General features: G+C 35.3%; 1 protein-coding gene across 2 annotated transcripts; it reads right to left on the reverse strand.

The window, feature by feature from the left end:
- Positions 1-33,637: 33,637 nt before the first annotated feature.
- On the reverse strand, positions 33,638-38,578 carry LOC131040474 (APETALA2-like protein 2). Of its 2 annotated transcripts, none has more exons than XM_057973423.1 (11): positions 38,267-38,578; positions 37,219-38,087; positions 36,971-36,996; positions 36,830-36,860; positions 36,306-36,393; positions 36,067-36,212; positions 35,850-35,894; positions 35,602-35,741; positions 35,082-35,239; positions 34,827-34,952; positions 33,638-34,203 (listed from the first exon to the last, which is right to left on the reverse strand). In XM_057973423.1, the coding sequence occupies exons 2-11, from the start codon at positions 37,869-37,871 to the stop codon at positions 33,874-33,876; spliced, it is 1,743 nt and encodes a 580-aa protein (XP_057829406.1). In that variant the 5' UTR covers positions 37,872-38,087; positions 38,267-38,578; the 3' UTR covers positions 33,638-33,873. The 2 variants fall into 2 exon arrangements, with proteins under 2 accessions (XP_057829406.1, XP_057829397.1); XM_057973414.1 differs by having other exon boundaries at positions 35,850-35,900.
- Positions 38,579-72,089: the final 33,511 nt, after the last annotated feature.

Raw genomic sequence — 72,089 nt, forward strand, 5'->3', positions numbered from 1 at the left:
TATGGAAGATGAATTAGAAAAAATTAAAAAAAATAACACATGGACATTGGTTCCCCGACCTAAAAACAAAAATGTAATTGGAACTAAATGGGTATTCAGAAATAAACTTCATGAAGATGGTAAGATAATCAGAAACAAAGCAAGATCAGTGTGTAAGGGATATTCACAGAAAGAAGGAATTGACTACAATGAAACCTTTGCACCGATAGATAGAATTGAGCCAGTCAAATTATTCTTAGCTTTTGCAGCACACAAGAACTATAAAGTATATCAAATGGATGTTAAATGTGCATTTCTAAATGGTGATCTTGAAGAGGAAGTTTACATTGAACAACCTAATGGATTTTTTTTGACAAATGACAAAGATATGGTTTGCAGGTTAAGGAAAGCTTTATATGGATTGAAGCAAGCTCCTAGAGCTTGGTATGCTAGATTGGACAAATATCTTTTGAAGATTGGTTATACTAAAGGTAATGCTGACACCAACTTATATTACAAAGTGACTAATGATGACATCTTGGTTATTGAATTTTTTGTTGATGATATCATTTTTGGAGGAGAAGAAGGATTGTGTAAAGAATTTTCTAATAAGATGCAGGAAGACTTTAAAATGTCTGTGATTGGGGAGATAAAATTCTTTTTAGGATTGCAGATTTCACAAACTGATAAAGGAATATTCATAAATCAATCAAAGTACTTGAAAGAACTACTAAAGAAATTTGGTATGGAAAACTCTAAACCAGTAAGTACTCCTATGACTACAACTGATAAACTATCATTGAAGGATGAATCAACACCTGTTAATCCGACAAGATATAAATCTATTATTGGAGGTTTACTATATTTGACACAAACAAGACTTGATATTATGAATGCCGTATGTATTGTTTCAAGATTTTAGAGTAATCCTAAGGAAAATCATGAATCACCAGTGAAAAGGATTTTTCGGTACCCACAAGGCACAACATATCTTGGTTTATGGTATCCTAAAGATGAAAATTTTGATTTATGTGCATACATAGAAGCAAATTGAGCAGGAAATGTAGATGACAGAAAGAGAACCACCGGCAGAGCATTTTTTCTTAGTAGTAGACTAATTTCATGGTTGAGCAAGAAACAAAGTTGTACATCACTATCAACAGCAAAATCAAAATATGTTGCAGCAGCAACTAATTGTACATAGGTATTATGGATTAAGCAAATGTTGAAGGACATAAAGGTAAAATGCAAAGAACCTATAATCATTTACTGTGATAATATGGCAGCAATTGATATATCAAAGAATTCAGTATTTCACTCTAAAACTAAACATGTTTCTGTCAAATTCAATTTTCTGAAAGAGAATGTTGAAGCAAAAGAAGTACAATTGGTTTATTTGAATACTAAAGAGCAAATTGCAGATATCTTTACTAAGCCTTTGCCTAAGGAAACTTTTGAATATCTCAGAGAGCAGCTTGGAGTTATACCCTCAGTAGTAGAAACTTAGAAAGTTGGAGCATGGCATCAAACTGACAGAATTAACAGAGAAATCTTTTTCCAGCTTTGATGAAGGAAGAGCTACTTCTTAGGGGGAGTAGATAGGATAAATTTGGTTATAACAATTGGTATTTGTAATAAGTTCTATGAACTGATTGTATTTTGTTTTGTATTTTTTTGGAATTTGATGTCAAAGGGGGAGAGATATCTATGGAAAAACACATTATCTTTTGGGGAGAGATTATTCCTAGGGGGAGAAATATTATGTATTTTGATTTCTGGTAATTGATCTCTTTGGGAGATTGTTGGTTTTTGGTTTTTGGCATTTCTGCTTTGGCACTTAGATGGTTTTTCCATCTTGTGTTGCCATCAATGCCAAAGGGGGAGATTGTTGGTATTATGGATGTGTTGCATTGGTTTTGTCATTGATGTCAACACTTGTAGATCTTTGGTTATGTTCACCGGCTTGTTCAGTGACTTATGCACAGTCACCGGTATCTGGTTCACCGGCAGGTTATATTGTTCACTGACACTGAGGATGATCTGTTATCATCTAGAAATTACTTGGTTATGTTGAAGACATTGTTTGGACACTTGGTTTTGGTGATTTGGTTATTAGTCTAATCGAGTTTGCATATTTGTTGTTACCGGCAAATAGGTCTAGGTTATGGACCGGCAAGCGTTATCTATTCCAGATCAGCACGACACATTATGGAAATATTTTATTGATTGGTTATTATTGTAAATGCATTAAGCCGACATGATGCATTGCATATTGATTCATTTGTAATTGATTTAATTGTAATATTCTTAGTGAGCCGACCTACACATTTGGTCTTAGGTTTTGGTATATATGTATGATCTCATTTGTGAGATTATGTAGAAGGTGGGAAAAGGGAATGTAATAAGGTATATGCAAATATAAGTAGAGCTATACATGCAGAAATCATTAGAAGATTCAAGGAAGGTATGAAGAAGACAATCAGAGCTTAACCAGTACTGAATCCAGCATATGAAGATGCTATTTTGAGTAGTACATTATCATTGGATTTAACCATCCAATTGTAGTCAGTGTGACTCCCATTTTGTGATTGAGCAGTGAGCTCTAGGCAGTTGGCCTTTCTACATGTGCATGCCCCATTTGTAGACACATAATATATGCAGTAGTATCATCTGATTGTGGGTAAGGTTTCCCACCGTGGTTTTTCCCCTTACAGGGTTTCCACATACAAATATCTGTGTTATGTGTTGTGGATGTTATTTGTCTTTCTATTTCATGCATTAAACTTTACCGATACTATTATTAACTGTTAAAATGTCTACCAGCATTAAGTTTGGTTTACCGGTATTATGCATTAAGTTTGGTTAAGTTATATTTGGGTTGAAATTAATAGAGAACTGATTCACCCCCCCCTCCCCCACCTCTCTCAGTTGCCTCCGGGTCCTAACAGTTGTTAGCGGTATAAAGAGTGTTGGAGGTAAAATAGAAGATGGTGCAATAGTAAGTAAAATGCTCAGAACTCTTCAACCTCGGTATGCTATAAGAGTATCAGAAATCCAAGAACTTAGATCTATTTCAAAGGATAAGGTAATTGTTGATTCATTGATTGGTAAGCTTACAACTTTTGAGTTAAATAGTTTTGACAATAGTGTGATAAAATCTACTGAATCTACCTTTAAAGCTTTTGTTACTGGTTCATCTACTAGAAAAGACAAAGATATATGTCAAAATCATTAGTGCAGGACAAGTCATGGAAGTAACTGAGGAAATGAAGACAATGAAGATCAAAATGAAACTTGAGGCACTGTTAGCAAAGAGATTTCTAGGAGGAACTGGTAAGTATAAAGGAAAGGTACCTTTGAAGTGTTTCTCTTGTAGTAAATTTGGCCATATTGCTGCTAACTTCCCTAACACCGATAAGAAAGAGAATTTTAAAAGATTCAAAGGAAAGAGCAAGAAACATTGTTATGTTGCAGTAGATGAAGGTGTGACCGATGAGGAGTCTGAAGATGAAGATGACAATGAAAAAATTATGTTTGTAGTCGTGAAGGAGCAATGGTCAGATGATAAGGCACTAGTATCTCATATGGAGAATAGTGATGAATGGGTTATAAATAGTGGCTGCTCACACCAAATGACCGTAGATAAAAGTAAGTTCATAACCCTTAATAAATTTGATGGAGGTGTTGTTAGATTTGGAAATAACTCTCCTTGCATTGTGAAAGGTAAAGGTTCAATATTTCTAAATGGAAAGAGTAATAATGATGATGTGTTTTGGGTTGAGGGTCTTAAGCATAGTCTTTTAAGTGTTGGTCATCTCAATGATAAAGGTTATTTGCTTGAATTTAAAAGTGGAGTTTGCAGAATTCTTGGAGGTAATGGTGAGCTGATTGCTACCAAGAAGCAAACTAGAGGTAACTTATTCCATTTGAATAGTAATATTGATAATTGTTTGGTTGCAATAATGGAAGACAATTGGTTATGGCATAAAAGATGTTGTCGTGTTAATTTTGATAATCTGGTTAAGATAAGCAAGTCAAGTTTTTTAAGAGGATTACCCCAACTTGTCAAACCAGATAGTGTGATATGCAAAGATTGTCAAATCGGTAAGATGACCTCTATTTCTTTCAAGAGAAAGAATTCTATTTCTGAGAATATTTTAGATTTGGTACATACTAATCTTTGTGGTCCTATGAGAATAAAGTGTAATTATGGTGATAGGTATTTCATGATTTTCACCAATGACTATTTTAAAATTATGTGGGTGACATTTCTGAGAGAAAAACCAGAAGCATTTAGTAAATTCAAATAATTTAAAGCTCTTGTTGAGAAGGAAATTGGTAATAACTTGAAGTGTTTAAGATCAGATCGAAGAGGTGAATTCATATCTAATGAATTTGTTAATTATTGTGATGACCATGGTATAAAGAGACAGATGTCTGCTCCAAGGACACCACAACAAAATGGCATAGCAAAAAGGATGAAATGAACAATAGTTGAAGTTGCAAGAACCATGTTATTATAGGGTAATGTATCCAAAATATTTTGGAGAGAAGTGGCAAGTAATTTTGTATACACACTAAACCGAGTATTGGTAAAGAGAGGTAACAATAAGACACCCTATGAGCTATGGTATGGAAAAAATCTTTGTGTAAGTTATTTTAAAATCTTTGGAAGTCAATGTTTTATTAAGAGAGATAACTACACTGAGAAATTTGATGAAGGAAATTTTCTTGGTTACTCTTCTAAGAGTAAGGCATATAAATGTTACAATAAGAGAACTAAGAAAATTGTTGAAAGTGCTAATGTAAAATTTGATAATCTATCTAATAAGTCTGAAGGTACAAGAAGATCAAACCCTGAAAAGGATGATAATAAGGAAAATTTTGTGATCATTGAACCGAAGACAAAGAATAATGAAGAACCGGAAAATGCAGAATTAGATGCTCAACCGGTAAGCCACGATAGTGAGGAAGAAGATGAAGAACCTGATGCAGAAGATGCAAAACCGGCACAGGAAATACCTAGATATGTCAGACTGAACCATTCACAAGAGTGGATAATTGGTGATAAGAATGCAGGTGTGCAAACCAGGAGAAAGATCTGAGAGAACTCATGTTTGATATCTACAATAGAACCCAAGATAGTTAAGGAAGCACTAAAGGATGATGATTGGGTGAATGCAATGAATGAAGAATTAGATCAAATTGAGAAGAATCAGACATGGTCACTTGTTCCTAGACCTGGAGGATAAGAATGTAATTGGAACAAAATGGGTCTTTAGGAAAACATTGGATGAAGAAGGAAATATTGTAAGAAACAAGGCGAGGTTAGTCTGCAAAAGCTATGCTCAAGAAGAAGGTGAGGATTATGGTGAAACATTTGCACCTGTTGCTAGATTAGAAGGTGTAAGGATGTTGCTGGCATTTTTTGCATATAAGGGATTCAAAGTTTACCAAATGGATGTCAAGTCAGCCTTTTTAAATGGGATTCTAGAAGAAGAAGTATACATTGAACAACTAGATGGATTTTCCTTGACTGATGATAAGGACATGTGTGTATATTGCACAAAGAACTATATGATCTAAAGTAGGCACCGAAAGCATGGTATGAGAGATTACATGCACTTTTGATCAAAATTGGATTCCAACATACCAGTGAGGACAACAAAATTTATTTGAAGACTAATGGAGACAAGATGTTGATAGCAAAAGTATTTGTAGATGACATAATTTTTGGTGGAAATGATGATATGTGTATGGATTTTGCTGAGATAATGAAAAAGGGATTTGAAATGTCTCTAATCGGTGAAATAAAGTTCTTTATTGGCTTACAGGTCCAACAACTGGATGGTGGTATTTTTATTTGTTAGACCAAGTATATCAAAGAGGTGTTGAAGACTTTCGACATGGAAGACTGCAAACTAGTAGGAACACCAAGGGTGATAGGCTACAAGTTGTCAAAGGAAGATGATTCCCCTGTTGTTAGTGAAAAAGGGTAGAGATCTATGATTGGCAAGCTACACTATGTTGTCCATATCAGACCGGACATTTCTCATGTTGTTGGATTAGTGGCTAGATTTCAAAAAGAGCCTAAGGAGAGTCACATGGGGGCTGTGAAGAGAATTTTTTATATCTCAAAGGCACAGTAGACTATGGTTTATGGTATCCCTATAAAGGAGATTTTACTTTGGATGTCTTTACTAATATTGATTGGGCAGGTAATGTGGATGATCAGAAAAGCACAACCAGTGGAGCTTTTTTACTTGAAGGAAGATTAGTGGCATGGATGAGTGAGAAACAAACATGTGTCTCTCAATCTACAGCCAAAGCTGAATATGCAGTTGCATCTATGAATTGCACACAGGCAATATGGATGAGACATGTGCTAGAAGGATTCAAGATAGATATGTTTGAACCGGTGGTTATCTATTGTGATAATACAAGTACAATAAATATTTCTAAGAATCTTCTACTTCATTCTAGAACCAAGCACATTGAGGTGAAGTATCACTTCCTAAGGGAAAGAGTTCAAGAAAAAGAGGTGAAGATGGAATATGTGAAGAGTAAAGATCAGTTAGCTGATATATTTACTAAGCCCTTACCGAAGGCTACCTTTGAGTTTCTTAGAGGTAAACTAGGGGTTAGACCCCTACACCAGAAGAACTAGAATGATGGAGATCCATCAATCCTATGGATTTCATGATTATCTTTCACTAAGGATTGATGAAGGTGTGAGCTACTCCTTTGGGGGAGAAAGTCTGATGTAAAGTTCTGATTTAATGCTCTGTTATAATTTTTCTGATTTGTGTAGCAGAGATGATGAAAGAGGCAGCATCAGAATTGAAGACAAGTGATGCATTAATACCTTTTGGCATTATTGTCAAAGGGGGAGAAGAAAATAAATTAGATATGGGAGAAGTTGAAGATCAGATTGAGAGAAGCATTGGTTAAGGGGGAGAAGACAAAGGAGGAGAATCGACATATGTTGTGATACCAACAAGCAAGTGGCAAGCAAGCTACAGATCATGATGTTACTCTGATTGTATATCTGATTGGTGTTAGCCATCAATGCCAAAGGGGGAGATGGTTGGCATTTGGCATAATTGATGAAGATGAGGTGATGCAATTGAAGACTAATGACTGCACTGGTAAAGGATAGGAGTCTATTTGTGATGAAGAGATTGATATTCTATGATTAGATGACATGATCAATTATTTATGTTGTCATTGATAGCAACTGATGTTTCTGATTTTTTTTTGTCATATAAGTGATTTGGTTTACCGAAAGACAGGGTTTACCAGCAGAGAGATAAAGTATGTGAAATAGGACTTTAATCGGTAAAGCAGAGTTGTTTTGATTGAATCAGACAATCGACGATATTTGGTGATTTGTGGTTTAGATGGTGAACTTGTATCATGGAAAAGAGTATCTAACCAGAACCGAAACTTGTGATGATTATCGGAAGGCGTGTTTCAAATTTGATGAAGTTTTATTAAGGTTTCAGTAGTGTTTAATACCGGTGAAGAAATCATTAAACTGCTAATGATTTTTGTTATGACGGTGATCGACGGAAAGTCTACATGAAGTTGGTAACACGACACAAACCGCATGAAAAAAATTGATTGATGTTTTGGCGCAATTCAAGGAATGATTTCTTGGGAATCAGCGAAACACTTAGTAGAGTGTTTTAAGGTTTTTACTTTGGTACAGATCAGATTTTCATGATGGGTTACGATCAACCAACGATTGATATTGCATTGTAATTTGTTGTAATGATCTGTATATCGATCTGTGATGATCTCTTATGATTTGAATTATAAATTCATGATGTAATTAGGGTTTAGTGGATGACCTAGTTGAGATGGCTATTTAGGATGACACAGTTGATGTTTTTGATGTCAGTGGTCTTAGAAAACGTGTTGAGTTGTCCAAGTGGAGTGTGAGATCTATCTAAGAGTTGTACATTGTTGTGCATAATTGGATCTAATCAAGCAAGCATAGAAGTGCAAGTAACGGATCATTTTCTTATTGTTGCTCCCTAACAGTTGCAACAGGTTAAATCCCTTAACCGGGTAGGTCCTAACATGCCTTAAACATTTAAGTCCCTTAATAGGGAAGCTCTCAAAAGAGTGTTAAATCCTCTCACGAGGTTGATCCTAACAGATCATCAAGCTCCTAACCGGGATGCTAGGCAAATCCCTTAATCGGGTGACTCCTAACAGAGTCTACTCCTAACCGGGTGTATTGTAAGCTCCTAACAGGGCATACTTCAAAAGAGTACAACTATTTGTGGGTGCCAACTCCCACCATGGTTTTTCCCTATTTAGGTTTCCACATCAAAAACTCATGGTGTTCATGTGTGAAATTTTTTTCATGTGATGTTCTTGTTTATGTTTCATTTCATGCATTATTGATGAGACACCGGTTATGATGTTTTATCAGAAATTTATTAGAGGTTACTGGTACTTATATGTGTTGGTAGAGAAAGTGTTTTGATCTGATTGATAAGCTTAATGAGTTGGTAAAAGATCAAAGTTATATGACTGTTTTAGTGGTGAAAGAATTGGTAAATGATTTGATTAATGTATTAAGCAAATTTGATTAAAGAAATTGAGATATTCTATTAAATGGTTTTAGATCTGATATCAATTTGATTTTGGGTTTAAAGTTTCAATTGGTCTTAATAATGATTGACCGCCCCCCCTCTCAGTATTAACCGGATCCTCATAGGATTAACATCTTCATTCTACTTGTGTTGCATGTCCGAATTTGGCCATCAATAGGATTTAATATAAATATATTCACTCATCATAATAGATGAAGTAAAAATAGCACATACTACATTCTCTAATCCACTAGTTTTGTTGATGAACACTTTATGAAATGTATTCACTAGTTGTTTAGGATTTTTTCCTTAGCTAAACTTGTCCATTCACTTGCAAAGTCTTGATTGTTTACACGAGAATCATGATGATAATCATCATTATCCTTATTATGGACAACATAATAAAATCCATTCTAATTGATTAGGGTCATGTTAGAGTTTAGACAAGCATTCATTTCCAATGAATTGTTAGTTCCTCAAGTAGCTTGCATGACATAACTAAAATATTAATTTCTAAATCACTATCATTCATTGGACGAAATAGCCAACAAGATCCAACTTCAATCCCAAAGGAGAGTTGACATTAAGGAAAGTGTTTATAATATCACCCTCTTATGCTAAAATGTCTTCAAAGTGTAGCATCCTAAATTGTACTCCCTTATAATTTTGTCCTCATTTGGGACCTCACCTTGGCGTTCATGTTCTGAGGCCTGATTGAAGATTAGATTTTGCTCATACCATGCATATTTTCCATATTTTTGACCTTGCACTTCATTGTTCCCTTAAATTTGGTGCATGATTGGTTAGGACCAGGGCGCTCTCCTTAGGACCAAAGTGCCCAACGCCCTAGTCCTCCCAATTAGGACCCATTTTTGGGCCCATTAACGGTCACAAGATTTAAGCGAGAATCTTGACCCCATGTTGGCTCATGTCAGAAAATTGAGTTTTTTTTGTTGGACAAGTATAAAAGGAGATCTACCCCTCTCATTTTGATACCCCTCTATATTTTTCTAGGAACAGATCTGAATATATTTACATTTCTCAGATCCAAGTTTGTGGCTCATTCTGATGATGGTAACTCACTATTCATGCATTTTTACATCAATTTCAACACATTTACCCTAATTTTAGTACTTTTACAATTCAACTTAAAAGAGGGCAATTCAATCCAAACCCAGTAAATCCAATAGAATTCTCAACCCTGATCCCTATTGGTTTGTGGCTAGATCCATTGGGTTTGCTACCCTCTTTTAATGTAATGGTACCTAAGTCTAAAAACTAGTGGTTTTCATATATCTAATTGTGAGAACCCTAATTTTTCACCATTACAATAAGAAAAGTCAATTTTGGAAGAGGGACAATTTTGATTCATTAATGATTCATCTCTAGAGGGGAGAGCATTGAGAAAGTTGTTAGCAATATCATCCTCTTGCTCCAAAATGTCCTTATGGATAGGAGGAGCACTAGGAGGGGGATATAATTGTTATGTAAACAATAACACATGCCATATTAATCAATGAGATAGCAATCATATAAGAAAGACCGATATGTTGTGATTAATGCAAGTACACAAACAATAACTTGCAACAAATAATCTGAATGAAAAAATTTACTAATTGAAAACATAATGACATATTCAATCAAATAAAATCGCTATATAAAAAAACAACACATACCATATTAATCAATGAGATAACAATGATATAAGAAAAACTAATATGATGTAATTAATGCAAGTACATAAACAATATTATATGAAATTCTCCACTTGCTTTTGTTCCCTTGATTAAACAAAAAAACCAAAACAAAACAAAAAAACAATATCTGGTGCCTTGATTAGAATGCAGAGCATAAGATCCTGTCCACTACCTACAATATACATGGCGATCAAGAAAAAGCAAGAAAATTCCAAAGAAAGCAATGGGCTTTATGAACTCCACTAAGTAGTTAGAATAGAATATTGGAACCCTGACGTATGCACTTACGTATGCTAAATCATTGAAAAGCAAATATTTGGTTGGAAAGACCCATTCTCCAAAATTATTTATCAAAAGATGCCCCTCCTAACATTATAATATTAATTATTATAATTCCTCCTTCATCATTATCATGCCATGCCAACCATACTAATTTAAATTAAAAAATTAGACACTAATATTTATTTACAGCATCAAATTCTCCACACATTTTTATGCACGTGACACGCACAACAACAATAATAATAATAATAATAATAAGATTAATCATCATCATCATTATCACACCGTTGCCTTATATACGTCGCATTACGGACTCGGATAATTTTTACGACCTTTCTGGAATATTAAGGATACTAATAATTATTAATTATTATTTTTATTTTTTTCTTTACTCTCCAAGTGGAATTGTGAATCACCTTTTTATTAACCCCTTTTTCCCTAAAGTTAATTTGACAATAGCTTTTAAATTGTAAAGCACTTGTACTTCCATACAAGCTATACGAGTGGGGAAAAATTCGATTTGATTTATGATGATGATGATGATATTGATGGAAAATGTCAAATGTTAATTGGTAACGATAAATATTTCTACTTTATCTAAGCATTTAAAATACAAAAATAAATAATAATCTCCATTTACTTGGAATGCACGGCAACAATTAATTAAATAGTATTTGAATCAAATGACTTGCTTTCACAATGATTTTGTTAGTTTTAATAATAATAATTACTATTATTATTATTATAGTTGGGGCAATGCACATTTTCTACCTTCATATCACCATTTTATTTGAGATGGGCGACGGCATATATTATTAGATAATACATTAAATTGACAAAGTTCAAATCATTACATCATTAAAAAAAAGGAAACAACGTGGATTAGGACTTAATAACGTTGGTTAGGACGGACTTAATCTTATTGTCTTTAGCTTCCACGTGTAAAGCATAAACATAGATTTCATCGACGAAACAAACAAGATAAACAAATAGATATATCAATTTAATTTAAAAATAAATAAATAATTGTTTTAAATGCATAAAAGTCAATCAAATAGGGCTTTCCAAAGGCCACCATTTTGTGTTCTAGAATATTAGGTTTACATTGATGCATACATAAGTAATAAATTTTCACCAGGTTTACATCATAAATTTGTTCTTTATAAAATATTATTCATGTAATGGCTCAAATTTATATTTCGTTTATAAACTTAGTAAATGATTTGATGGATATAGCTTAAAAAAGTTTATAAGTGACTAAGAGATATTTGAAAAAATAGTGTTTACTGTAATTGAAAAAAAATTGAGATTAGTGGAGGGAGGAATCTTTAGAGATGACAAGAGACAATCTATCATAATATTTTCAATTAATCTGATAAAATAGAAAGGATAAGGAAGAAATAATGTTTCTTTTGCAACTAACTTTATGTTGAAAATGACTTGATGTCTTATTCAATCATTTTGGAAAAAAGGTAATGTGATAAACATAATAATATAATGGAAGAAGGCCAATTCAAGATGGAATAGTTAGGTAACAAGATTTAAAGCCATCATTTTCCATACATAGTATTAAAAGTTAATATCATTTTGTAAATCTTAGGATCAAATAGAGAAAGACTTGTGCGTATGAAAATGAGTCTTTGATATATGCATATTTCGTATTCTATTTTTGTGTTTCTAAAAATAAGGAAGAATCAAATAATTGAAAGAAAAATATATTGGTATAAATTTTTTTTTTTTTTGTTTAGTGTACTATGTACATACTATAACTTGCTTAGACTAGACAAAACTTGAGTCATAATGTGAGAGACATCACATTATTTTGTTGGAGTTACTATTTCCTCTTTTAGAGATTTGATAGATACACTTCCTATTAAATGGTGTGTTCACCCCCTCTCCACTTATATTTATCATAAATGCATTCAACCTCTTTGAATTTTACAACTTGATTGAAGAATATCATTATTATCTATTTGATTTTATATTCCTTGGGATAACAATTGAGTTGTGGCTACTTTATAGCCATAAGCTCTTGATTTTATTTTCTTATTACAAAATCTAAAATCATATCAAAGTGATGGTGACCTAGTTTAGTCCATATTGTATTTTGAGAGCATTATTAGCATTAGAAGTAATTTTGAGTAGAGATGATTTTTCGTGAATAGTAGAATTTTTTTTTATCTCACTATTGTGTCTAGAATCTTGGAAATTGTTGAGATAGATTTTCGTTTCATTTGAATTTAACACCAAAAACATAACTAGGTTATAACTTTTTATGCGTTGTGGTCTTTTCTATTAGGTAGCACACTTTTTGGTATAGATTAGTGCAATTATGTGCCCATCATTGCATCTAAAAGAGCTAAAAACTCTAGGAATGCTTATCATTTTAACTAAATCCTAACACTTTTCCCCAAACCATTGTCAGTTTTTTATACTGTCACAAGATTCAAATTGCATTATATAATCACACATCTTGCACATGCTAAGTATGTTAACAGTGTTATGTGAGGTTATTTTTATGAGTCCTATGTTTACTAATTTTTTAACAATACAGGGTTCCCTAATAATCTAATAATCAATTCATTAATATTTGATGTCCCTCACATACTTGGTCTATGTAACTCTATTTATGATAGCAAAGACAACTGCATATCCCTTTATAATTGCTTATTTACCCTCCCTAGCTAGCATACCCAGCTATAAATTCACTCATGGTACTAAATCTTCCCCATAGTCATCAATGATTCCTAATTGTTGAAAACCTTTTTTAGCCCATGATTCACTCTCACCTACCAATCAAACTACCATTACCAAGTGTATTCATTTAAGCACTACCCAGGTCAATACACACCCCCATTAGTGGATAAATGTTATATCACCCTTGATTCCTATATAAAGCATTCAATACCTTAGTTAATTACCACTTGGGACTATCACCTACCATTAACATGTCATAGTAAAACCACTACTTGTACCTAACATTTATTGTGCCCCCACCTATCTTAATTATTAATTGGTTAAAACTTTTTCACCTCAAACTATCATGTGTCATCTTCTAAGTCAAAGAAATGCAATGACAAAGTCCTTGTTACAATTTTGGCTCCATCCTCTAGGACTATGTTGGTGAAAATGGAATCAGGTAGGCAAAGACCTAACTCCACTCTCATCCACACATTGGAATACGAAAGATCTTAAGGAGATGATTCACTTTGACCACGTCTTGCAAGAGAGAGTCAAGGAATATCTTTACGGCTTCTAGGAATAGGAGATGTGCAAAATACAAGGCACTGATCAACTATGCTAGGAGATAAACAAAGATACAAATGTAAACTGAAAACACTGAAACTTGGAGATCTGAAACTAAGACATTGAATATAGAGCAATGAGGGGAATTCAAATGTGCACCTACCATTGAAATTTGGGCTTGATTGAGCAGGACCAGGATGTCATGCCTTGGTCCCTGATATTGTATAGAGATGGGTTTCTAGAATTTGTTGTATGAGACTCAGCATTGTCAAAATACCAAAAGAAGCAGAAAACCTAGGAGGAACGGGGTGTCATTCCTTAGTCTTGGACCAAGGAACCATGCCCTGGTCTCGGAAAACTAAGATCTGATTCTGTCCTTGAGTCTGCACCTGTGTGTTCAGTCGGTTCTGAAGTTCGTGTGTCTGTTGGATTTTTGTACCTGGGCCTACAACTTAAAAAATGGTGTCCAAGTGGCTATATGGGGTTTTACCTTAGTCAAACCCCTTGTTTTAGTGATTTCAACCTCCACAAATAGCTAATGTAAAGTTGAAATCTATGTGCTAGAACCTTGTGTGTATGCAAGATCCTAAATGTAAATCTAGAGATCTACCCTACGCTTGGAGATTACAACCCTAAATGAATGTAAATGTAAATGCTTCAAATCACAAATGCAATAATGGATCTAAATCATGAATGTAAATCTGAAAACAAATATTGTGAAACTCACATAGAGACATGAAAATAACATGAAACCATAGCAAACCCCAAGGGAGAGGTACAAACCAATCAACAATCGATGATCTCCTATTATTCTTCAATATCTCCAAAGCTTCAATTGATAACGAAAATGGTTGATGTAGACTTGATCTAGATGCTTGATTTGTTGATTGAAGACTTCACATAACTTTGCACTTTCACTTCATAAGAGGCTCCTTCAATGAGGAAAGGAAAGGCTAAATGTATGAAACCCTATAATTTGTTTATGATCATAGGCTTACCTAGAAATGATATTTTTTTGAACCAAGTCAGTTTTAAACATTACAATACCACCAAAACATGATCCCAAAATTTGGGGAGAAAAAGTAGGGGTCGATGTGATTTGCATTGGTCCGGCCAACTTTTTCCCAAATTTTTAAGGATGCGAGATATTGTGATTATAAGATGGTTCCTAGGAGGATGCGACGATTTGAGATGTTTTGATATGCAAAATCAGGCCTTGAAGATCAAAATAGGACATAATTAGGGCTTTTGATGAATTAATTAATTGAAAGAATAAAATAAAAAGGGGCACACTTAGGATTAAGGGCCCAATTTTATGATGTGTAAAGGGATAAAAGAAGACTTTAGATTTAATTAAATTAATTAACTAAATGAATAAAGTGAATTTGAAATGCAACATGAAAACACACTAAGCGTGGAATTGTACCACCCAATTAAGGGTATAAAATTTACGACTCTACAAGGACATAAATACTTAACTCTAGTGATTTGCACCACATGGATTCATTATGGGGTGAACTCTCATCTTTGGAGCCTTGTTCAATACCTCAAATGTTGATGTGTGGTACCTCTTTAGTCTATGCATGTTATATTTATGCCCTCTTTATCATCTAATATACTATTTATGATTAGATCACTCACATTAGTATAGCTAATTGTTTGGCTGAGTTCTCTTCAAATTCAGTGGTGATATAGGAATTGGAGAGTGATACCATAGTAGTTGTTAGAATGATAGACCATTAGTACAATTAAATTTATGCTTTCTCACACTTTGTATGTGACACCCCATCAAAAGTACTTCTTACTTGGATAGGTAATGTGAACCAATTATGACACAAATAGTTTGGTCACTTGAACTACTACTACCTACAATAGATGAGCTAGTAAGACATCAATATAAGATTACCTAAAGTTCAATTTTTTGATAGAGTTTCCATATATGTACCTTGTGAAAATATTGAATAGAAGTTCAATAAAGGAAAATCATGCTAGGCCACAAGATTATAGAGTTATTTGATAATGATTTATTAGGCCCTTTTTATATGCCTTTTCTAGTAAGGCCCAATACATCATGACCTTCATTGATGTCTTTTATTGGAAAACTTGATTCTACTCTTTTTATCAAAAGGGAAAAGTGTTTCAACACTTATATAATACTTCAAATCACTTTGGTAAGAAATAATTGAGAAACATCATCGATTTTTTTTGCATATATAACAATGTTGAGTATGTGAACCATAGATTTGAGCAGTGTTGTTCTATAGAGGTTATTGATTTGTAGCGTATACTTTCTTATAGCCCTTGGTAAAACAATTTTGTAGAGTGAAATAATATATCGCTAAAAGAGATGTCTAGTCATGTGATCCACTCTAGATCCCTAGAACAATATAATTGAGAAAAATCTATAAGCTATCTTAACATCAAAAGTCATGGATTGATTGGCTTTAGGTAGGAGACAAGAATACTACATTTTTTCATAACTCTGTTAAAGATAGAAGAAAAGGGAATCTAATTATTTCTCTTATGTCCTCAGAGGGAGTTCAACTTTCCTCTCTGGGAGAGATTTCTTGGGAGGCCTCTCATTTTTTCTTTTCATTGTTTACTGAGGACTCTCCTCTTGCTAGTGATGATGAAAATTCTATTATTGACTCTTTATTTTAGAACGAGATGAATGTAGCTCTCATCCAACCTATCTCACTACAAGAATTAAAGGTTGTTGTGTTTTAGATGAAAAAGGTAAAGCCCTAGGACCAGATGGCTTCCCTATTGAATTCTTTCAATAGTTTTGGGAAAATAACAAGCTGGATCTTTTAGAAGTGGTCCAGGAGATGCAAATAAATAACCAAATGTCAAAAGCCATGAATCCTACTTTTTGGCTCTTATTCCTAAAAGGGAAGGGGCTAATTGTTTGGACCATTGATCTTTACAATGTGGTATATAAAATCATGAACTAAATTGATTACTAGAAGACTCAATCCTTGGATAAACTTTGTGATATCTAAAGAGAAGGGTTGTCTCGTGTTTAACATGGTTTGATTCAGGGATGGAGCTAGTGGAATAGCTTTAGTCCTCATTCTCACCTTTAGTTTGTAGATGGCAATGCCTCAATGGGCATGGTGTACTTGTTAGGATTAGGAGTGGGATATAATTATTACCCATAAGTATCTTTTAGGGATGACCAATTTGGAAGTGCTTCGATGTAGTCTCATGGGAAAGGGATATAAGATATGGAATACTCTCAAACAAGGGGCAAAGCTCATCAAAGGTGGTCTTTTTTAGAAATGTAAGAATGGTTTGAATGCTCTATTTTGGCATGATTCTTGGGATGGATATCCCCTTATCGTTTCAATGTTTTCTCATTTGTAGTTCCTTTGTAGTATTTTTCTTCAAGTGAGTTGGAGTAAGGTGGAGGATTTTAAATTTGTTCAAGTTATGAGATGGGTAAAGGTGATCCACTAGAAGGAACCTCAAGAGTAGCCTCTAGGAGGATCAGAGGATGATTGAAAAGAGCTAGCTAGAATTTTAGTTGGTAGAATGTGCAACTCCCTTAAAGGAAGGTATATTTTGGCTTGGGGTCCTAATATGAAGGGCAATTTTTTAGTGGCCTCAAGATACCTAGAGCTTGATAGAAAGTTGTTCAGTAAGGTTCATTTTCCTTAGTGGAAACAGGTGCGAAATAGATTTTCTTGGCCCAACTACTATTTTTCCTTATGGTTGGTGGTCTAAAATAGATGCCTCACTTGGGAGAACTAGCAAAAGAGAGGTTTTTAGGGTCCTTTTATTTGTTTTCTTTGTAATAACAGTGAGGAATGTACTTTGCATCTCTTTCTTCAATTCCCTTACTCTAGGGAGATTTGGCACCTTTGGCGGAGGCCTAAAATTATACTTGTATTCATGCCACTTTGTTGGTTGAGTTTTGGGAAATTTCGAGCAGACCTTCAACTAAAACCTATTTTCTTTAGGTTGCTTGGGTCATTGGTCCTTTCATTATATGTTTGTTGCAAGGTGTGCGCCCTTGGTCTCCTTGTGTTGTGCAGTGTAGCGCTCGGGTTTGTGACATGGCTTAATCGCCTCCTATGGATTCTACAAGTCTAGTGGTTGTATGGAGCATTAAAAGGTTGATCTTTTGGTGCAATGACAACCACACTTGTAACAATGACATCTTTGGTTGGAAAAGAACCAAAGGTTATTTTAGGATTTGAAAATGGTGGGAACTCTCTTGTGGCAAATGGTCATCAACAGAATCTAGGAAAACATCTCAACAAAATGTTATCGTTTAGTTACTTCCTAGTGATTTGACTATTATAAGGAATTTAAATCTCATTGATAGTGGTTTTGACTCTTTTGTTGAGTAAAGGGCCTAAAAAAACCAAAAATAAGATTCCTTGAGAGGGTTTGTGGCTTCCTCCTCCTAAAATAATTTTGAAGATAAATATTGATTGTTCATTTAGGAGGAACCCTGGACATGTGGGGATTGGTGATATTGGTAGGGATAGTGATGGATGTGTTGTCTTTTACTTTTCTATCTATACAAGTTAGAATAATGTTAGCCTTATGAAGGCCCTAGCTATTCTTTTTGTAGTAGAAAGAGGTTGTTACCTTGGATGGAAAAGATTATTTATGAATCTAATTCACAGATTGTTATGGATATGTTAATGAGAAAAGGTTAGATGGAGTTAGTTGGCAATTGACTTTAGTGGTTAAGAATATTCTGAGTTTGAGCTACTCTAGAATATATTTCCTTTTGTCATATTCTTAGAGTGGAATAGAGCATGACAAATTATTTAGCTAAATGGGCTTCTAAGATGCCAAACAAGTGGGATGTTGGTGACTGGGGACTCCTATCTGGGCATATTATTCTGAAACTTTGGAGAAGGTAATTAGGGAGGACAATAATATGTAGTTGTTTCTTTTGTGGGGTTCCTTTTTGAGCTTCTTGTTTGTTGTTTGGTTGTCCTTTAGTGGCCCTAAGACATGTTGCTTTTTATTATTTTATTATAGAGTAATTTTTTACCCCCTTTTCAATAAAATAAATGTTAGTGGTAACATATGGAGTCTTACCACAACTTTGAAAAAAATATTCATTAGTATTTTAGTAGAGTACAAAGTGTGTCATCTTTGAAAATTATTTTATCATTCTGAATGTTATTTTAATCTTCTAAATGTTCTTCTTATCCCATGAACATGTCCATAATCAAGTGCTTTTATGGTCTCTTGGTAACTAGTAATGGTTGATACAATCCTATATTTTTTATTATTTCCTTCACTAACTAACAAACATTACATTAATTATGTATAAAAAATTTAACTTCTACCATCATGTGTAGCCAAAAGTATCCTTCACTTAGCTACACGATTATATTTTCAAAGGTAAAATGGCTAGCCAAATACCACTATGTTTTCCCTTATGAGGTTATCACACATTTATGCTTTTAGTATCCAAATTTGTGTGCCCTTAAATAATAATCCATCATACATAATATAATTTCAATCCACTTGACCTAATTCACCGACTCAGGCTCCATGCATGTCTTTCATGCCTATTGTAAATCTCCATGCCACATATATTATCCCTTTAGTGAGAAAAGATTATGGCCCTCGCATGTATTTCTCTTGTCAAGGAATGCTTCTAACTTCACATATCTACTACCTTGTTCAACTTACTACTCTTGTTCTTGAGTCTACCTATGTCATTTTACAAGTACTCAAACCACTTCATGTGCCTTGGGTTTGGCTTACCTTGGTTTTTGATAAATTATAACATTACATGGTCTATGTACTATATGAACTCCTTGAGTAGTAGATAATACCTTGATTTCTTAGTGCTTGTATTATTACATAAATATCTAAGCTAGAAGATAAAAAATAATCTCAATCATTGATTTTTAATTGATATACACAATTGAAGTTCCTTCTTTACTAAATATTGTACCAACTTTTACACCATTAGTGTCACAATATACTTATAATACCTTGTTAATTGGGAGAACCATTGATAGTTTCTTTGATTCCTTTTTCTTCAAGATTTGAAACACACTCAATGATTTATTATGCACTCCTTAGCTTCCCTCATGGTTTTTATGATTTGCACACATATCCCATTATAATTTATAATGAACTTATAGAAAACATTTGTCAACCCATGGAAATTCCATGCTTCAAACATTTTCTTTAGTGTTGATCACTTTGTTGTTTGCTTCACATTTTCAAGTTCCATCTTCATGCCTTCTTGGGATACTATGAATCCAAAACATACTAGTGTTTTTTTTTTTAATTCCTAGTAAACTTTTTAACGTGACCAGTGACACTGGATGATGTGCCCTCTAGCTCCATGTGAAACGCTTTTGGCCTAAAGCTATGAATCGGGGAGGCCAAAAATGGGGGACCTCATCCCCACACTTCACTTGTTCAAACCTACAAGCGCAACAACCCAGCGAAGACACAAGGTTTGCGAGCACAGTGGCCCATCAAGTATTTGAACCTTGGTGGCCACTTTACCAATGAAATGTTTTAACCATGCAAAACCACATGTCCGAAGACAAAACATACTATTTTTATCATCACTAAACTATACTTTGTTTTGGTTTAATAGTAGAACTTGTCATCATATAATCTTTGTGACAATTGTCTTATGTTGGTCATTTGTTCTTCTTGATCTTAAAACACGTAAATTCATAATTAAAAACCTTCCAAGGAATGATTTTACCATATTCATTATCTTCACAAAAGTTCTTAACATGTTTTTGAATCCAAATGACATCACTAATCACTCATATAGCTCATCCTTGGTTTTGGAGGTCATTTTCCATTCATTCTAGCTTCACTAATTCTAATATGGTTATGGTCACTCTTTAATTCAATCTTTCTGAATTATTTCATCCCTAAGATTTCATTATTTCATTGATGTGTGATAGTGAAAACCAATACTTCATGGTTATCTTGTTGATCACCTTAAAGTAGGTGTACATCCTTTATTTACCATCCTTATTTAGCACCAACACAACTTGGTTCTCCTTGACTGGCTCTTTTTGAAGAAACTCATTTAATTTATTCTCATCTCCTTGCTATCTTACAACACCATCCTATATGCTACCTTATTTATGGGATGTAGTCCAAGTATTCTAGGTCGACATGGAATGACTAACGCTGCACACATGTGATACACTATTTGGAATATCTTCAACATAATATCTTGACTCTTCTAGTACCTCTTATACCCCCTTTATTTTATCATTATATGTGGTCTTAATGGTCCCGATACACATCAAAACAACTAGTGTTGACATCAATGAAAAACATCAATGCAACACATAATCAATTCCTCCAAATTGCCAACACAACCTAAATTATTAATTTTGCAATATCCATTGTCCCTTCAATAACCACACTACCTGATAAGGGTTAGCATGTGCCTCCCTTTTTAACCCCAAATTTTCCACCATTTCAACTTAGACAATATTGTCTATGCTACCACAATATATTGTCATCTTTTATAAGTAATTTGTTATTGCATAAATAAAAATAAGAATTACATACTTATTTAAAAACTTAACTATAGGATTTATACATTGATTTAACAACACTATGAATATAGTATACATAATACCTACTAGCATTTTAAATGTTTTATATGTAACTCCTACGAGTATCATGTATCTCTTCCTCTATATTCCTTCTTCCATTTGTAAAAACATTCTATATAAGAACTACAAGAATTATTGTAAAGCCTTTTGATGATACTTGAGCTCCAACAACAAACTATATAAAACCTTTTACATCATTATGAGGAAATTGGGATCTAAATTATGATATGAGTTTTCTTTAGTCTATAATACATGATCTTCATCTTGACGTATATTTTATCCTTGTGGCATTATGATGAAAGAGGTCCCATGTTATTGAGAAGATTGATATTTTATTTCTAAAAGTAATTGACAACATGAGCCTACTCATAACATATTAAGGGGGAGTGTAGAGCATAATTTTTAGTAGGTAATTGCATAAATAATGTAAGTGCTCTTAAAAATATTTATAAAAATCTACCACATAAGGGTTAGCCTTATAAAATATTAATAGAGTTTATTTTATTTTTATTGGTAATCGTTTGTGATTGGATCTATGAACCAGTGGGACCACAGAGGGGGACCCCATCCCCAAGAACATTTCTTGAATGATGAGGTATTAATACCTCCAATTTTCTATCTAGAATCAACTCCTTATCACTCTGAACATCCTTAACTCTCCATACATACCTTATTACTCCACTTCTACTCTCCACGACCTCCTTATCTCTTCATTGTACTACCTTATCACTCCACCACCCATGTTGAGTCCCTCCACTGTCAACAGTCCGCTATCACCGCTAGGGTCGAGGCCTTAGCACCTCGTAGCATTATTGGTCCATGTCAGCGCTGGGGGGAACTCGCCAAGCCAACACCATAATTTAATGGGCATTAACACCCTCCTTTGACTGCATCGATTAAACTGTTGACTGAGCATCGCTGATGGCACACCTCCATCCGGAACATGGGGGATCACGAAACACCAAACCTGCATCCACCGAAATCAATCGAGGATGAGACTTGAACATGGGACTACCCTATCAACAAGGCCAATATTAATAGATATTAGTAATATTAAGTTAGGGGTAAATTTTTTAACTAATTTAGTAAGGAAAAGGTTATAAGGTGTCAAAATGTTGTAATGTATGCTCAAACCTCTTAGGTTACCTTATATATATGAAATCATATTTAAAACATATCACATTGCAAATATATAAAGTGTATATTAGTATGTATCAAAGATAAGATATCATAAGAATTATATTATGAATGCATTGCATGTGCATATGAGACCATTATGAAAATGAGCCCGGAAGAAGTTATTATGAAAGCTAGGTCCTTCATACGTTCGTTTTATACAAATATTATTGCAATTTTTTTCAATAATGAATGATATAATTTTTTGTGGGGTTTTTTATCCAATGGGGTTTTTTCTCATGTATAGGTTGTGTAATGCGTTATTTTTACATTTTCTCTAGTTCTTATTTTATTTTCTATCTCGTATGTACTGGTTAGTTGCCTAAGATTCTAGTTTTAACAAATATCAAAGCTAGTAGTCTATGCTAATCATTTTTACATTATTATGAGAGAGAATTTATGGAAAATTGCATCTGCATAATTTTTAATGAACCAACATTTTTGGTAGTAATTAATTGGTAGGAACAAAAATGGCTATCAATATTCTCAAATTGTAATATAGTTTCTTAAAATGCTAAAAAAAAATTAGTGATTAGTTAGATATTCACCTATAAAATTTGAGAGAGAATCTGAGGTAGCATTTGTAATATAGTAGGTGGTGTACATGGTATAAGTAGACCTTTGGTCTTCTATGTAAGAAAGAATCTTTATGATTTATGTTGTGCAAACATGATAGAATTGATTTGTTGGGCATGAGATTGTGATTGCAATATAGTTTGTGGTCTTCTTGGGATATACACAAGGGGTTGTGCTAGGACACATGTCTTTTCTCTTGCTGGATATATTGTAGTAGTTCTAGGGGTCATAAGAATTCTACAGTAGACTAGATAGAGTTGTTAGGTGATAATAAATGATTAGTGGACGAGAATCCACCTATATAAACTTGGCTAACTATATGTTCAAGTCCTAGAATGAAATCTAAGGCCTTGAATTCATTTGTGTCCCACTAGGTATACAAAAAAATGTTGATCAATATAAATTTATTGTTCAAGACAAATATGTCATATAGGACCAACAACAAAAAATCCTTTTAGACATGTGATGATCTTGTAATTTTATCCCCAAGATTGAGAGAATGTATCCTTATTTAGCCTTAATGATATAGCTAAAGTTGTGTAGGGTTGAAAAGGGAAAGAGATTGCAAAAAGAAAGTAAAAAGGGAATGCTTTATTGATTTATAGGAAGTAGAATATACCAGTTAGTTGGCCCCCCTCTTATTATCTCGAAAGTTGGGAAGGGATTATTGTGATTGATGTGATTTAACAATACAAAGGAAAAATGACTTAACCCAATAGGTATAATTTTATTATTGCCAAAAAATATACTTTCTCATAGTTATTGCAATTCATGATGAAATAATTGACAAAATGAGAACTCATAATGCACATAATAGTTCACTCACAATAGTTGACAAGAATCAAAATTTAAAAGATGATAATTTACTTATATTAATACTTGACTTAAATTAACCTTTACATATCATGCATATAGTCGATTCTAGAAGCATGCATAGAGGTTCCCTTATATAATTATGAGAAGAGTTTGATTCAATACATGAGGTTGAAAACCTTAATTGTATCAAAATTAATATCTCATTTTACGAAACACACAAACCAATAATAGTAAAACGAAGAACAACTTTATGAATTAAATGCCTTGAAGTTCCTTGCTAGCAATTGAAATTAACTATAATATCAAGGGAACTAAAATAAATGAACTAAAACCAATGCAAGTATATAATTTGTCTCTACTTTTATTTATATTTATATATACTTATACTTCTTACCATGCTAAACTTGAGAAATCCTTGTAAGATATTGGGAGATAAAATTCAATGGTATTTTATTATTATTATCGTATACAGGGAATGACCAGTTTCATGTGTAACCTATATTTGGAAACATTGCATATAAATCCGAAATGAAAGACCAATTTTACGGAGTATTGAAAGAGGATTTTCGTTATTATCTAAAACTAAAGAAACGAATATTCCTAAATCATTATTGCTTTTTAAGATATCAAACGGACAAGAAGAGTAAAACGAAAGGTGTAGTACAAATTGTGAATCGTTCATATCAAATTCAGTTTTTTTATAGAAAAAGAATGTATGTATGTATAGTTTTGAGTGAATAAACCGGGTCAAATAAATATAAATTTTAAGAGATTACCTAATCATAAATAATATATTTTAATTAATATAAAAATTAAATAAATTAAATAAGAGTATTAATTTTTATATTTGATATAAATTTTAATTATGTTAGATAATAAATTAATTTGTTAATAAATATAAAATTAAAATTTGTTGAATGATTATCATATAATGGTTAGAATGGCAAGGAAACAAGGATGCAAATTAAGAAATTGAAATTTAAGTTTTAGGTTCATATATGAACATACAAAGGTAAGTTCTAGGTTAATTTTATATTCACAAATTTAAATTAAGATGATGAACAATGCATTCAATAGATAAGTCCAAATTCTTCTAATCATTAAATTAAATTAAATTAATTTTTGTTTGATAGTCCATGATATTAGGCAATTTGTTTTTGGGTCTACAAATGACTTAGAATATGTGAGACTCCAGATACTCTCAATATGTAGAATGCACCTAATTACGAGATGTATATATTAAAAAAATAAGACTAAGATAAAATCACTTTATCAACTTTCATATAAGAATACATCAACTTATGTATGAATAATACTTTAAGACAATTTGATTATCATAAATCTAAAATATTAAAAAAAGTAAATGGATTCTTTATGTTAGTAATCTTAATAATAAAGGTGAGTTGAATGCCTTTGCAATATCCATTAACTATATAGATTCTTTATGTTATTAAGTGTGAAGCATTATATGCCATTAGAGATTTGATTTTTTCTTAAAAGATTACAATGGTGTCTTTATTCAATGGTTAATTTACTCCATTTGTGAAACTCTTAGGTAATAAAGTATTATGTAATAATAATTACTTCTTGGTGGAGGTGGAATTATACTATTTAATCATAATTATATTAAGATATAAAATATTATTTTTAAAGAATATCTATCTTTATAATTTTAAAAAAGTGGGTTAGTTTATTTAAAGTCATTAGTGACTTTTTAGTTATGTATAATATTATTTATTTTAGTTTTAAAGAATATCTATCTTTAAAATTTTAAAAAAAGTATGTTAGTTTATTTAAAATTTATTAGTGATTTTTTAGTTATATATTATATTTTTTATTTTAGTTTTATGTTTTTGCATTATATGAATATTAATTGTATTTTAAAAATAAGTATTTCAGAAAAAAAAAAAAAAAATGATTAATATTTTTTTTTTAATGAGAAATGAGATATTTAGGTTTTTCTTCCTTTCAATATTATTATAATATTAAATAATATTTTGTTAATTTATTATTTTAAATAAAGATTTATTTTAGATGATTTAATTTAAAAAAATGAAAAATTAATAAATATAAATTATTAGTAATAAACATGTGTGATTTAATAAAAGGAAATATAAAAAGTTTTAAATTTTAGCATACGTATAGAGCTCTTGAGAATCATTGGTGACTTTGTTTGCTTCTCACAAATCTATTATAACTCTTTTGACCCTTTTGGCTCTAGCCTTATTCAAGTGCGAGGAGATGAGCCAAATCTATATGAACATGAGCTTTGTCTCCCTAAGAAAAAAAAAGAAAGTAAATTTCTAATTCTTTGGAAATCTTACCTCTAGCAAAGACCTAGCTATAAGAGCCTTAGAAACTTCCAAGGACTTTTCAAGGTTGCCTCCAACTCTTCCTCGCATAAAAGTAGGCCAAGGCTTTCACCATGGTTTTGGAATTAATAAAATCCAGATTTAAAACAAACATGTAGTAAATGCCAAAACTTATCCTACTTTGATTTTTCATTTCTAAGTAAATTAACTCCATTATCTCCTTAATGGCATTATCTATGCCAAGATCACAAGACAAAGGTTCACTCCAACCTTCAATAAAAAATCACTCTTAGAAGACATAGATTATATTTTTTTTAGCAAAGAGATAGAATTTTGGCTCTATGATTACATCTCAATATATGAAAATGAGAAAATCTTTGGCATACAACTCCCTAAGAAAGAAACTCCAACTTAACAACCTCCACCAAGAATTTACACATGTGAGGACATCTCAATATATATATAAAATTTTGGCTCTATAATTACATCTCAATGTATGGAAATGAGAAAATCTTTGGCATACAACTCCCTAAGAAAGAAACTCCAACTTAACAACCTCCACCAAGACTTTACACATGTGAGGACATTATATTTTTTTTAGCAAAGAGATAGAATTTTGGCTCTATGACTACATCTCAATATATGGAAATGAGAAAATCTTTGGCATACAACTCCCTAAGAAAGAAACTCCAACTTAACAACCTCCACCAAGACTTTACACATGTGAGGACACATAATAAAGAATGAAACACATTCCACAATTATTTCATGATAAGAAAAATGATTAGATGATAATAGCACTCAACTTTTAACAAGAAAGGATATACCATCTCATTTTACTATCAAGTATTTCTATCTATTTGTCATACATTTGTTAAGTATCAAATCATCCTCAAAATCGATACCTCAATTGGCTAGGAAATCTCTAAGCAACCTATTAGCCTCTCAAAAATAATGGCCAAAAGCGAATGTTTTTAAAGTATAGAAAAAGCCAATATTCAACAATTTTTTTTCTTAATTTCCAATTCAAGGAGTCATATTTACAAATAGAATTGAAGATTATTAAAGAATCATCTTCAATATGCAGAAAGAATTCCACTATGATATCTAATATACAGATCCAAGACTATTTAGCATGTACCTTAACATCATTATTGTTCAATACTGTAATTTTTAGAATTGTCTAAAAGAAAGAACCCAAGGGGTCTCTAATTATTCAACCAACCTTGATGCCTTAAGACTACCTCCCAAGGTACCATTAAATTTTAAATTGAAAAAAATCAATAAGAGGAGGCATTTATCTAACATCATTCTTATGAGAAATATTTACTTTGTTTCTAACAATTTTTTGCTATTATATTCTATAAGATCTCTTTAAGCTATAAAAAGTAAAGACTTACAACTATAACTTAAAATGTGAGATTAGGTCGATGTGCTAGCCAGAGCATTTAACCTTATTTCATTTTTTCATATAATTTTGATGTAGGAGCATCCCCGGTCGATGAGAAATCTTGCATCATCCAAAAATATTTCCTCTCAGTTTTGTTCTTTGTGCAGTTGTTTGTGTTCTTACCGGTTGGTACCAGTAGTTGCTTGTTCTTCATGGAAAATCTTATTTTTCGGTTTCCAGGCTAGTTCGTGTGCTTAATCCCAGATTTTCAGTTCATTTGGGTTCTTTTCCAGTCAGTTATCGCTTCCGGTTGACTGTTTTTGGGTTCCCAGACAGTTCTTGTGCTTACCAATTGGTTTTCCTTCATTACCAACACAATTCTTGGCACGTGGATCTCTCTTGGGTCTTGTTCGATGTTCTTTGGCGTGTGGCCGACCTTCATGTTGAACCGCATTGCTTGGTTGTTATTTTTTGGAAAGATTTATTTAATTCTTAGGGTCGACCTAATTACACGTTTCATTTCGTACATTGGTAAATGTAATCTTCTGAGGCCAACCCAGATATGTTCTGGGGGGTATAAATATGTTATTATGTAATCATTTGTAGTGGCAGAGGAAGTAGAATTGAGAATAAGGATTGAGATTTGCATTTTGTGATCTGGTTGATTCTTAGAGTCTCGGATTGGATTGTATCTGGCTAACAGCTTGGATGTAACCGATTAATTGTCTGATGTTCTTTGATGATTATATGATGATTGTTAGATGATTGTCGGAAGTTCTAAGGCATTAATATGATCTGTTTATGCAATATTGTTATGTTTTCTTGCTACTTTCATGGTGTTTCTCTTGCTGCATAAGCCGGTTGATTCTCTTTGAGATTTTTACCGGTTATGGCTACATCAAGTAGTATTAGAGCTGGTTATGGACTGGCTAGTGGAAGAATTGTTTACGAACATTGAGGCATTCTTTTGGGTGGACAGATCGTTGATTAGAGGAAGGTTGCACATGTGTTCAATAGATCGCTGAGGGGAGGCAATTGAAGCCAAGAGTCAGATCGCCAAGTTGAGGTAGTTCACTAGAGTGGAAGAGGAGATGTCGTCGAGAAGGACAAACCCCCGAAGGGTAGAGCAGATGATGGAAGACTTCAATAATGAAGTGAGGAATGAAATTCGAAACGCTTTGGCTAGTTTGCGAAAAAACCCTGATTCTGAGGATGAATATGAGGAAGTCGGTGAAGAGCTTGAGGAAGCTGAAGGACCAGAAGATGAAAGAGAGGAAAGATTCCTGAGAGAAGTGGTGCAAGCGAGTAAAGTTCATAAAGTTGAGGTTTCCAAATTTTCTGGAATGCTGAACCCGGAGGATCTGATTGATTGGATCAAAGAGTTGGAGGATTACTTCGAGTTTGAGGATGTCAAAGACCCACAGATAGTTCGGTTGGCATAGACTAAGTTGAAAGGGCATGCTGCCTTGTGGTGGAAAGAATTGTAGAAAGACAAAGTGGAGAATGGTGAATTGAAGATCACCCGATGGAGACATATGCTTGCAAGATTGAAGGCCAAGTTCATACCGGGAGACTATGAATTGGAGTTGTTCAAAAAGTTACAGAACCTGAAACAGAGAAACATGATTGTGAAGGAATATACTAAGGAATTCTACAAGGTGGCGATTAGATTTGGACATTGAGAGATGAACAAAGAAAAGGTGGCGAGGTACATCAATGGGCTTTCTTTTGTCATTCAAGATGAGATGAGTATATTGACGGTTTCCACAGTTGAAGAAGCTTGTACCAGTATTCTTTGAAGGCTGAGGAGAAGATGAGAAGAAGATAACCGAATAGGAGAAAGGAGAAATTCAAGATAAGTGACAGTATGAAGAAACCGGTTGAAGAAGATGAGTCAAAACCTAAGTGGAGTAAAGAACCAGAACATAAGACATCGAGGAAAGGTAACAACAGTACCATTAGAGAATTTCCTAGCAAACATTTTAAGTGTGGAGAAACCGAACATAGATTCTATGAATGTAAGCAGGGAATGACAAGAAGTTGTATGACAAATGAGGAACCAGAAGGTGATGGTACCAGACCTGACTGTGCACCAGAGCAAGGAGAATCCCTTATGTTCAGAAGAAAGGATACCAGATCTACTCAGAGGAAGAGTCTTTTCTGGACTGTGTGTAAATCAGGTGGTAAGTGTTGCAAGGTTATTGTAGATAGTGGAAGTATAGACAATTTGGTATTTGAAGAGACAGATGTGAAGCTTGGATTGAAGAGGATTAAGCATCCTTTTCCTTATGAGGTGAGTTGGTTACAAGATGATCAAAAGATAGAGATAAAGGAGCAGTGTTTGGTGAATTTCAATATTTGGCCTTTCAAAGATGAGGTTTTGTGTGATGTTGTATCTATGAGTTCTTGTCATGTCTTGTTGGGAAAACCTTGGCAGTATGATAGAGGAGCTATTTATGACTTTAGAAGAAACCTAGACACTATTGAGAAGGATGGGAAGAAGTTCACATTCATTTATTTGAAGGAGAAAGAGAAGGAGGTGAAGAATTTGAGTCCTGAGAAAATTTGCAGTACTGAGAAACTAGTGGCAGAGGTTATATCAGAAGGTTTGATAGGACCGGTTGCAGAGGTTATACCAGAGGGTTTGAAGAAAGATCTGATAGAACCAGTTGCAGAGGTTATACCGAAAGGTGACATGAGTTTGCAGAAGGATCTAATAGTTGAGCCTGATGGATAGGTGGAACCGAATGACATAGAGCTTATGGTGACAAACTGGATGAAGTCTTGTGGCAAAACCAAGTCAGAATTGCAGAAGAAAGAGAACAGTAAATAGAGACAATGTATAGATCTGAAGCAAAGGAAGAGAAACAAAGAGGGTCGGAGGCTGGAGAAGCCAGTTGAGGCACCGAAAGAGTTAAAGCAGAGGTTGGCAGATAAAGAAGATGTTTGGATCAGAAATGAGCATGGGGTCTTTATTCCGAATCCTTTTAGATGTTCATGAATTGCCTCTCATGGAACATCTTTTTCTACCTGGGTTGTCTCATGCAGGAGCATCCCCGATCGATGAGAAATCTTGCATCATCCAAAAATATATCCTCTCAGTTTTGATCTTTGTGCAGTTTTCTGTGTTCTTACCGGTTGGTATTTGTAGTTGCTTGGTCTTCGTGGCAAATATTATTTTTCGGTTTCCAGGCTGGTTTGTGTGATTAATCCCAAATTTTTCAGTTCATTTGGGTTCTTTTCCAGTTAGTTATCGCTTTTGGTTGACTGTTTCTGAGTTCTTGGACAGTTCTTGAGCTTACCAGTTGGTTTTCCTTCATTACCAGTGCGATTCTTGGCATGTGGATCTCTCTTGGGTCTTGTCTGATGTTCTTTGACGTGTGACCGACCTTCCTACTAAACCACATTGCTTGGTTGTTACTTTTTTGAAAAGATTTATTTAATTCTTAAGGCCGACCTAATTACATGTTTCATTTCCTACATTGGTAAATGTAATCTTATGATGTCACCCTGGATATGTTCTGGTGGGTATAAATATGTTATTATGTAATGATTTGTAGGGGCAGAGGAAGTAGAATTGAGAATAAGGATTGAGATTCGCATTTTGTGATCTAGTTGATTCTTAGAGTCCCAGATTGGATTGTATCTGGTTGATAGCCTGCATGTAAATGATTAATTGCCAGATGTTCTTTGATGATTATATGATGATTGTCGAAAGTTTTAAAGCATTAATATGATATGTTTATGCAAACTTGTTATGTTTTCTTGTTGCTTTCGTGGTGTTGCTCTTGCTGCATAAGCTGATTGATTCTCTTTGAGGGTTTTATCGGTTATGGCTTCATCAAATTTTTTGTGTTAATTATAATTATATTTTAAAAAATATTAGACCTTATTTTCAACAACATTAATTTCTATTAAAATAAATCAAAGGGTGTGTTGCATTTATATGGTATTTATTAGTAGCAAATTGTTTTCAAATTTGCTTACTTGTTTTCAAGTTGTTCAAAATATACTTCCACCCTAAGCTTCATAAATTACATAAAAAATCATTGATGTATCAATGTTAGGAGTATATTGCTTTGTTTAAGTTTAACGTCGAAGTTCATTTTCTAACATGGTTTTTAATACCATAATAGACCACCTATGAAAATTATTTATTCAATACTAAGGGTCTAATTTAGTCTATATGATTAAGGTTGATACCTTTAAGTTCTTATAAGATTGAACCATACAAAAGAATGATATTTAGAGGAAATTATATATAAGGTTGACTTCTTGAATTTATTAATATCATAATTCTAATTTTTTAATCATGTTTAATCTTATATAGTGTCTTCTGTGATTTTATTGTGTAGTTTTCAATCAATCTTTATCAACTCATATTTGAAGAGTATTAGAAATTCACAAGAACCCATCTCTATTGAGCATAAATGATCCAACTAGCAGTGATTGCATCTAAGTGATGTTCATGAGGATGAAACATTGAGACAACATTGAGACTTCTCATCCATTCCCACGCTACAAGTCGAACATACTTAATCATAGAGTTTTTCTCCAAGTACAAGTCCACGCTACTCTATTTGCAAAGCCTTCAACAAGTATTTTTCCTTATTACACATTCATTAGAGAGTTCCCTAATTCATTCTACATTTAAGTGTTGTTTTCCCAACTTATCAAATTATATGATTTAACTAGATAGTAATATGCATTTTCCGCCTAAGATTAAGCTCACTTAGGTTACTATCCCATTTGTTAAACCTTTTGCAAATATCCTAGCTTATGAACCATTCATCATAGAAGTCACTAGCTTATTCACTTACATTTAGGTGGTGCTTTTTAATTATATTATATTTTATTAGCATTCAACTACATTATTTTGAGTCAATCTTTATTATAATAAGAATAATAATGTAGTGATTCTCACAAACCCATCTCTTATAAATACGAATGATCCAATTGACACTCATTATGTCTTGATATTAACACTGAAAAAAAATTAAAAAAATCATTAACATTTTAAAAAAAAAATGATATATATAAATTATAAGAATCGATCGATTTATTCCCAGTTAATCTGTCAAAACTTTCAGTTTCAAAGGAATTCCAAGCATGATCCTACAGAATAAGAAAACAAAATAAATATATCTTCTCTGTTATACTAATCTGTAACAAAAACGATGAGAGAATATTACTTTTAAATCTAGCATGAATTTTAACTCTATTTTTGTTGACATCTAAACGATGAACCATCAACATTATTGCTTAAAAGAATTCCTATATTAATATAATCTAAAAAATGCATTTCGATGAGAGAATTTCTGTTTTGATGTTTTTCAACGTAATAGTTGTGTAATCCCTAGCCTTCAGTTATGAAGCTTGATTATTCATGGTTCATATAAAGACTCAAATTAATATACATGTTATGTAGAAGACACCTCTTAAAATACCGCTTGAACATTAGAGTGAATATTGGAAGATTGTTGTCAGTCATTGTAATATCGATTATATATGGTCTGCTACTTCCGGCAGTTTCTGTCCCCATCTCCATGCATATTACATATAAATCGAAATGTTGTTTTTAATATTACAGTAAAAAGGTTCTCATATTATTGATAGCTTTATTCAAATTATATTTCACCTCTGACTAGTAACTTTTGGTTTCAAACAGAATGAATATTTTACTTCATACACCTCCAAATCCTTCAATTCACTGTGAGTTCATGTTATTGATAGCTTTATTCAGATTTTCTTTCACCTCTGACTAGTACCTTTTAGTTTCAAACGAAATAAATATTTCAATTCATACACCTCCAAATATTTTATAAGCGTTAAAAATGACTCCATGCCATTTACATAATATTCATACCAACTGTGAATTCTTAAATGATAAGTAAAAGATCTAACTAGATCCTCCCATTAGCAAATATTAACGTTATTCTGAGAGGCTGAAATATGCATGAGGGAAGACACGGGCAATCAGAACAAATAAACTTGGTATTTCTGCCGAAGTAAAATACATTAGCTTAGATATGGTCCAATTGTCATCTTGTTAGCTTACAAGACCATGGGAAAACAAGTGAAAAATATGTATACTGTGGTAATAATACAATCAAAACAAGCCAAGCTGGGAAACGTAAGTCTATTTGTTCCTCTTGAACTTTACACCAATTTGATAATAAGTTCAATACCTTTCTAGGGCCAGTAAAATGATCAGACTGTATTATTGGATGAGTCCAGACCTTTAAATTTCTTGGCTTGGGGGTTGAGACTGGAATTCTGAGATGAGGGATTATCTGTATTGTCTACATGATAACGGAATCGCCAAGGTGGAAGAACAGCAGCTGAATTAACTGAAACTATTTGGGGTGAGAATCCTGATGATGCTGCGCTACTAAAAACTGGGGCAGTAGCAGCAGCTGGCATGACATTGCTACTTTGGAATTGCCAGATCCAACCTGGTTGCTGTTGTTGTTCTGCAGGCAAAGCGGATACAACAAATCTACCTACTCCATTCTTTGCTTCATCACCATTGTTTGGTTCCTTTAAAAAAAAAAAAAAATTTACAGCACATGATTAAAAGATATAAAAGAGTTATAAATATTATCACTATCTGTCATTATTGCTAATCTATTCATTCAAAGATCTTTGTAAATAAAATCTTTCAACCAGCTACCAAATATAATGTCAGAGTTGTGCATTTTGTTTTAAACCAGTTCATATTCAGATACAATTATTTAGGCCTAATCACTGACTCCCACTAATTGCTAAAGCTTAGCCACAAACTACCCACTAACTGTTTTTACCTAACCATAGGCTAGTAGACTACACACAAGGTGCTACGCTTGTAAATATTTTTACTGAGAATTGTCTTTGTACCTCTCCATCAGAACTACTACTTAATTTAGTCAAGATCTTTGAGAATTCACCCTTCCAATATAATTTTATATTTGTACTCTTTTTTTTTAAGTTGAAATTCAGATAGAATAATTGAAGCATCATCACAAACCACACATTTAACTGTTTAGGCCTAACAATACATTACCCACTACATGCGAGGCTTGTGAATGTATGAATATATCAATTTAAGTTATATTTCAATGCAAGAAATTGGGTCATTTTTGTTAGATAGTTAGAGTAGAGAGATCGTAGACGAGGGTAAGTACCTTGAGGGATCCAGAATGGAATCCATTCCAAAGAGATCCTTGCTGTGGGTAGAGGCTCGTGTTTGATGAAGCAGTCGTATTGAAGAATGGAGTCAATTGAAACTGCTGCTGACTGTAATCTTCTCTCTGATAAAATTAAATTACAGGCTAAGAATAAGAAATCGAACTTTTACACACACTCAAATTGCATTATGGAGAAGAGATTTCTGATTTCACTAGAACTCGTGTGCTAAATCGCAAGAGTGAAAGACTTACCATAGCATTTGGAACCCCAGATTTCTTCCAATCCACAACTGCTCGTATATCTGGCGAGGTGGATTTGGATTTGAATTCTGTTCTTCTGTTCTCAAGAGGCGTCGAAGAGCCGTATGGAGCAAAAACGCCAAGGCAAAGGTTCAGATCGGGACCTTTACCTGAACATTTACACACATTGTGGAGAAAATAAGCACCAATTCTGTCACATTAAAGCCATTACTGCTAAGAATGAATATGTGAACACAATCACCAATGAGAACACTACAATAGCACATGCCTTCAAATGGTGCGTCTCACAGGGACACTTCATAGCTATTCCTTTTTTAATCCTACTCATTGCAATTTAGTCTCTCAGACTCCAAGATAATCTTTGAAAACACGAAGACAATTAAGAAAAAGTTGAGCAAGTCTAACAAAACTGGGTTCCATCCAATCGCTTAAGCGGATAGCAAGACTTTTAAAAGCGAATCCCCAAAACATAAAACAAACAATCATATCCTAGTTAGAAAATGTGGCATACCTGCAGCCTGACCTCCTGCCATCTGATCTTGTGCGAGTGGTTCACTTTCTTCCCTTGATGATTCGTTTTGGTAGGAAGAGGGATCGAAGTTAGTAACTGCCTCCCTCCCATTACAGTTGATTGCAGCCCTGTCATAGGCCCTGAAAACCCCTCATTTAAGTTACATTTACTTTCATTTCTTTAACCAATTACTTCTATGCAGTGCCTAAAGTCAAATTACTTAACGAGAAAATTCAAGTTTGATTCACCTTGCAGCTTCCACTTCGCTATCGAATAAACCCAAGTAGATATACCTGCATCTTACGGAATATTAAGCCGTTCGTTTTAATCAGGTGACCATAAACACCAACATAAAATGAAAGCAAAAGACTCATTTCTATTGAAGATTTCATATCTAATCTATAGAACAATGTTGGAAAATAATAGCATAGAACAGCTTGCATACAAAACTGAAAGATCCCTTACTTTTTGCCCATGAATTGTCCCATCCTGGCTTCCCATTTGCCACATTTGTGCAGGGTAACACCTCTGAACTTGGAACTTCCTCTAGAGAAACCAGTGCTTTGGCGCCGCAGAATATGCACAAATTCTTCTTTTGAAAGATGGCCCATCTGGATAATCATAGAAAACTAATCAGATGAACTTTCTGATTCAACCCACACAAAAACATATCTCAAATACATGAAATGAATAATAAATTTAACCTGCTTCATATCGTCTTCATAATCACTGAGGTTAAAATTAATGTCAGCATCAGCCCCTCGGAACTTAATAGCAGCCTTGTCATATGCCCTGAATGTTCCACAACCACGATTCCCAATAATTTTCATGATATCCAACTTTCAGAGCGCATTAAAACCATAAAACTCCGGAAATGAAATGGAGGGTCTAAAGGTCTTAAAACCATTTTTCCTATTTTGTTAAAGTTCCGAACATAATCAAGGCAAAGGGCCTAAAAGCATGTCCTACGCCAAACACCTTAAAAATAAATAAGCACAGGATTTTTGAAAAATAGCAGGTTTTCAACAATTGAATAAAGCTATTAGGTTGTAACAGTAAGTCGTTTCTAGCTAAAGTGCTCTAGAGATCTACCCGTATAAAAACTGCGCACAGGTATTTCTGTTTCAGAAATGTTCATACCAAGAAGCAAAAAACCCTAAATAGTAAGTCTAGATAATCAAAATTCACAGGAAACAAAGCACCAGTAAGAAAAGAGTTATATAATTACCTGGCCGCTGCATGAGCAGTGTCGAATCCACCTGCACATAAATCCGCCACCGTTACTATCGTCTAAACCACTCTATTAATGGAAATTTCAATCGATAGCAACATGGAAAAAATAGAATGCAAAAGCTCCAAGAAAACTTACCAAGATAAACTTGTTTGCCACACTCCCTGTAGAAACATTAAAATTGAAGTTAAAGCTTTAATCAAACCTCAACAAAAAGATTTGGCTTTTAATCAAACCAAAAAAATCGAAAGCAGCCAGTTTCTGCAAAGATTTCAATTAAGCTAAGCATCTACATGATCATTTTTTCAGCAGAAAAGCATTAGCCTAAGTACATTTAATATTTGCTATAAAGAAAGGCAATAATTAAAGCCTGGAACTGTACTGACCATATATGAGACTCCCAGCGGCCAGTTCGTCTGTAGAATGTGACACCGCGATACTGAGAACTCTTGGAGCGCGGGCCTCGCCTGCTCTTCTTCGGACGTTGTAGAACTGCTGTGCTTGTTGCTCCTCCAGATATTACAGGTGCAGGTGCAGGTGCCGTTGCCGTTACCGCCATTGGCCCTTGCTTTTCATGCCCACCTGCCGTTAAATCTAACCAACGATTGGCTGGCATCATCTCTCCAGCAGCGGGGAAAAACTGTTTTGTAACAAGACGCTCGCTTGTACCACACTCTGCCTGCTGGACGTTAAATAAATCGAAGCTCAAACCCTTGGTAGAGGAAAACGCAGTAGCGGCCTTTGCATTCTGCGAATCTTCATCATTCGAGCATGTTTCTCCCTCGTCGATTCCCTGACTGCTGCAGGCTTCGACTTCCACGGAATTAACGACGGATGAAGAATTAGACGTGCCGGAGTCATCCTGAAGCTGCTGCTGCTGCACCCGCCATTGCGGTCTTGTGCTCTCGCTACAAATCTCAGAATTAAACGACTCCATATCCTTTGTATTGTCATCGCTGCAGGTTTTCTCCAGGCCTTTCTCCAGGCCGCCGTTCGTTGCGAAATTAGGTCTTCCAGGCAAAGCGTTCAGATCTAACATACTTGTAAGCTTTGAAACTCAAACCTTTAAAGAATAAATACCGAATTCTCTTCGCCGTTTGAGACCTTTTCTGCGTTTAAGCCGTAGTTCGCCGTAGTTCTTACGGCCTTACGGTGATTTATTCCACAATCCGCATTTATGCCGCAGCGTTTACAAGGACAATCTACACAGTTCGCATCCCTTTCCAATCCGACCGACGGACGTCGTATTCCACGGCTACAATTCGCAAGAAATCAAAACAAAATCAAACAAATCAGCTCACGCAACGAGGCCCTCCTCCACCCTTCCTCAGATCTCAATTCATACACCAGATCCTAAATTAAGTAGACAAACAAGCAAAAACCGACCTTGAAAACAGCTTGCACATTAGAGAACAGAAAACCTGCAAAACTTACAGTTCCGGAGAAAAGAGATCCCGCAGACGCAGACGCAGACACAGAAACACAAACTCACTCAATTAATATCTCTCCTCCGCATCGCCCTGAAAAACTGAAAGCAATGCCGTTGGGTTTCGAACCTGGAACCTATATTGTGTTTTTCCCAATCTCCAGTTGTTACTCAAAGCACAATCACGTGAATAATGCGTTGGAGACCAAGACGAGAAGACGAAGATAAAGTGGAGCACAGTTTAGAGTTAGAGGCGCTCAAGCAGATATTATTTCGCCAAGCACAATCTCAGCCGTGGAATGCCGATGGGACATGCGAGGTATTTAATTCCCTCCCCCATCTTTTCCCATTTTACCTCTACGCTATCCAACAACAAAACGCCGTCCAATCCAAAACCTTGACGCCGTAAAAACAACACCACCAATAATTATCAAAATATCCCAAAAAAGGTCATCTGAAATTTTTTTTTTCCCGTTTCTGTTTCCTGCAGTTGGGCGAAGAGACAGTTGTCGGCACTTCTTCAAATGACGGACTTATTAACGGCGCTGACTGACCGACCATAAAATATAACCAAAAAAAGGCCCAGTACAACGTTATTCTTCAACTCCATTCTATTTTTGATTATGTGGACTCGATTCCACTCCCTTCCTTCCCTCCCTTCATCATATCATATCGCCCCCCAAAGATTCTCCCCTTGTTTTCTTCTCGATTTGGAAAATATTTTAATCAAACCTTCTAGAAAACATATACATATTTTAAGTTTAGCCCTAAACCTAAAGCCATGCCTTTAAACTTACTACTCTCTATATTTGTCCACATACACATTAGATACGTGTTTCCTTATTTGGTCTCAACTCATGACACTTTTATCCCTACCATTCTTAGCCATCCCCAACATTAACGCATTTCCAGCAATGCAAAAAAACATTAACTTTATCTTTTCCTATTTTTATATTCCTCACATTGTTTCTTTAGGACCCCCATTTCTGTGATATTATTTGCGGCTACGTGGACATATCCCCAACCACACTATCATTATTATTAACTCTTCGACAATACAATGTTGTTGTATCGCTTCAAACGCCACCCAGCTTTCATGTGGGCCCCGCACAATGAGACAAGCAAGGATTCACAACATTAAACATTTTCATTTTAATTAATTTTACAAATGATGATTTATTTACCGTCCTAACCTCAGTTTTACTCAACAAAGGTTTTCACGGCAAGCAAACAAATACAAATGTTTATGTTTGCGCTGTACCAACATCATGAACAAGGCGTGCATTATTATTATTATTATTATTGACTATAATTGCATTTACTGTTTGGTTAGGTGTGCTGTACACTTCAAAATTATAAGTGCATTTACTTATTTGGGCAAAAAGAAATGAAACCAAACCATCTTTAACTTTAGGAATTTTCTTTAAAACCCCATTTATTTAAACTTTGGGGATTACCCTAAATAATAGGGTTTACTCAAGAAGTGAAATTTTTAAAATTTGATTGTTAGGTAAGTAATGGAAATATAATTGTAATTATAAAGATGGAAAACTTTCATTTCATATTTATTTTTATAATTAAGAAATTTCAAATATTTCGATTTAAAAAAAGAAAATGTAAAAAGATTTTTTAATGAAAATAAAATTGAATGATAGAATAAGAAGTTATTTAGATATACGAGAGAGGGTCTTATAGTGGAGCATTCTAATTTTCCCAAAAATCTTATATGAATATTACAAATCACTCTCATTTTTGTATAGTTGCTTACTTGTCAAGTCTGCTATTTTAAAAATTCGGTTTGGAGTCCACATGCTCAAATATGATTTGTCAAGTCTCCTATTTAAAAAATTTGGTTTGGAGTTCACATGCTCAAATATGATCTGTCAAGTCCCTTAGTTAAAATATTTGGTTTGGAGTCCACATGCTCAAATATGTTGCCACATCAACATGCCTTTTTGTCCAGGTGTCCAAAACGGTCTTAAAAAATGTAAGAGTCATAGTTGTGCACTGAGTCATGTTTATTGGCGTGTTGATGTGGACTCACATAATTGGTTGTTTTTTAGATGTACTAAAATTATTTTGGGAATAAGTATTTACATGACCCCTTTAATGCTCCACTAAAGGACTCATTTTGCCCAACTACCATCCCCACTATTGGACCCCACTCCACTATGGGGCCCTCTCCCCTAGTTATACTGTTAAAAAAATATAATTGACAAAAAGTAACAACTAACATTCTAAATCTTTGATCATAACCTATTCAAAATAAACTATCTAGATAATAGAATAGCTAGGACAAAATTAAGGTCACAGCTAAAGAATTACCAACTACAATGAAGAGAGGAATCATATAAAATATTTCCATGTTTAGTTTCATCCTTTGACGAAAGGTATAATGGAGCTAGCTAAGAATCAATTTATGAATTTTGTATGAGTTTTCTAACCTTTTCTATCACACCCTCCTAAATTAGTATAGTATCACCTAACATTCTTCCAACAAGTTATCTCATTGATGATTCATTATTAAAGAGTATAATATATTTCTTTACTGTCATTTTTAACTAGAGACTCTGACTATGTGTAAACTATCTTTCTCATGTGCACTTCCAACAAGAATTCTCATGGAAAACAACAACTCCTATGAACAATAAGCAAGATAAACAACCTCCAAAGCAATCTTCAACACTTCATGCACCCCGTTGTCTTTATTTTCTTTGTTGGAAATGACAAGTCTAATGTAAATCTACTTTAAGATTTTCATTTATAATAATGTTAAAAGTCTTTACATATTTGTAAACAATGCATGAGTTACAATCATGATTAAGATATGTTAATCCTTCTACAACACCATGGGTCATATTTAGATGACTATCCCAATCATGACATCTTTTAGACTTCCATTTACCATGTATTCATAAAATAGTAGATTGTCATCTAGAGAAAGTGAAAAACCATACAAAATCACAAGATCATGATGCATGATGCTCCCCATTATGTCTAGGTTTGTTTTAAATTCACAAAAGCTATGTGGGTAGTGATCATATAATCTCTCTATAAATTGGCTTATGATTCTTTTAAACAAATTTATAAGGAGTTGATTGATTTCTATCTATTAGATGGGAACCTTGCAAGTGACAACAATGTTATAAAGTAGCACATATAGAGATATATTTATGCCCACTTAGTTATGGTTGATGAAGGAGCTATATAGAAGAAAAATGCCATGAAAATAATAAGGCATGTACAAAATAGTGTGAGGAATATGTTATACTTCATTGATATTATGTGAAGGCATAATGTGTTATAGGAGTGGTGCTTGAGAATGCATGTTCCCATGATCAAATAGGAAGAAAAACTTAATTTTTTAAAACACCTTGGACTATAACCAAAATAGGGTGAATTATGTCTATTAGTTATTCTTTCCATAATATGTTGACAATTAAGTCATGCACATATGGTGTACTTTTCATGTGGTCAAGGTTATGTCGAATGTCATATGTATATGGTATCAATTATTTAGTACAAACATGTAGAGAAAGTAATAACAAATGAGAAATGTGTGTGGCATCTAACTAAACATATTGGTATAGGTGCATGTGTTGTCTATGTTGAACACAAGGCAGGACTGAGAGGTGGGAGGGTGGGAATCAATCCAAAATATAAATTAAATGCAACACATAAATAATTAAGCTTCAACACACATCCAACACATGAGCACCAATATTTATACATGGAAAAACCACGGTGATAACCTACCCACAAAATATATCCATTGTGTATATCAGATTAAAAAGAAAAGAGATAACTGCTCTGGACTTGCACACCAAGGCTAATTGCTCATTGGGTAAGACACAAAAGAGGACTTGCAAAACTTGAAGCTAACTGCACTCAGGGCGAGATACAAAAATTATATGAAAAGAAGGATCTCCTAACCATGAAACTATCCTTGAACTCTACATCAAGTGACCAAAATCAACACACGCGACTCTGATCTCAACTGCCAACACTTTGTCTCAAATCTCTATCACATTCTTAGCATTACCTGTATATCTTTTGAACACAACTCTTCTTCTGCTCTTTACCAAACCTCACTAACTATCATTGCATGTATATTCATCACACATTTCTTCCCTTGCATCTCTCATTTGCTTCCTCACTCTTCTACCTCTTCTTAAGAAATTTCAAATATTTCGATTTAAAAAAGAAATGTAAAAAAGGTTTTTTCATGAAAATAAAATTGAATGATAGAATAAGAAGTTATTTAGAAATATGGGAGAGGGTCTTATAGTGGAACATTCTAATTTTCCCAAAAATCTTAGATGAATATTTCAAATCACTCATTTTTGTACAGTTGCTTACTTGTCAAGTCCCCTATTTAAAAAAATTGGTTTGGAGTTCACATGCTCAAATATGATCTGTCTAGTCCCTTATTTAAAATATTTGGTTTGGAGTCCACATGCTCAAATATGTTGCCACATCAACATGCCTTTTTGTCCAGGTGTCCAAAACGGTCTTAAAAAATGTAAGAGTCATAGTTGTGCACTGAGTCATGTTTATTGGCGTGCTGATGTGGACTCACATAATTGGTTGTTTTTTAGATGTACTGAAATTATTTTGGGAATAAGTATTTACATGACACCTTTAATGCTCCACTAAAGGACTCATTTTGCCCAACTACCATCCCCACTATTGGACCCCACTCCACTATCGGCCCCTCTCCTCTAGTTATATTGTTAAAAAAATATAATTGACAAAAAGTAACAACTAACATTCTAAATCTTTGATCATAACCTATTCAAAATAAACTATCTAGATAATAGAATAGCTAGGACAAAATTAAGGTCATGGCTATAGAATTACCAACTACAATGAAGAGAGGAATCATATAAAATATTTCCATGTTTAGTTTCATCCTTTGACAAAAGGTATAATGGAGCTAGCTAAGAATCAATTTATGAATTTTGTATGAGTTTTCTAACCTTTTCTATCACACCCTCCTAAATTAGTATAGTATCACCTAACATTCTTCCAACAAGTTATCTCATTGATGATTCATTATTAAAGAATATAATATATTTCCTTACTCTCATTTTTAACTAGAGACTCTAACTATGTGTAAACTATCTTTCTCGTGTGCACTTCCAACAAGAATTCTCATGGAAAACAACAACTCCTATGAACAATAAGCAAGATAAACAACCTCCAAAGCAATCTTCAACACTTCATCCACCCCGTTGTCTTTATTTTCTTTGTTGGAAATGACAAGTCTAATGTAAATCTAATTTAAAATTTTCATTTATAATAATGTTAAAAGTCTTTACATATTTGTAAATAATGCATGAGTTACAATCATGATTAAGATATGTTAATCCTTCTACAACACCATGGGTCATATTTAGATGACTATCCCAATCATGACATCTTTTAGACTTCCATTTACCATGTATTCATAAAATAGTAGATTGTCATCTAGAGAAAGTGAAAAACCATACAAAATCACAAGATCATGATGCATGATGCTCCCCATTATGTTTAGGTTTGTTTCAAATTCACAACAGCTATGTGGGTGGTGATCATATAATCTCTCTATAAATTGGCTTATGATCCTTTTAAACAAATTTATAAGGAGTTGATTGATTTCTATCTATTAGATGGGAACCTTGCAAGTGACAACAATGTTATAAGGTAGCACATTTAGAGATATATTTATGCCCACTTAGTTATGGTTGATGAAGGAGCTATATAGGAGAAAAATGCCATGAAAATAATAAGGCATGTGCAAAATAGTGTGAGGAATATGTTATACTTCATTGATATTATGTGAAGGTATAATGTGTTATAGGAGTGGTGCTTGAGAATGCATGTTCCCATGATCAAATAGGAAGAAAAACCTAATTTTTTAAAACACCTTGGACTATAACCAAAATAGGGTGAATTATGTCTATTAGTTATTCTTTCCATAATATGTTGACAATTAAATCATGCTCATATGGTGTACTTTTCATGTGGCCAAGGTTATGTCGAATGTCATATGTATATGGTATCAATTATTTAGTACAAACATGTGTTGGCATTATAACAGACAAGGAGAGATTGTTGGCATTTCAATAAGGATATTGAGAAGGTTGTTGATGATTATGGATATAACTGATCAAGGATGTTTTACTGTCTTAATATTATTATTTTGTCATTGATGTCAAGGAATTGATTTTCTAATTCAGTATGATGTTGCCATATCTTAAGAAGTATGATTTGATGAGTATAAAGATGTCGGTAAAAGACACAGAAAGAATATGATGAATAAGGGGAGATATAAGTTATTCAATGGGAAACTATTACCGAGTTAGACAATGATGAGATCATGATGTTTAGATTGTTTTGATATCATACATATGTTATTAATTGTAAGGTTAATACTATACTATGTTACTGAGCAAAGAACCTAGTCGGTAAACCCTAAGGAACCTAGTTGGTAAACCCTAAGGTTATCGCTATCGGTTAATGAAGGCGGTATGTCTACCGAGTGAAGTTTAGTATTTACTGAGTTGCAACCGAGTAATAACAGAATGCATTGAATGAATAAAAGCATTATTTAATAAAGGAAGCTGATGAGCTGGCTATGATTAAATGATTGGTATGCCGTGAATGAAGTTTGTTAAAAAATCTATGGAAAAGGAAAATTGACAGGAAGATCTACAACTTAGATTGAACCGCAATACCCTAGCACAAGTTGCAAGAAATTTATGCAAGTTCCAAGGCGGGGTAAAATGTTTTCAAATCGAAGGATACATTGAACCTGGTCAAAGTTTGAAAATCTGATGGCTATGATTGATTATGGGAAATGTGATCAAGGAGATTAAATGGTTAGCTATTGTTTATAAATAAGGAACTGTTGATAAACAATGTATGCGGGCAAGTGTATGCACAGGGGATGCTACATAGTGATTACCAAGCACTGAAGCTTGAAGACCTATTTTGAATAACAGAGTATAGAGTCTAGCAGATGGACAAGATTAGTTCTATGTCTATATTGTATTAAGCAAATAAGAATCTGCTTTAGCATTCCAAATGTGAAGTTGCAGATAGATTTTTATTACTGTTAGTTTGTAAAGTGACAGAAAATCTCTTAACCGAGTCGACTTAACAGTCTTATTTGTAAAACCCTCTAGCAAGGTGACATTCTGATTTAGTGTTTGAAATCCTTTAACAAGGTCACTTCTAACAAGGTGAAGATCCTAACAGATCTGAGGGAAATCCCTTAATTGGGTCACATCTAGCAATGTGTTTGTAATCTTTAACAGGATTTGCTTTTAACCGAGCATACTCTAGAAGAGTATATTTCTTAGTGGGTCCAAAATCCCACAGTGGCTTTTCCCTATTTGGGTTTCCACGTTAAATTTGGTGTTATGAGGATTATGATGTTTATATGCTTTTGAGTTTGCATGTTTAGCAATTTTGGTTTTATTACTGAAGTATATGTTATCGAGGTTAAATCTGATGTTTTTATGGAACATTAAGTTTGTATGATTCACCCCCCCTCTCATCTTATTAGCTTGGCATCTGTACTTAACATTAAGTATCAAAACTATCAACATGTAGAGAAAGTACAAACACATGAGAAATGTGTGTAGCATCTAACTAAACATATTGGTATAGGTGCATGTGTTGTCTATGTTGAACCCAAGGCAGGACTAAGAGGTGGGAGGGTGGGAATCAATCCAAAATATAAATTAAATGCAACACATAAATAATTAAGCTTGAACACACATCCAACACATGAACGCCAAGATTTATATGTGGAAAACCCAAATAGGGAAAAACCACGGTGAGCACCTACCCACAAAATATATCCATTATGTATATCAGATTACAAAGAAAAGAGCTAACTGCTCTGTACTTGCACACCAAGGCTAACTGCTCATGGGGCAAGATACAAAAGAGGGGGCTTGCAAAACTTGAAGCTAACTGCACTTAGGGAAAGATACAAAAATGATATGAAAAGACGGATCTCCTGACCATGAAGCTATCCTTGAACTCTACATCAAGTAACCAAAATCAACATAGACAACTCTGATCTCAACTGCCAACACTTTGTCTCAAATCTCTATCATATTCTTAGCATGACTTGCATATCTTTTGAACACAACTCTTCTTCTTCTCTTTACCAAACCTCACTAACTATCCTTGCATCTATATTCATCACACATTTCTTTCCTTGCATCTCTCTTTCTCTTCCTCACTCTTCTACCTCTGTACAACTCAATTATACACATCCTTATATACAAGATAGACCATCAAAGCTTAAATCGGGTCAACTTGAATAAAGATACACTTTTTGAACAAAAAAGACACACATTGATCCACTTAAGGAGAAAGAGGGGACCAAAACATGTCTTCCAAAGATTAATTCACCGATCCACAATCATTGGGACATAACCAAAAATATATTCACACACTTGTTTTTTATTAAGGAAAAAACAGTTTTAAGGGACCCAAAACCCACTTACATATCATAAAGAAAAGAATTAGAGAAGCAAGAAAGGACCGAACGAAGAAAGAAAGGTAGCAAAAGATCAGCACAAAAGACAACAACCAAAGAAAAGTACAACAAAAGACCAGCGAGAAACTGGCACACCTAAAACAAAACTAGAACATCTAGGTGAAAATATTTATGTTCTCCTTAGCATCCTTGACAAGCATCATCATTGCATTTGCTGCCTCTTTAAGGTCTTTTCTTTCCTACACCTGTTGATTACCTTTAGTCTTCAACTCCAACTCTTTAGCATTTTGCCTAGTTCTGCATCTGGAAGAATGCTAGATAGAGATAGAACCCGGCTCATCATCAATAATCACAGTATCTTTGTTCTGCTTATCCTTTTCCAGGAAGACAACCAATGCATTCATATTTTGGGAAGTCGCCTTCATCACAACCAAGCTATGCTCCCTGATTTTCCTCAGAGCACTCTCAATTTTTTGAACCCTGTTGTTTATCAGTTCATAATTGGACTCACCCTTTTCTTTGAGAGTCCTCACCACATCCTCTAGGTGCTTCACATCTCCCTTTATGATCTCACCCTCCGACCAGTCAGGAATTTCTTTTTCATCCTCTGCTTTACTATTATCCTCAGAATTTTCCTCTTTTCCTTTATCATTAATATCCTTAACCACATTATCAATTTTGAGCTCCAACATTAATATGTACCATTGATCCTATCATAAAATAATTGCTCTCCAACTTTGTTCTTACATGATGACTCTCTGATATAATTAGCATCTTTTGCTAAAATGACCCCCTCATTAGCTAACAAATCGACTACCCTATTACCTTCCCTAAAGGTATGGGTAATAACCACACTATCACAAGAATCTAATTTTTTTTTTGTCTTATCAATGATATTTTGGATATTCCAAGAAGGGGAACTAATACCTTTAATAATCTGAATTACATTAAGGGAATCCCCCTCCAACCATTTTTTAAAAAATTGAAACCCTGAGCAAGTTGAAGACATTTTAACATTGCCAGAGCTTCAACAACATGGTTGTTTTAAATTCCAAAGGGAGAAGCAATCACAGCAACACAAAAGCCATGAGAATTTCTGATAACACCCCCCGGCCCACCAGCATTAGCCGGATTTCCTTTAGCTACACCATCAAAGTTCACCTTCACTGAATCATGAGGAGGGAACCTCCAAACCACATTATCTCTTCTACTCTTTAGATTAGACTTCCAAACCTTATTCAATAATTTCCATTCTGTAAGAATCCTTTTATCATTATCATTCATATCAATATAACTACACTGCTTGTTGCTTTTGTGAATGGTGTTGATATTTTCTTTAATAGCCCTATAAATATTTTCAAAGACCACCTGAGAAGAACACTTAGTCTCCCTAAAAATTCTATTGTTTCTCTCCTTCCAAATATGCCAACAGGTCATAGGAAGAAGAAAGGACCAAAGGGTCTTGATGATGGGAAGCTTGGTAGGGAAAATCCAATGCCAAAGGACTTCCTTAAAAGTATTCTGCATAACCCAATCAACTTGCCATTGCATCCACACTTTACCCCAGATTTCCCAGGTAAAAGAACAGTGAATGAACAAATGATCCACAGACTCAGCCTCTTTCTGACATAACTCACACCTATTAGGGATCAGATTAACTTTAGGAATGAGGAATCTATTCCAAACTTTAGTCCATATAAGGTTACAAGCCCGAGTTGATATCTTTTTGTAAGCATAAGCAATAGTAAAAGTACCCCTAGGATTACTCTTCCATAAGAAGACATCATCTAAGTCTTTGCTGATAGAAAAGGACAACAAATCATGCTGGAGCGAAGAGAATCCAACATAAACAACATCAAGTCTAACCCATCTATTCTCCTCCCAATAATTACAAACCAAGAACCAAACCTCCTTTTACAATCTTTAATGATATGGATGCAATCCTGGTTAAAAAGAGGCTCATTTTTTATCTAGACATCCTCCCAAAATCTGATTTTGTTACCTTTGCCAAGGACCCAACCAACTCTAGCTTTAACAACTTTAATAGATTTTATCATACTATTCCAAATAAAAGATCCAACAAGGATATCTTCAGAATAAAGAAGGGAATGAATGGGCTGATTATGGATGCATTTGTCAAACCACACCCTACTCCAATCTCTCTTAATACAATAGGCCCTCCAAACTTGTTTGGCTAACAAAGCTTTATTGAAAGGTTTAAGGGATTTGATACCTAACCCCCCACTACTTTTAGGACCACAGACTTTATCCCAAGCAACCAAAGCAATCCTTTTCTTATCTTCCACACCAGACCAAATAAATCTTTTCTAAATTCTTTCTAAAGCTTCTGCAAATTTGACCGGTATACTAAACAAACTAAGAGCATAAACAAGTAGATTTTGAAGGGTAGCTTGAAGAAACTAGAGCTTACTAGCCTGCAACAACATAGAGCCTTTCCATCCAACTAGTTTTTTATTGAACTTATCAATCAAATAATTTCAGAAAGAGTTTGGAGGAGCCAAACCAAGAGGGAGGCCCAAATAAGTAGAGGGGAGCAACTCAACCTTACAGCCAATTATGTTAGTAATCCTCTGATGCCTCAACAAGGGAGTGTTGATGAAGTAAATAGAAGATTTCTCCCAGTTAACCTATTGGCTAGTAGCAAGGGAATAAGAGCTGAGAGCATTTTTTAAGGCAGAAGCTTCACTCACAGAAGAGTATCCCAATAATATAGTATCGTCAACAAATTATTGATGAGTGCAGAAGAAATTAGCTAAAGAGGGTTGCAATCCTTTGATGATCCTTTTCTCCTTCAAATTTTGAATAATCTACTCAAACATTCTGCCAAAATAGTGAAAAGAATGGGCGAGATAGGATTTCCTTGCCAAAGACCCCTTGAAGACTTTAAAAATCTGGAAGGAGATCCATTAAAAAGAATAGAAAAATTTGGCGTAGATATCAGCTCTCTTGTGATTTTGATAACCTTCTCATCAAATCCAAAGGCTTCCATGATCCTAAAAAGAACCTGCCATTCAACCCTGTCACAGGCTTTTGCCAAATCTAGCTTTATGAGGAATCCCTCTTTGTTTGTAGCATTAAGAGAATGGATATTCTCATGCACAAGAATTATAGAGTCCAAAATATGCCTACCCAGGACAAATCCATTTTACTCCTTAGAGATAACAAGAGGAAGAACAACCAACAATCTAGAAGTCAGGACTTTTGAGATTATCTTGTAAAAAGAATTGTAGAGACTTATTGGCCTAAAATTACCCATAGAATCAGCTCCAGCCACCTTAGGAATTAGAGCAATGAAGGTAGAGTTGATTTCCTTAAGAATTTTTCTAGAACCAAAGAATTCTTTGACAATATTGACCACATCAGCCCTAACAATGTGCCAATATTCCTGAAAGAAAAACATGGGGAAGCCATCCGGGCCCGATACCTTATCCCCTTGGAAGGAGAAAATAGCTCTTTTAATTTCATCAACTGAGGGGATGGCAGATAAAATCCTATTCTGATTAGGTCCAATAATCTTAGGAATATTTTCAACCAGATCTTGCTGCTTAACAAGTGTTGGCATTCTACACTCTTATGAGAATAGTTGGTGTTGTCATTGATGGCAACCTTCTTGCAACCTTCTAGCATTCATTTGGTAAAGCCACCGACATACATTTCACTGACAGTGACAACAATGCATACCGACACCCCAGCCGACAGAGAATAAACTTTTGTTTATTGTATTTAATTGCAATTATCTTTTGTAAAGCTGACAAGGCATATTGTACAAGAATCATATATATGTATGAAATCTTATAGGTCATTTTGTGAAAGAAGAGAGTTGCGAATTATGTATAAGGTGATATAAGTGGCAGCGAAGGTTTTGGTTATAGAATGAGCTTAAACTGGCACTGTACCTAACATAGTTGATGCTAATTTGAAGCAGTACATTGTATTGGATTTCATAATCCACTTTTGTAGTCAGTGTGACTCTTATTGAGCAGTGAGCTCTAGGCAGTTGGCCTTCCTGTATGTGCAGGCCCCTCATTGTAAATAATATTTATTCATTGGCTAGTGAGTGAATATTGTGGGTCACAAATCCCACCGAGGTTCTTACCACACCGGGTTTCCTCATTAAACATCTTGTGTTATGGTGTGTTTTCTATGTTGTCTTTATTGTTCCTGTTTACTACATCAATTCTTATTTACTGATACATTATTTTGGAATGCAAAGTTCTTAATAAGGTTAAATATTATGTTAACTGGTTAGATATTGATTCATTCCCCCCTCTTAGTATCTTTGGGACTATCATTAATCCTAACAATTGGTATCAGAGCCTGGTCCTCTATTTTCAAAAGCCTAACAACTTGAGGAAGATTCTGACACCGGTACAGATGGAGAACTTAAGAAAACAATTGGAAGGAGCTCTTGTAGACTATGATGCAAAAAAGTTGAAGAATATCAAACTTGAAGATGATCTAAGGACTGCATAGGAATTCATTCAAGGACTTCAGGAGAATCTTACTATAGCTAGAAATAAAAGAAAAGAACTTCATGAGAAGATGCAGGATGACAATGATGAAAAGGAAACTCGTAATGAACTTGTGAACAAGTTGAGACAAGAAAATAGTACTATGAGGAATGAAATGCAAGATATGACTATGAGATTTTGTAAAGACATTGAAGATAGAAAGAAGAATGAAGATGACTTGACTAGGAGACTCAATGATGCTAGAAATGAAAATCTAAGATTCAGTAATGAAAATGATATGTTGAAGACGGATCTGATTCACATGCAACATGATAAAACTGAACTTATGAGACAAAAGGGAATTCTGGAAAATGAGTTGGCTACTGCAAATCAACACAAAGAGAAATTCAAGAAAAGATTAGAAGAATTTGATAACATGCTAAAAAGTCAGAAACCTAATGGAGATACAAATGGACTTGGATTTGAAGTTGGAGAAAGTTTTGGTACTGCAAACAATCATGATCACAGTAAACCGGTAAGACAACCTAATGCTTATAAATTTAATGGGAAATGATTTAACCATAACAAGTATGGTCATAGAGCAAATCAATGTAGATTTAGAAACAATTAGAACATCAATGCATCCGTCGGTCAATGTTCCAAATGCAACAAAATTGGTCATAATTCAGAAAATTACAGAATGAATGTGAAATGTTATGTTTGTGGAAGATTTGGGCACTTATCTAATCAATGCAGAAGACAAACCGGCATAGGATATGGAAAGACTATTCAGAAGAATAATGTGACTTGTTATGCTTGTAACAAAATTGGACATATTTCAAAATTTTGTAGAAGCAAGACTTCATCGACAAATAATAAAGGACCCAGTTTGAAAGGCAAAGAAAAGGTAAATGAGGTAAAGCAAGAATTTTCAAAACAATGGATTAGGAAGATAGATTAGAATGTTAATGAGACTATTTCTTCACTGGTAGAACAAAGTATTACTCCACTGGTAGGAGATTCTTCATCCAATTGAGAAGTAACCCTTTGAGGGTATTGCAACAAATTGAATATCATGGAGATTACCCTTGGTTGATAGTGAGAAGATAGATTTCTTCTCTACCGGTAGGTGTGTTAAGTTTTCACTTAACCGATGAGCATTTAATGCGGTTGTTAAAGGAAAAGTCATTATAAATCATCAATATTCCCTCATTTTTGATTCACTAAGCATTCAAATTAGCAGTGAGCATGAAATTTGAGCAAAGGCATTCAAGGCAAAGGTGTGAAGCGATTTCTTTCAAGCTTTCAGACATTATCAGGTAGCTAAAGGTATTTTTCAAATGGCTTCTTCTTCTACTCCCAAATTTATTGCAAACCCTACTATCATGGAAAATGTAAAATGCCCTAGGCCCGTATTCAAAATTATTCCTGAAGTAGCTAAGCAAGATGATTCCATAGGCTCATTTTCAAAGATTCCTAAAGGTATAACTTATGTTGAAGACCCTAGGATATATATTCATTGCAACATTGAGGAATTAGGTTATGAGGAGTGTAGACACTTAAAAATGGTCAACGCTTGCGGAATCATACTTTAACATTTGCACATTGCCTTATTTTAGGGTTTTTGTGTCACATTAACATTTCTCCTATGATTCGCACTTAGTCTTTATCATTTGCGAGCATCGAGTCTTTCTTCTGCATTTCTTCATTTATCTCACTTTCAAATTTGGTCTTGTCGACAATAATCTTCAGTCATGATTTTGGTCAATCTTATCCTGTCGCATTAATGTGCATGCTAATTTGTCATCATTTTGGACATCGTCAATCCTAATTAGGGTTTTGTCCTCTTGTCAATCTTGTTGTTTTGCGATCGATTTGTCATCGATCATTGTCCTCTTATCAATCTTTCTTGTCATTTTGCGATCGATTTGTCATTTTGCGTTATCATTTTCAATGTTGTCATTTTGCATTATCATTTTCAATCTTGTCATTTTGCGATCAATTTGTCATCGATCGTTGTCTTTCTCAATTGTGTTAATTTGGATCAATTTGTCATTATTCCTCGTAAATTGGTGCATTTATCAATCAAATCATTTATCACATTGATCATTTATCAATTCAAAATCATGATCGAATCAACATCAAATCAATTTTATATCAAGACCTAATTGTCGTCCTTGCATTTCTAATTTATCTTCTAGGGTTTTATGTTTTATTCTTTAACCTTGTTTGTCATTTTCTCTCCATTTTCTTCCTCTAGGTTAAATAATTTATTTATTTATCCTAGGTCTTCGTGTCACAATTAAATGTTTAATTTAATTGGCTAACTAATTATTCCTCTTTTTGTGAATTAATTAATAAATGACAAATTATTAATTGATTTACCTAATTTCCTAATTTTTCATCAATTGCTAAATTTCCTCTTTGTGAATTAATTAATAAATGAGAAATTATTAATTAATTCACTAAATTCCTAATTTCTTCATTTCTAATTTTCTAATTGTCTAAATTTCCTAATTCCTAATTTCCACCTATTTTCTAATTTGTCAAATTCAATTTCCACCTAATTAATTTCTCTCTAGTTCTCCCTATTTTTGTGCTTCGGTGGAAGCATGAATTTCTCATGCGTCATACTTTTGGCATAGCAAGATGTCATAAGCCTCTAGTCTTCTAACCTTTGCATTGGCAATATGTCATAATTCATGACATAGAAGGTGTCATAACCTTCTTCTTTCCACTCAATTGTGCCATTTTTGAAATCAATTGCCTCTAATATCAATTTCATGCTAATCTTGTCTTTTCTCCAATTTATCTATAAATTGGATCTTTTTCTTCAATCAAGACTAATCACTTTGTCGAATCAATCACGCTTCGAGTATTCTTGCGCTACAATCTTGTCTACTTGATTTCATCTCATGTGTATGCACTTGTAGGTGAGATCCACAACAAAGCTATTTGAAGGAGAAAGAAGGACAATGGAGCCACATGAAGGAGATATTCAAGTCTGCATTTGGTTTGCTAGTTTCCAATCTTGAATTGATGTCTTGTTTTCATGTCTCTATTGGATGTAATTACGATTGATCATTGCATTTGAACTTTTGTGATTGAGCTAATGACTAATATTGATATTTGCTTTGATGATTTCTGATTTCCTAGCTACATTAATTGGTGAACCCGACATGAACTGACCACTTAACCATGCTTTTGAGTGCTTTTGAGTTGATTTGCAAGTTAAAAACTCAAGAAACAGGGTAATGCAGGGCTTTTTGGGAACTTCTACGCCTGTGTTAAGCATTCTGTGCCTATGTCAAGGACATTCTGCACCTGTGTCAAGCATTTTGTGCCTGTGTCAGACATTCTGCACCTGTGTAGGGCCAGAAACAGAGGTAAAAGATAGTGTTTTTCACTTGCAAATTATTTTCTTTTGCATTCTGTTTCTACTTTTTTTAGTTTTTTGGAACTGATTCTCTGTGCAGAATCTTGGCATACGCATGGCAAAGACAACAAATGAAACTACTAACATGTTTTTGTTTAGGTTCGATAGTCAAAGACTAAACATATCAAACTTTTGACTTGGGTTTTTGCAGGTTGCCTTGGACTACAACTAAACTTTGTGTTTGCAATTAATATTTAGGCACCTAGTGATTTCTAAATAGGATGGAATGAATGTTTGTTTGCCTTGATTGTTGAGTTTGATATTGGAGCAGGAGAGTATGCTCTCATCCTTCTTAGGGTGATCAGAAATCCAGATCTTCGATACCATGCTCATGTTTTTGATTGTGTGTCACCTTTAGAGGGCCTGCCTTCCTGACCATTTGCTTTTGCAAGCAAGTAATAATCATGAGAAGGGAATGACCCAAAGTGAGTACGGCTAGAATACCTTGGCATTCTAACTCACTATAAACAAATACCTGATGGGTGAAAGCTTTGAAGGAAGGGTTACGTGGGAATTGTATTTACTTGGGAAGTGATGACCCTTGGACTCTTTCTCATATCAACATCTAAGTAGGGCCTGATGGTCTAAATCGTGCTTGCGCGACTACATTTGTTTGGTATCTTGGTGGACTTATGTCTCAATCACGCTTGCGTGACATCAAGGAGTAACGCTTAACAGAAATCCTTACTAAACACCTTGTATTTAGAGGCCAAAAATCCTTCTAGTTGCTTGAGAAGGACAAGTTCGGATACTTGGAAGAGATACTAAGTTCGCCATGGGGGGATTTCCATGGGGACTGATGCTTGGTTGCCCTAAGAAGTGAGTGTCATGGAGGGGAGCCCGTGGGGTCAAGCATCTATGTATTCTCCTTGAATCTCATAACAAGTCTACCTCTCAAGTACCTACTATCCTTGCCTACCATAAGAAATGTGTGAATGAGCATGATTGTCTTGAGTCTAAGTTGAAATATCTTGTCTTCTTTGTTTGTCAAAAGTTGAATTGCATCTCATTTCAAAAACAAGACAAATTGATTCAAAACAAGATTAAACACAAGAACATTTCATTCAACAAAGTTCAAAACACCTTCAAGCATGGTTGTCAAACATTTTTCAAAGTCTTGTCTCAACATTCATGTCACTTAGATCTAGGTTCATCCTAGTTGTCCATTTTGCAAAGTCATTGTCAACTACCAAGGTTAGGTTTCACCTAGGTCATACTCCTTTGCATTTCAATAAGGGTCATCAATTTTGCATGTGTCCTCTTGCATTAGAGTAATACCATTGTCATACATTTGCATTTGCATACCATAGGTCTCTTTATCAAGCTTAGGTCATTATCATATCATATTAGGATCATTGGCATAGTAATTGTTCCTTTGCATATAGTGTCAAAACTAGGTTTTGTCATACTTGAGTAATCCAAATCTTTGATAAACCCCAAGTCATTGTTAGGAGGTCTAGATCTTATCAAACCTTTTCTCTTTTTGTCATTATTGTCATTTGGTCAAACCTAGCTTAGTATCCAAGCATATAGGGGAGACATTGTCATTTTGTCCTTTTGTCACTTGGTCCTTTTGTCCTTTGAGGTCTAGACATCATTTCAATTTCCTAAGGGTCTCTTTTAGATTTGCATTCCAAAAAGTTTGTCAAAATCTTGAAAAACAACAAAAACAATAGGTTGCATTCTTGCCATAGATTGCATTCTCATTTATTTAGTTTGCATTTAGTTGCTTATCATACATTATCTTTGAAAAATTCCAAAAAAAACATTGCAGTTGCATAAGTGACATACCTATTGAAACAAGATCAAAATCTAAAAAGATGGGTGAACCAACGTATCAACCCATTGACAACATATCAAATTCACAGTTTCAAACTAGTCAAACAGTACAAATTGAAGGTTCATCAAACACATCATTACCACCATATGGAATGGTTCAACTTGGACCACCTCCATTATATGAACCAGTATTTGTACCCATGAAACCAGGACATGGGAGTGTTCCACCAACACCAAGAGGAAGTACACCTTTCGATTGGAATCAACCACACCTGCAACATGACATTCAAACTCAAACATTATATGAGGAACAAACTCTTTCGCAAGGATTCGGTTCCGATCAAGGCATTCAACAGGAGACAAATCCAAATGTTTTACTAGATTCTTCATCAGATTCCAATGCTTCTGATGACATTGATATGTTCCTTCAAGATCCAAAGTTGACAAAAAAGATGGATAAATTCTTAAACAAGGTCTTTAAGATGTTCCCACAAAAATATCTTAACATGATGAGTAATGTGACCTCCCCAAGTGAGAAAGTCAATGTGCAAAAACAACAAGGCTGTGAGTTGTTAAGTTTCTCTCCGCATCCAAATGAAGAAAATGTGCAACAAGAAACTCAACCTACCTTGATGAGTAAACGTGCTTCAAAGGCATTGATAGTGACTATTCCTCAAAAGTCACCATTTGAGACAATAAATAATCCATTATTCAACACAACACCTATAACACAAGATCAAATGAAGACCACACAAATATTGACAGTTGTCCCTCAACAAGAAGTGGTTCCTTACATGCATAAAATTGGATCAAAATCTAAGATGCAAGAAAGCTTCACGACTGGAATGCCTGATATCACCGATGTCCAAAACAATTCCATGATGCAACAAAGTTCTTATGTCTCGTTAAGTTCAATATATTTGCCAAACACTATTGCGACAGATCCTTCGATAATGGGGACACAAAGAGCTACGGATAGTGTTTTGCACCAACAACAATTATTGCAACAATTGAGTAATACACAAAAGGTACAATCAAATGTGCAAACAAGCAATGTACAACAACAACAATATCGCATTCGACAACAAATTGCAGCGCCTTCTGCCCCATTACAAGTTAATGCAAACTTGCAAATATCACAGTGGATTGGACAAACAACACAACAAGTTAATGCAAGTGCTATACCCCATCTTAAGGAGAAGCAACGAAAACCACCCAAACAAAGTTTTTTGCAAATGATGGGATTTACACCGCGACAACAATTGGCACAAAGTCAGCAAATTCCAATTCATTAGCATCAACAACAACATGTGCCTCAATATGTGCCAAGACAAACAAGCTATCATACTTCACAACCGCAATTGGCGCCTGTGCAATATCAACAACACCCTCAATTGCAATATCAACCTAGGCTACAAGAAGCACAGCAACAAGATCAATATCAAGGCATGGCACAACCACAACAAGGGATGTACCAAGAACATTATATGCCGGAGACACCAAAAATGGCCATTTCAGAGCATCAACAACCAATCGGAAACATGATGTATTGGCAAAGAGTACCCACAACGATTAATGATGGACCTCCAAAATCTGATACAATTGCGCAACAGCTTGAGAAGTTGCAATGACAAGTTCATGCATTAGAAACTAAAGGAAGAAAGAAGTTCTATACAGATTAGGATTTATGTCCTAATCCATTTGATAAGAGCTTATACATGCCTCCATTCCCTAAACATTTCGAGGCACCTAATTTTGAGAAATATAAAGGGAACGACAATCTAGAAGATCACATTCGAGCATTTTTCATGGTATGTACTGAAGTGAGTTATGAGGAAACATATTTAATGCATTTATTTGCACGAAGTCTCACGGGACAAGCCATGGATTGGTATTCGCATCTGCCAGAAAACATAAAAACTTGGTCGGAACTGGCTCAAAAGTTTATATCTCACTTCGCATTCAACATCGACAGTGATGTGACTATGTCAGATTTATGCAACACCAAGCAAAAGCAAGGTGAACCATTAGTGACTTTCTTGCAACGATGGTGAAGCTTGTATGGTCGTTCTTCCCTAGATATACCTGAAGAACAACAAGTGAACTTGTTTATCCAGAATTTAGTCCCAGAAATGATGTATGAACTCAAATTGAAAAGTCCCAGTACTATAGAGAAACTCATTAAGAAAGGGATGAACATTGAAACTGCTCTTGTAGCTAAAGGAATCATTAAACTTAACAAAGATAGTGACAACACGACCAATTTAGGGGACAGAAATAGATTTTGGTATAAGAACAAGAATGTCACTAATGATGGAGTTGTTGATGCAAGAGCGGTGAATGCAAATCAACCCTCATTCACAATCAAGAAATTGAGTATTCCTAATATGTCAACTATGGAACAAAATCAAACACCAGTGAGCAATGTTACTCAACAACCGCAATACCAACAGCATGCTCAACAATACACTCAACAATATAATCAACAACAAGGCCAACAACAAAACCAACAATGCAAACCTTTCTGATCGAGGGATGGGCCTCCTCAACAATTTACGCCATTGGGAGAGCCTATTGAATCAGTAATGAAACAATTAATACAAGCAAAATTTATCAAGCTACCAGATATCAAGGCAGAACCTGTGGTAAAGCCGCATTGGTGGAATGATAATGCCTATTGTGAATACCATCGGTCAAAAGGACATAAAACTGCATCATGTTTTCAATTGAAACATCTGATTCAAGACTTGTTGGAGCAAGGAGTAATTGAGGTAGATCCACCCCATGCGACCTCTAACATTGATCATACTATTTTCAAAACTCCTTTGCTTGATCATGACAAGGGTAAAGCATCTTCTTCAAACACTACCCAAACAACGAATTATGCAAGTCCTGGTTATAGTAATGTCATCAATTGTTTTCATGCGTCAAATGAGTATGTTTCTACCCTAAGAATAAAGGGACAAGATCCTTCTTGCGCAGTCACCACTCATCGATCCAAAATAGTCCTGAAAGGAGCTCTTGTAGTTCCTCCCAAACCAACTCCTGCAAGTCAGTATAATCTCTTGAATCATCTAGGAAAGACACCTGCACAAATATCAATCCTTGAGTTGTTGAAAATGTCCCCTATGCATCGCGTAGTCCTAGATAAAGCTTTAATTGAGTCCACTGTCCCGACAGACATTGATGTTGACCAGTTTCAAGCCCGAATTGGACATCTAGCTGTTTCCCAAAATGTCGCATTTTCTGATAATGATATCTCACCTGATAAGCTCCCTCACAATGATCCCTTACACCTTGAAGTCTTTGTCCATAATTGCAAAATCCGACGAGTCTTGATAGATGGCGGAGCGGGTCTTAATATTTGTACCTTGAGAGTGGTCATTGGCCTTGGTTATACAGAAAATGACATCGATGCTTCCAGAAGAATAACAATCAAAGCATATGATGATGCTAAGCACCCATCTAAAGGGATAATTACATTGCCTATCAGAGTTGGTCCAGTGACGGAAAACACTTTCCTGCAAGTCCTAGACCTCGATCTCCCTTACAATATGATTCTTGGCCGTCCATGGATCCACGCAATGAAAGCAGTTCCATCCAATTATCATCAATGTTTAAAATATCCTTACAATGGAACTGAGATAACAATTCTAGGAGATCCTAATCCATTTCAATTCTGTGCTGCCCTGAAGGATTCCCCTCAGCAACAAGTCCTAGTCAATAGAGAGGCCAAACCACATAGTTATGTGGATCCTAATGAATTGTTAGATGTTGTCAAAGGAAAATTGAAGATACAGTACCAAGGATGCGGAGAATATTCAATGGATCAAACATTCCTCATTGGGAATTTACCAATATCTCCAAAATCATAGGGCAAACCACATTTGTTGCAAAAGGAACCTAAGGTAGTTATTCAATATCAGCCTCCCACTACATTTACAAGATGGGGTGAACTTGACAAAGAAACTTTAGATGATGACATCATAGATTGGCTTTATAAGGATCCAACCGAGACACCACCCATTAGGTTGCTAGTGGAACGGTATGGCAAAGGATTTACTATACTGCAAAAGAAAGGATATGATGGTTGTAGTGGCTTAGGCCTGAACAACAATGGAAGGCTAGAACCTGTTATACCCAAGATGCGACCTCCAACTTTAGGGTTAGGTTTTGTACCATTGCGAATTGGATCCTCATCTACCAAAGTGACCATGTGTGGAAAAGGGTGTGACTCTGATGATGAAATAACACCTGAGGATACCCGACCCGAAACTGCTTCCAATGAATGGGAGTGGAGTTCTTTTTCTTCTAACTCCTATGCCCTTGACAATATTTTCCTTCACCCTGATAATTTGCCTATGGAAGACAAACATGAAATAACTCCTCTTCCTAAAACATGTCCTAATGCTTGGATAGAGTCATTCTGGGACCCAAGCTCCGAATCAGATACAAGTAGTTCAGATAGTGATACCACAGATGTTTACATCTTTACCATATCAGCCCTCTCTCTCCTTACAACTGATGATGACATGCCCCTTATCTATCCCCAGCTTATCCAACATGACCAACAAGAACCACTCACATTGGATTGTTTTCAAAATGACGAAGCAATTGTAAAATTCCTTGGACTAGGGGAAGGCATACCACAAGGTGATCATAAGGCAGGATTTGCTATTGACCTAGATTCCACAACATATTTTGGGGAGTCAACTCCATCTTCCTGTCATCAAAATGAAAAAAGAAAAGAAAAAGTAAAAAATCAAAAGAATAGATCTTTGAGTGAAAACTGTAAGGCACTCTCTGATCATGCAAAAGTAAAAATAAAAGACGTACCTGCGGGTGAAAACCTCTGTAAGGCGCCCAAAGGTGGAAGAGTGGACATACCCCTATCAAGTCAGGATAAATCAACATTGCTTGTGGAAATGACCGAAGAAATCAATTTGGGTACACCTAACAACCCCAAGGTCATTCATTTTGTTGCTTCTCTATCAAAACAAGAAAAGATAGACTTTGTCAATTTCTTTCTTGAGAAGAAGATCAGTTTTGCCTGGTCCTATGCAGATATGCCTGGCCTTGATCCAGAACTAGTCCTTCATCACTTGCCATTAAAAGCAGATGCCAAGCCTGTCAAACAGAAACTTAGAAAGATGCATCCCCAGGTGGCTCTTTTGGTCAAGGTAGAACTGAAAAAACTACTGGATGTGGGCTTTATCAGACCCATCGATTATGCAGTTTGGATTTCAAATTTAGTACTAGTTAGCAAAGTAACTGGGGGCATCAGAATCTGTACAGATTTTAGGGATCTCAATAAAGCATGCCCTAAAGATGATTTTCCACTGCCAAATATCGACATTATAGTTGACATGACTGCTGGATATGAGATGCTCTCATTAATGGATGGTTTCTCCGGCTATAACCAAATTCGCATTACTCCCGAAGATCAACATAAGACTGCATTCACATGTGCTTGGGGTACCTACTGTTGGAATGTGATGCCCTTCGGTCTTAAAAATGCAGGCGCAACATATCAAAGAGCGATGACGACAATTTTTCATGATTTCATGCATACTTTGATGGAGGACTATGTTGATGACTTATTATGCAAATCTGTCACCAGAGATAGTCATCTAGCCATCCTGGGCCCAATCTTTGATCGAATGGAAACTTACAAGCTTAGACTCAATCCAAAGAAGTGTGTCTTTGGTGTCACAGCTAGCAAATTACTAGGGTACATTGTTTCTCACAGAGGCATTGAAGTTGACCCTGCCAAGGTTAAAGCAATAATGGATATGCCTCCTCTTTCTAATCTTTGTCAACTACGTAGTCTGCAAGGAAAGCTCCAATCAATCCGCTACTTCATAGCTCAATTGGCAGACAAATGTCATCCATTCCAGCATTTATTGCATAAAGGAGTCACTTTTAAATGGACTGAGCAATGCAAATCAACATTTCAAGCTCTTAAGGATTATTTGTTGTCGCTGCCTATCCTAATGCCTCCTATAGAAAGAAAGCCATTTATATTGTATATTTCTGCAACTGAAACGACACTAGGAGTTCTCTTGGCCCAATAGAATGAGAACGGTAAAGAATGAGCTATTTATTATATCAGCCGGACACTAGTAGGGTATGAGCTGAATTATTCAACTATTGAAAGGGCATGCTTAGCAATGGTATTTGCAACATAGAAGCTCTGACATTATATGTTAAATCACCAAACATTGTTGGTTGCAAAAATTGATCCCCTAAAATACTTGCTTAGTAGAGCAGCTTTGACGGGTCGCCTAGCAAAGTGGGTTATGATTCTCAGTGAATTTGATATTGAGTATATGGAGCGAAAGGCAATAAAAGGACAAGTCATAGCAGATCAACTTGTAGAGGCTCCTATTTATGATGATCATCCCATGTTGACCGATTTTCTAGATGAATCAGTCTTCGCTCTCACATCTTCTAATGAATGGAAGTTATACTTTGATGGATCCCATACCAAGTTCGGGTCCGGAGCAGGCATCTTATTTGTCACCCCTCAAGGTGATGCTATTCCCAAGTCCTACAAGATAACTTTTCATTGTACCAATAACATTGCTGAGTATGAAGGACTAGTCACAGGACTCCGAGTAGCGGTCCACTGGAATATTACACATTTGCAAGTCTATGGAGATTCTCAATTAGTCATCTGACAAGTGAATGATGACTATGAAACAAAAGATGAAAAGCTTATTCCCTATAAGCATATGGTAGATTTCTTCAAGACAAGATTCACGACTATCCATTTCAGTCAAGTTCCAAGAATGCAAAACAAGTCGGCAGATGCGATGGATATGATTGCTTCCATGTTGGATATGCCCCACAATATGGACAAATGTGAATTTTTAGTCGAACAGTTGCTTGTTCCTTCTTTTGACATTCCGACAGCAGATGTGATGTGCGTTCTTGTTGGTCCCAACTCCCCATGGTACAATGACGTATATCAATATTTGAAATCCCAAACCTTACCACCTAACCTTTCTGCTAACCAACGCCGAGCCTTCATCCGACATACAACCAAATATGTCATCATTGCCAACACCCTTTACCGTCGTTCCTTTGACCATACCCTCCTTAGGTGTTTGGATTTTGATGAAGCACAAACGACTTTACACGAGGTTCATGATGGTATATGTGGGGGCCATTTCAATGGTCTGAGCTTAGCCAAAAAGGTGATTCGTGCTGGGTATTATTGGCCCACTCTAGAAAAGGATGTTCACGATTTTGTTAAGAAGTGTTACAAATGCCAAATCCATGGAAACTACATTCATGCACCAACCCAAGAGCTTCATTCTATCATATCTCCGTGGCCATTTTCTCAATGGGGATTGGATCTTATTGGCAAGATTCACCCGACATCTGCAAATGGACACAAGTTCATCATTACAGCCACAAAGTATTTTACAAAATGGATTGAGGCTATCCCCATGACTTATATCACTGGTGTGCAAATTTCAAAATTCCTATTGAATTATATCATATGCTGGTATGGGGTTCCCCTTGCCATAGTCACAAATAATGGTCGTCCCTTCAAGAATAAAGATGTTAAGGAACTCTGTGAAAAGTTTCATATTCAACACCGTTTCTCTAGTCCATACTATCCACAGGGTAATGGTCAAGCCGAAGCATCAAATAAAACCATTATCAGAATCCTGAAAAAGGTTGTCAATGACGCTGGTCGAGATTGGCATGTACAGTTGAATCTAGCACTATGGGCCTATCACACTTCTATCCGCACACCTACTGGCGCAACACCTTATTCTTTGGTGTATGGTGTGGAAGCCATTTTACCCTTCGAAGTGGAGATTCCTTCCTTGCGTGTTTCCTTGCAACATCTAATTGATGATGAGACGCACAGAGTCTCTCGGTTGCATCAGCTTGAGATGTTAGATGAGAAACGTCAGACAACCCTGACACATTTGCAAGCATATCAAAACCGTCTCTGTCGCTCTTATAATAAGAAGGTCAAAGGGTGACACTTCGAAGTGGGAGATCTGGTTTTAAAGGCAAACCCTAAGAATGCACAATCTACTGACATCATCAAAGGCAAGTTTGAACCTAATTGGGTTGGGCCTTTCATAGTGACTGCAGCATATGGCTCGAGGGCATATTAGCTTGCCACCCTAGAAGGTGAACCTTTGTCCGATCCTGTAAATAGCATGTACCTTCGCAAGTACTGGGCATAATTTTCTATCAGCACTTCTTCAAGTATGATCCTGAAAAAATACAAAAAAAGTGAAAAAAGCAAAAAAATACAAAAAAAGTGAAAAAAAGAAAGCAAGAGAAAAAGAGCACAAAAAAAAAAAAAAGTAAAGAGAAATGTGTAAAGCGGAAAAATCGCGATCGAACCCTAGTTGCTCTCCCCTCTTCCAACTCCAAGGAGAGAGAAGGGAGGTTCGCTAGGATTCGATGGTTTTCACTTAGGGGGGAGACTTTACATTCAAAAGAGGGGTTGAAACCCACAAGATCCAATCCCACGCAATGCAAGATTGGATGCTAAATGAGTTTCAAGGGTTAAGACAGCAAGGCTACCCTCTTTTGTAAAGAATGTGCATAGGAGAATTAAGCTAGGAATGCATAGAAAGTGACAAAGATTCTCTTATAAACTGAGATAGGAATACAGTATGAAGCTGCGGACCTGGAATTAGCAGTAAAATGTCGATACGGCGCTGTCCTGCAAATTTGAGCAAAAGTTGTTGGGACGATGGCGCCCGGCGCCACGGTCCTCCGAAAAATCTACGAAACGAAGGGGGATCTGTTCGTCTCTGCACAAGGATTCCAGATCTTCAATCTCAGCCGCGTACCTGCAACCTTGTTCTAAGGATGTTTGTATCCTTATGTGCGAAGGTTTAGATGTTGTATGTTGTATGTTGTAGTAGTATGTGATCTCCTCTTCAATGGTTGAATCCTTGTCTTGAATGCAACACTTAGCCTTGAATGGAGACTTGAAATGATCAATTGCTTGAAGGAATGCTTGAATGCTTGAATGCTTGAGTATAGTTTCCACGCTTTTTCTGTCATGTATGTGTTATGTCCAAATGAGAGAGAAAAATGTAGTTTATATACTTGTCAATTAGGGCTGATAGACTGATTTTCCCGACCTTAGGCCGACCAGGAAAGTTAATTTCCAAATTGCAAACAAAAAGACCCAAGACCCCTTAGGAGACCGGGCCCAAAATAGGACCCAGGGCGTTGGGTGCCCTGGTCCTGAGGGACCAGGGCGCTGGGCGCTCTGGTCCCACCTCCCGGGACAGCAGGGTGCAAGGAGGTTCAGGCCAGGGTACTTGAAAAATGCAGTTTTTGGTGTCGTGAGCAAGTTTCGGGGTCTCCATTCAGGTTGCATGTTGCGTCACCATCGTGAAGACCGAAATGCAGTTGAAATTGCAAGTGTCACAATTTTAGGACGCTACAAAATGATTCACCCTCTAGTGAAAACCTGGCAAACAGGCACTTTGGGCAAGTACCATGGTGAAAACCTGGCAATCAGGCGCCATGTGTAACGAGATCATTGCTCCATCATCTGTCATGACCTCTAGCTATGCTTTCCCTTAGCCGGTTTATCATGTCTATCTTTGTCTTGACCCAATGTTCGGTTCTAGGCCTGTGATTGGTCAACATCATTGTCTTGCATACTCTGGTTTCTTGTACATATGTCTTTCAAATGTGCATTGGGTGCGTTCCCCTTGTCATGATCAATCACTGGAACTTTTGAAAATTGAAAAATGTCCTGAAATAATTCAAAACAAAATTGAATAATGTCCTGAAAAAAACTCTAAAAATAAAAAAATGTCCTGAAAAAAATCCCTAAAAAGTCAAATAAAGTCCTAAAAAAAATGAACACAAAAAAATTGTAAAAACTCAAAAACCAAAACAAAAACAAGCATTTTGCAATAAATAACCCCTCATAGATAGATCACTGAGCATCCCTCCAACGACTTGCAATCACACACTATGCTTTAATGAAATCATGCATAAACAGATTAGTTTCCTCCAATGGCGTATCTCCTCTCTGGTCTCTACCAGCATCTGTGCCATCTCCCGTGCACTGGCATCCCTAATCAACCCAATATACTCAGTGACTCTATGTTCTTCTCATTGTGCCCGCGCTATTGCTGTATCTTGAGCCACTGTAAGTCTGTCTATCTTCGCTCTGAACTGATCCTTCTCTATCCTCAAGATGGCATTCTATCTCTCTAAAGTCGCAATGTGATCATGCTGACTCGCTATGGTAGCCCTGCACATCTCCATCTCCTTTATGCTAGCTATCTCCGGCTCTATGGGTATATCCTGCAATGCCTCCTGATCGCCTAAATCTGGCTCATCCTCATCATCCCCATCCTCATCTCCATCCTCATCATCCTCCTCCCCACCCTCATCCTCCTCATCCTCATCATCTCCCTCCTCCTCTCCTGTGAGTGGGAAGTCCTCCTATCTCCTCGGTACTGGAATCTCAGGATCTGTCAATGGCACTGGCCGCCATCGTGCAAACCATCGCTCATACTCCTCTGTCATCCCAGTGTCCTCCACATCTGATCTCCAATCCCACTGTCTCTGCTGTAGCTGTGTGAAGTCAGCATATGCTATGTGTGGCTGAATCATACTCCCCCACTGACTCGTCTCTCTGTGAGATTGGGCAAATTGTGCAGTCCTCCTAGGTACATCCTGCCTCTCTCCAAACTATCGTCTGACTCTCTCTGGTAGGTACATCTCAATCACTCTTTGGCAATTCACTAGTCGCCCAATCAGGTACCTCTCCTATCTACAATATGGTAGCTCATCACTATCATCTGACCATCCAGGGCAATCACGATATGGCCTCCATGTAAACTCTCTCAATCTGTCTAGCTCATGTCGCTAATACAATATGTATCCAAAAGGACCCTGTCTCAGTGCTCCTCCATAATAGTACACATATGGTCGGTGTGGCAATACCTGTCTCTCTGCAATCGGTCAACATATGGCTATATGTTCAAATGCCCATACCTGTAACAGTGTGACTCCACAGCTCAAAGTCTGAACTCCCTGATACACTATCTAATGCAACTAAAAATACATCATAGCTAGTACACATGGTCCCCATGCGTACACCGTCCCCTCTATCGCCATCTGCTCTAGCACTCTTCCCCATCTAATAGGGAATCCATGTCCTCATCTATCCCCTACTAGTAGGCATGCTATCACCACTGCTATCACCACATATCGCCGATCATACTCTGATGCCATGGTCTCCCAACCAATCTCCCTCTCTACGATATCTAGATCATCTGTGTCACACTCAAATAATCTGCACAACGCATCTCTCCCTGTCACTGGGTTGTAATCTACCATCTCTCCATGAATTGGAATGTGGAGGATACACCATACATCCTCCAGTGTCACCGTCGCCTCTCCAGTCGCCAGATGGAATGAGGAGGTCTCTGAATGCCATCGCTCTGGCAATGCGGTGAGTAGTCCTGTGTTTGCCCTAATCTTGGGCATGAATGTGATATAGTATATTCCAGGTCCTACTAATGTATCTCTCTCTGTGCTCCTGAGTCTATGTCGTAACATGAAGCAGTCAGGTCGGTTCTCCCGCGTGATCAATGGATACTGTCGACTCTACATCACAATTGGGGCATATTTTGTCAGTTTTAGGGTTTGCTCCTATGGGTTGCATTTACTCATTTTATGTCTACATCAGGGTGTTTTTCATCTATTCTAACCTATCCTACCCTTATCCCCCCTTTCCGGATCATTTGCATGTTGTTTTTAACCAAACTTAGGGTTTACACTGCACAATTGCGCCTATGTGACAAGTCCTGCGCCTGTGTCACATAACCTATGCCTGTGTCCCCCTACACAAGCATAGAAGACATTACACAAGTGCAGGATTCACCCTACACAAGCGCAGAAGTCAGTTTCTACCTTTTCTATGGGCCCCGCAATGTCCCGCAAGCAAGTCAAATTCATCAAATTGACAATATGGGTTTTTGAGATACATACCGCTGCTCCCGCATCATCTGATCGTCTGTATGTGCATACACATTCTCCAAGGTGATCTGCCCTTGGAATGTTCACCATCTCTCTGCAAGTGTCCTTTTCCAGAGCAACAAATCCTCCTCTTTGGCTAGTGTAAATGAGCAATTTTCACTCTCTTTGTCTCATTTATAGATCTTTGTCAGTGCATAGATGGACGTGCACTCTCTCCATCTCATGTTGGTCATGGTCTTTTGCACCTTCAATTGCTTGTCTTTCATGTATCCGGTCTCCGATTGTTAGTCTATTTGCTCCTATCACGTTCTATCATTATTATCGATCAATTGGCCTCTTTTCTGCATGTTTCCGGCCAATTCCTCGAGGGGGCATGCATATGTCATTGTCATTGTCTAGGGCATTTTCATTATTGTTCTTTGAAACAATGCTTAAAATCGCATTGTCTCAAAGAGGGGCAAAATGTAGACACCTAAAAATGGTCAACGCTTGCGGAATCGTACTTTAACATTTGCGCATTGCCTTATTTTAGGGTTTTTGCATCGCATTAACATTTCTCCTATGATTTGCACTTGGTCTTTATCATTTGCGAGCATCAAGTCTTTCTTCTGCATTTCTTCATTAATCTCACTTTCAAATTTGGTCTTGTCGACAATAATCTTCAGTCATGATTTTGGTCAATCTTATCCTGTCGCATTAATGTGCGTGCTAATTTGTCATCATTTTGGACATCATCAATCCTAATTAGGGTTTTGTCCTCTTGTCAATCTTGTTGTTTTGCAATCGATTTGTCATCGATCATTGTCCTCTTATCAATCTTTCTTGTCATTTTGCGATTGATTTGTCATCGATCGTTGTCATTTTCAATGTTGTCGTTTTGCGTTATCATTTTCAATCTTGTCATTTTGCGATCAATTTGTCATCGATCGTCGTCTTTCTCAATTGTGTTAATTTGGATCAATTTGTCATTATTCCTTGTAAATTGGTGCATTTATCAATCAAATCATTTATCACATTGATCATTTATCAATTCAAAATCATGATTGAATCAACATCAAATCAATTTTATATCAAGACCTGATTGTCGTCCTTGCATTTCTAATTTATCTTCTAGGGTTTTATGATTTATTCATTTAACCTTGTTTGTCATTTTCTCTCCATTTTCTTCCTCTAGGTTAAATAATTTATTTATTTATCCTAGGTCTTCGTGTCACAATTAAATGTTTAATTTAATTGGCTAACTAATTATTCCTCTTTTTGTGAATTAATTAATAAATGACAAATTATTAATTGATTTACCTAATTTCCTAATTTTTCATCAATTTCTAAATTTCCTCTTTGTGAATTAATTAATAAATGAGAAATTATTAATTAATTCACTAAATTCCTAATTTCTTCATTTCTAATTTTTTAATTTTCTAAATTTCCTAATTCCTAATTTCCACCTATTTTCTAATTTGTCAAATTCAATTTCCACCTAATTAATTTCTCTCTTGTTCTCCCTATTTTTGTGCTTCGGTGGAAGCATGAATTTCTCATGCGTCATACTTTTGGCATAGCAAGATGTCATAAGCCTCTAGTCTTCTAACCTTTGCATTGGCAATATGTCATAATTCATGACATAGAAGGTGTCATAACCTTCTTCTTTCCACTCAATTGTGCCATTTTTGAAATCAATTGCCTCTAATATCAATTTCATGCTAATCTCGTCTTTTCTCCAATTTATCTAAAATTGGATGTTTTTCTTCAATCAAGACTAATCACTTTATCGAATCAATCACGCTTCGAGTATTCTTGCGCTACAATCTTGTCTACTTGCTTTCATCTCATGTGTATGCACTTGTAGGTGAGATCCACAACAAAGCTATTTGAAGGAGAAAGAAGGACAATGGAGCCACATGAAGGAGATATTCAAGTCTACATTTGGTTTGCTAGTTTCCAATCTTGAACTGATGTCTTGTTTTCATGTCTCTATTGGATGTAATTAGGATTGATCATTGCATTTGAGGTTTTGTGATTGAGCTAATGACTAATATTGATATTTGCTTTGATGATTTCTGATTTCCTAGCTACAAGGAGTTGTTAAAAATGTTTAGAGCAATAATTTGTGATGAAAATGGCACTGTCAAACCCGAGCACAGGATTGTGGAGACTTTAGGTTTTGTTGAAATGTTGAACATCCCTGAATCTCTGGAGGAAGTAGTGAGAATTGTCCTAAGTAGGGCACATGGAGAATTTCTTTGGTTAGACTCTGTCTGCAAATTCACTCGGCAAGCAATTAGGGCAGTAACAGGTTTACCCTCAACCGACAACAAACCAGATAAAACAAAGAAGGTTCTTAACAACAAAGTCATGACCTTAATCGGAGCAACATCTAATAGTAGATCTCTAAGAGTAAATGACATCAAGGACATCAATGTGAGATTCATAAGTATGATTTTAGGTTAAAAAACTACTCATGCAAACAGACTTAATTTAGTTTCTAGTCTTTGCATTAATAGTGCTTATGAAATGGTGATCAACAATGCAAAAATAGATGTGTGTGAATGGCTGAAGGATGAAATCATAGATAACTTGAAGAAGATTAAAGGTGATAAGAAAGGGACATTTCATTTTGGTAATCTCTTAGTATGCTTAGTATTGTATTTCACAAAGGAGATCCTTGGTATAGGACATAAAGACTTTGGATATGACATACCGGTAGGAAAAAAATTACAAGAAGCTTTCACTGGCATGGGTACTGCTAAGGAAAACAACATCACTGAATACTTTAAAGTTTTCCAAGCCAAAATGAAAACTAGAGAAAGAAATTTGTTTTGTAATCAAGAAGGATGAAACATGGATGGAAGTTGTATTACCTAGAATTGTATGGGTAACATAAATGGGTTATGAGGTAGATCTCAACATAACTGAGACTTATGCAAAAGCCTTGTTAGATGCACTTAGAGAACCAATAGAAGAAGTTTTTGGTAGTGTTGAAACAATTGAAAGTAATGTGAAAACAATGAAGCAAAGGAAATGCTTGTAACAAGATTGGACATATTACAAAATTTTGTAGAAGTAAGACTTCACTGACAAATAATAAAGGACCCAGTTTGAAAGGCAAAGAGAACATTGATGAGGTAAAGCAAGAATTTTCAAGACAATGGATTAGAAAGACACATAAAAATGTTGATGAGACTATTCCTTCACTGGTAGAACAAAGTATTACTCCACGAGCAGGAGACTCTTCATCCAACTGAAAAAGTAACCCTTGGGGATATTGCAACAAGTTGAAAATTATGCAAGTTTACCCTCGGTTGATGGTGAGAAGATGGACTTCTTCTCTACTAGTAGATGTCTTAAGTTTCACTTAACCAACAAGCATTTATTGCGGTTGTTGGAGGAAAAGACATTATAAATTAGTGATTTTCTCTCTTTTTCAATTCACTGAGCATTCAATATTTCAGAGAGCGTGAAAATTCGAGTGAAGGCATCCAAAGGTGAAGAAGTGAAGCAAGTTCTTTCAAGCACTCAAACCTATCAGATATATTAAGTTATTTATCAATGGCTTCCTCCTCTACTTCGGAATTTATTGCAAACCCTACTGTTGTAGAAGTTGTGAAGCGCACTAGACTCATTTTTAAAATCATTCCTGAGATAGAGAA

This window comes from Cryptomeria japonica, chromosome 3 (assembly GCF_030272615.1).
Source record: "Cryptomeria japonica chromosome 3, Sugi_1.0, whole genome shotgun sequence".
NCBI lineage: Eukaryota > Viridiplantae > Streptophyta > Pinopsida > Cupressales > Cupressaceae > Cryptomeria > Cryptomeria japonica.

Excerpts from the sequence above, each read along its gene's own strand:
- LOC131040474 (XM_057973414.1), bottom strand. The coding sequence starts at position 37,871 with ATGTTAGATCTGAACGCTTTGCCTGGAAGACCTAATTTCGCAACGAAC. Across the intron at positions 36,997-37,218 it reads CGCTGGGAGTCTCATATATG|GGAGTGTGGCAAACAAGTTT; the intron begins GTCAGTACAGTT and ends ATGTTTCTACAG. Across the intron at positions 34,204-34,826 it reads TCCATTCTGGATCCCTCAAG|GAACCAAACAATGGTGATGA; the intron begins GTACTTACCCTC and ends TTTTTTTTAAAG.